At 33.9% G+C, this 72089-nt stretch overlaps 5 protein-coding genes across 5 annotated transcripts in view; 2 read left to right on the plus strand and 3 right to left on the minus strand.

Annotated features, from left to right (window-relative positions):
• Positions 1-361, plus strand: part of LOC123887226 (protein ECERIFERUM 2-like) — a 5926-nt gene extending 5565 nt beyond the window's left edge. The window contains exon 2 of the mRNA XM_045936506.1: positions 1-361. This exon is cut by the window's left edge and continues 800 nt beyond it. Coding sequence (XP_045792462.1) covers positions 1-97 — 97 coding nt within the window. The 3' untranslated portion in view covers positions 98-361.
• A 1259-nt stretch (positions 362-1620) lies between these two features.
• LOC123884441 (putative glucose-6-phosphate 1-epimerase) lies at positions 1621-9473 on the minus strand. The gene is made up of 9 exons (XM_045933538.1): positions 8987-9473; positions 8587-8661; positions 7933-7989; positions 6423-6583; positions 6174-6314; positions 5334-5436; positions 4066-4165; positions 3333-3579; positions 1621-2083 (listed from the first exon to the last, which is right to left on the minus strand). The coding sequence occupies exons 1-8, from the start codon at positions 9101-9103 to the stop codon at positions 3365-3367; spliced, it is 969 nt and encodes a 322-aa protein (XP_045789494.1). The 5' UTR covers positions 9104-9473; the 3' UTR covers positions 1621-2083; positions 3333-3364.
• Positions 9474-12698: 3225 nt separating this feature from the next.
• LOC123886036 lies at positions 12699-15938 on the plus strand. The gene is made up of 3 exons (XM_045935372.1): positions 12699-13826; positions 14140-14803; positions 15382-15938. The coding sequence occupies exons 1-3, from the start codon at positions 12699-12701 to the stop codon at positions 15936-15938; spliced, it is 2349 nt and encodes a 782-aa protein (XP_045791328.1).
• A 21721-nt stretch (positions 15939-37659) lies between these two features.
• LOC123885216 (villin-4-like) lies at positions 37660-51036 on the minus strand. Its single transcript, XM_045934489.1, has 24 exons — positions 50531-51036; positions 48283-48394; positions 48089-48188; positions 47225-47293; positions 46886-47122; positions 46573-46750; positions 46358-46490; positions 45449-45611; positions 45200-45347; positions 44985-45085; positions 43921-44076; positions 43251-43319; positions 43081-43149; positions 42862-42999; positions 42610-42738; positions 42011-42158; positions 41884-41894; positions 40365-40505; positions 40064-40189; positions 39930-39995; positions 38881-39214; positions 38517-38719; positions 38207-38366; positions 37660-38098 (listed from the first exon to the last, which is right to left on the minus strand). Exons 2-23 carry the CDS (start codon positions 48336-48338, stop codon positions 38253-38255), a joined length of 2889 nt encoding a protein of 962 aa, XP_045790445.1. The 5' UTR covers positions 48339-48394; positions 50531-51036; the 3' UTR covers positions 37660-38098; positions 38207-38252.
• A 13999-nt stretch (positions 51037-65035) lies between these two features.
• On the minus strand, positions 65036-68296 carry LOC123886037. The gene has a single exon (XM_045935373.1). It carries the CDS (start codon positions 68294-68296, stop codon positions 65036-65038), a length of 3261 nt encoding a protein of 1086 aa, XP_045791329.1.
• Between the last annotated feature and the right edge of the window lie 3793 nt (positions 68297-72089).

A 72089-nucleotide genomic window follows, 5' to 3' on the forward strand; every position in this document is an offset into this window, starting at 1 on the left:
GATAACAGTTTCATTGCTAGGGAAAGAACTTGACCAGCTGAAATATAAGCTTGAAAGAGAATGGGGTATAAATAATTGTTCAAGTCGTGGATTTTGATGTTCATGTGAGCATAGTTCAATTGGTAGAGACATCATATTATATATGCAAGGACAGGGTTCGAATCTGGATTTTGTAGTCATTTACCGTGAATTTCTAATCACTAGGCTATTTGACAAAAAGTCTTAGATTTTGATTTTATGAACTATTATAATTGGTATAATTGTGTTGTGTGAGTGGATTTTCATTCTTTTGTTTTGTGTTTGTTTGATGTTTTCGTATGTTGTTATGAACTATTAATTGGTATAATTGTGATGTTTTCTATATGATTAATAGTCCTATAAATTTCATATTGTGTAACTGAACAGTCCTATATATTATTTGTTCATGGGCTTTAGCAAATTGACCGATATGAAACTTCTTCAGCTCAATACCTCTTGAACATGATCTCTAATCTGCTAGGGTTGGTAAAACTAGTTTAATGATATCAAAATTGGAGACATCATTTGGCCACCAATACCTAATTTAGAGCCAAAGCAGTCGCTTATATGCTTGAAAAAGCAACAGAAAGCTCTTGATGCAAGAGTATGAGGTATGACAGCCTCAACCAATACCCTCGGCCTACTACGATCTCATGTCCTTCAAGGTAAAGTCAAGTTTCACCGGGTGAAGCTCCACCACCTCCTCACTCATTTACAGGATGCCCTTAAGCCATCACAAAAATAAAATTCACTTGGAAATCTACAGTTTAAGTCAATTTGAGCAAGGAACCTCCTTTCTCCTTCTCATGATCACACTCAAAATTCCAACTCTATGATTTATGCATCAGTCAATTCATTTGAAGGGATTATTATTCAGAGGGAGGGAAGAGGAAAAGAGACTGACTTGTACAAACTTAGGTGATGCATCATGAACAAAGTGTACTAAGCTCACATAATAACAGGGATTAAAAGGAAGAAAATTAATACAGACAACTCCCAAAAAAATTAAAACAAACAAATACATCACTCAAACCAAAAACATGTGTGCACCATTTAAATCAATAGTGGTAACATGATAACGTATGGTGACTAATTTAAAATGGTCCGTGCTAATTGACACCTTTAGAAAAACATGATTTATATATAATAAAAAAAATATAACTTTTTTGGGAATAAAATGTTACTCCCTCCGTACCACAATATATGTCACTTAGGGTAAAAAATTTGTACCACAATATATGTCGCTTTATATTATCAATGAAGCATTTAATGCTATTTTTTCTATTATACCCTTAACTATTTATTACTCTTTCTTCTTTCAATTTTTTAATTTATTTTTTTCATACCATACATGAAGAACAATTTTGTAAATCAACTCATAATCTCTCTTTTCCATACAACATTAATTATCTTTCTTAATATGCGTAAAAGTGTCAAAACGACATATATTGCGGTACGGAGGGAGTAATAATCTATAGTGTCTATTTTGTTGTGTTGTGTCTAATTACCCAAATCAGTTTAATAAAAGCGATTCTAAAGCATCGGCATGCAAAATACATTATTATTAAAAATAAAAATGGTAGAAAAGTTGACAAAATAGGATGGTAATGACAAAATAACCCATAAATATTTGATTTAACTTGTCCACGACTCTGTCATACATTCCTTTTATATTATAAATAATAATAATAATAAAGTATTCTTCAAGGATGTATTAAATACCCAATAACATTTAATAATAAACAAATTATAGGGATTTAAGAATCAAAAAACTACGCAGATTCAAAAGGAATCCCTCTGGGTCTGGGCCATTCAACTCAACTTGAAAATCTGTTGAATTGTAGGCAGGAATAGTTTCCATGGCAACAACTGTGGACTCTTCTGATAATATGATTTGTTCAGTTTGTTATGACCACACTAGTCATTCCATTATAGGGAACAAAAACAAAAGTTCAATAAAATCCTAACCAACATGAGTTCATCCTTCCAACACAGATGGAACATGTAGGAGCAAAATTACTGGGAAATTTTCCTTTCATCGTCCATAAATTTTGCAACAGGCTACCTGCAGATAAATCATTTGAAAGATTAGTGAGATATTTAAATGGATCTGAAGAACCAAGCAAAAATGTGATTAAGACCAGAAAAAGAGAGATTCCTCAATCGCTGAACAAACAGATCAAAAGAGTGTCAAGATATGGGAATCAAACTTTAAAAGCAGGTAATTGTCTGGTGAAAGCAACTACTCAACTCCAAACTTATAGGTGTAGTGAGTATATCCCCTTGATCATTGCCTTCACCTTTTTGCATGATAACCAAAACATATCAATGACTATGACAGTATCATTTGCAATTAATCCTAGCATCATTTGTAATTAGTTATTATAGCTGACTTAACTTGATTCTAGCATGATATCATAATAATTTCAATTATAATTGAAATTACAATGATCACGCTAAAATCAAGTTAAGTCAACTATAATAATTAATTACAAATGATGCTAGCATTAATTGCAAATGATACTGTCATAGTCATTGACAGGTCATCATGCAAAGGTGAAGGCAATGATCAAGGGGATGTACTCACTACACCTATACACTGTAAAATATTTTCATTTTCTAAAATGTGTGTTCATTTTATACAATTGCCATAATTTTCTAAAATGTGTGTTCGTTTTAACATAGTACGAAGAAAATGTGAGACTATTGAAATGATCCATTGTGATGGAGAGAAAGATGAAATGCTAGTTAGAGATGATTCATTTTTTAAAAGGCTAACGTTTGATATCAACAATTTTGGTTCACGATATTATCCAGATGGCAATTGTATAAAACGTGTAACCACATTACACAGAATACCCTCCATGTTTTCCGTGAATGGCGCTAGTTAATATTTTGAAACTCTATTCATGAAGCTTTCGGGACAAAATTAGTCGGGATAAATAGCATTGCTGTTTTGAAAATAATGAAAACAATATTTTGGCATTTTCATTGTCTAAAAAATGCACACAATTGTTCACATCAAAAGTCTAGTGTCTTTTTTCTTTGCAAGTAAAAGTAACACAACTTTTAAGAAATGAAAATAGAAAACGTTTTCCCAAAGTATACGGGCCCTTAACTTTTGTAATCCTGCTATGATATTATGCTTAAAATATAAAGATTTCAAAAATGGAGAACATCTATCAACATTTTTTTTGTATCAAAATCTGAAGGTAAAGGCTATGATATTATGCTTAATGTAAGTAAAGGCTTATGCCTTTTTTTTTTTATTTTGAGCTAAAAGACAGCTGAATATATTAATTTGCAGTTCTTACCTGTACAGGACACAGAACAACAAAATGATCTTTCAGCTGCCCTGAAGAACTCGCTGGGGATCAAGCTGGCCACTACAGTAACTAGATGGAACAGCTGAGAGCTCTAGTCTTCCTTTCCATTCTTCTCCAGGTTTCAAAGTGATAGCCTTTTCAATATTAGCAGCCTCTACGCAAAGCATGTGCTTATACTCATCATCACCGAAATCAGCCATAGACTTTGCTTTCTTATCCCAAGGATTCCAGACCACTGGATAGAAAAATAACAAATATTAAAAAAAGTTTAGACCGACAGCCATATCAATTTGATAAATTAGAAGTTACAAACTAATTGTAATAAAAAGGTTTATCTAATAATTTATGTGTGTGTCAGATCTATAAGTTTCATACTTCTGATTGTCCCAAACAGTACTGCTTTTAAAAACCGATACGAGTATATTACAACCCAATCTCAAACATCCCCAATGAAGGCATTCAAAGGTATTCAAGTGAGACATGGAAAATGCCATTGCTAGCTAAAAACATAACTGCTGCAACGATAATCGCTTTCCTTGTATTGTTACTTGGTATATATCTTACCAAATATTAGACATAGAAATTGGAAGATGAACTTTTTCAGTTTTTTGCTATGATCTACCAGAAAATCTGACTTTCAACTCTACGGCTCTACCGCATTCGCTTTTTGTATATTTAACATCTATGAAAAACAAATTGATGAAGATAAGATAATACTGACCAGCATCAGGAAGGCCATCTTTACGCAAAACAAATGTCCTCTTCTTTTCATGATCAATAATTGCAATCTTTGTAGGAGTACTAAGATAAATCTTGTCAACCTATCATATCAAGAAAAAGAGAAGGATCAGTTTATACGCAAAAAAAAAAAAAAAAAAACTGAGACATAGCTACATCATCATTGCCTACACACATGTGAACAGAATGAGTCAAGTATTATGTGAAGGCATGTTTCATTCAGATATAGGTTGGGTACAATACAACCAATGCCCAGATATGAAGTGAGTGGCATGGTATCAGCCAGTGCAGACTGGTCAAGGCCTACTCCAATTACAGAAAAAGTATAGAATGAAGGGTAAAATTGTAAATTAAACATCACGAATAAAGGCAATAAAAAGCAGGGGAAAAGATAAAGCCAACAGTGGGGACAATGGGATGAAGAAGCAAATGTTATATTGTTTCTGCTGATGAAAAATGGCAACCAGTGCAGACCTTTGGCATGAATTCATCAATAGCAACATAAATTTTATCAACAATTAAAAAATGAAAAGCATTTTCAGGAACTATATGTTGTTTCAAGATTTTACATAACAAGCAGTTCTCACTCCTTTTTTTTTCAAAAAACTTTATTCAAATGTGTTATAAACTGATGTAAACAAAGGCAATAATATAGATGAACAAGAGAGAAACAATAGTCTATGTTATTTACCACTAGGATTAGGGTTACATTATACCGACACATAGTATCTATATATAGGTAAATATAATGGGCCAATTACATGGGCCAATGACCTATATGGACATCCACTAATAATATTCAAAACACTCCCCCTTGGATGTCCATCGAGGATATGCCTCATAAAAACCTTTAATAGAATTTTTTCCCACTGGGTTTTTTCTAGTAAAGGTTTTAATGAGGCATATCCTCAATGGATATCCAAGGGGGAGTGTTATGAATATTAATTATTAGTGGATGTCCATATATGTCATTGGTCCATGTAATTGGCCCATTATGTTTACCTATATATAGATACTATGTATCAGCATTATGTAACCCCTAATCCTAGTGGTGAATAACATAGACTATTGTTTCTCTCTTCTCTCACATCTTCATCTATATTATTGCTCTTGTTTAGATCGGTTTATAACAAAATGAAAATTAATGTTTAATTTATTTCAGCCAAATCAATTTTCTAAAACAAAACTGGGTCCTATGATACCAGCATCTTTGCTTCCTGAAACTGAATAGAAGGGAAAACTCAGACTTACTTCTGATTCAAAAGTTAAAGCATCCCCCTGTTCAGTAAAGCGTTCTCTGTTCTGCAAGTTGTCAAGATAATCCAGGGTCTCTAATCCCTCTACCCGAACTTCACTGAACACATGCAAATAAACTAGTTAGGTGCTCTATCTAAACAACTAATTTATAGAAATTAAGCTAGAAAAACAAGAAATATATGTGGATAGATAAAACCAAGAAATATATGTAGGTAGATACCACAGTTTTTAATTCCACCAACTGAGAGTTGGGAAATAAAACCAAACTTGAATATTTCAAAGAGTAGCAAACACAAGACGAAAAATTTAACTGAAGAAAGTAACAGTACATGCAAGCTAGAAATTTCATTCAACACAGCAGCATATTGTTTCAACATCAGCATACTACAAAAATTTGCATTTCCGCTACCAAAATCGATAAATCCACAGTTATTTTTATAAGCTCCAAGCCAACTTTCACATTTGACACAACCACACGTACAAATGCCAACATGAAGGAAAAGTACACATTTTTATAAATCAGATAACAAGTTAACACCAAATTACGAATCATGGTATATTTCGGCTCAGTTTGTACCCTACATGCCTCTTGAACTGGATCTCAACCAAAAGATACAACAACTAAACCTTAATAGTATGTTAATTTAATTATCAAATGAATGAAATGCCACTGATAAAAGTAGACTAACCATGGTTACAGAGTACAAACCAAAGAAGCTAAATGTAACAACAATGTTACAATTAAATCCAGTTAATACTTGTACCAAAAAAAAAAATCCAGCTAATACTAAACATGCATATTGAAATGTGAGACAAACATATTCAAGCATTTACCTTATGTCTGATACCGATAAATAAGTATGATAAGCAAATGTGAACGAAAATGGCTTCCCGTCACTGTTTGTGTTCCGAATCCGAGACGTCAACATCAAATCTCCCCCTGGTCCCAAAGCTACCCTCAGACGGTACTCAAAACTACATACAAAAAGAAATGCATGTAATATCAGAAATCAGAAACATAATATAGGTATACAAATTTTAAATATGAACGAAAATATTAATGTTAAATAAGGTAGTAAATACCTGTGATTCCAGATCTTCATGTCTTCGTCAGAGGGTTTAAGAATCAAATCAACAAAGGCTTTGCTCAAATTATTTGTTGGAAAAGGAGGAGGATCGTCTTCAATGGTCCAAATCCGATTTCTAGCAAATCCATGTGATTCCAGGGGTCCAAGGTTTGAAAACTGCAAACAGATAGAAAATTCGCTTCACCGTGTCATATGGAGTGTGATGGAGGATAAAGTTGATAACAACAAAAAGAAGTTTTGGAAGGCCATTTAGAAATTGTAATGATTTTCAGAAATAGATCAGATAATTTTCATTAATTATTTTAATTTCAGTTGGTTTCGTTGTTTCTTAGGATATCAATATAAAAGCAGATATAGTTTGATCAAGACAGCAGTGAAATCTAGAAGGAAATTCTTAAAAACCAAATTTTCATTATCGATTTTTTTATCATCAAGAGAGATCCTAAAGATTCAAAGCCAAGGTGTTACTTTAGTATAGTTGTATGTAAAGTTTGACGGTCTATTTTAAGCACGTTGTTGTTTGGGTCTTGAAGGTGGGTAGTTATTTGTGTCTATGTAATGTATGGGATTTTCTTCAATTTATTTGGTGATTTGGACTGTTAGTAACAGTCCAAATCACCAAATAAATTGAAGAAAATCCCATACATTAACCAATATTATTAAAGATCGTGAATATGATCATGGGATCGCACAAACCTGCGATCAAAGAACCTCGAGTTGTGTGGTACAGATGGGATCAAAAGCTGTGGAATCACAAAAAATCGCAGGGATCGCAGTAGATCACAAGTTGGGATCAAAAGCTGTGGGATCACAAAAAATCGCAGGGACTGCCAGCAACTGTGTGGCCTCCTCTCTCTTCATTTGTTTGTCACTTCCATGAGGATGAAGATGACTAGATTAGATAATTTCCTAGAAATCAAGAATTGTTGTTTCTAGATTGGAATCATTAACTTAGTTTTTTGAGTTATTTATGAACTTAATGTTGTGATTTGGAGGTTATTTTCTTTATCCATGATAACTTGTACGCAAATATGTATAAAATTCTATATATATAATATATTCTATATTCTATATATAAGTATATTTTTCCCTATTAGTAGGATCTTACCATCCATGCTTCGATCCTCGAGCCCCTCCCGATTATGTAGACTCTCAATTAAGAGAATGGATCCTCTCAATTGTAAAAAACAATTGAGAGAATAATGTGAAATCTAGATTCTAGACCATTTAAATTGTAAAAAGAGGATAGAATTGGAATTTTTTAAAAAAGGAGAGGGTCCATTCTCCTCAATTAACATTGTTGTTAACCAATCGTAGTGCAGGCTAGTTATCTAACTTGGACCCTAATATGTTGACCACTCTTACGGAACATATAAAATTTAAAGTCATGGGAGCTTAAGTTTTATGAGTTTGTGAACGATTCACACTTTCACCTCTCATCTCTATGTAAAACAGAAACAGTTAAGAAGAATTGTCAAAATAAAAAGAAATAGTAAAGTACATACTTGTGGAAAGCATATTGGAATCCCTCCGCGAATGGCCTTAGGAGGCTTAAATATAGACTGCACAAGGAACAAGATTTTTTTTCCTCGTTAAGTTGCGCGTGAAACAACATAATAATAAAACCATAGTCACACACACAAAGAAAAACTATATCAAAAACCATATCAAATTATTTACCCCTAATCACCATTGAAGCAAACAATAATATCAGAAATTCATACATTTACATTATTTTAAAAGAAAGATAGAAACTCGTGCATTTTGAAGCCAATTTCGATTCATTCAGGCTCACCAGTCGGTGAGATAAAGTTCATATTAAATTTCTTTAAAAGCAAATCAATATCTCAAACTACCTAAAGATCCTATCATTATTAGAGGTCAATTCACTTCTAATGATCACTCACTATAATTTACCATTCACTTAGCAAAACCCAACTTTGCAAACTAGTTGAGATCTAAAGCATAGTACTACATTACAATCTACAACTTCAATTACAACTACAACATAAAGGTTTTTAACAACCACAGCAACTTCGCAACGGCAATTGCATCAACAACCACAATTTAGAACTATGATCTAAAGCCATCAACAATAAACTCGGTAACTAAATTAATGAACAAACACTAAAAAAATAAAACAGAAACAAATCACAAACCTTACTACTGAGAAAAAGCAATTCCTCAGCATGATCATTCTTCCAAGAAGTCACGTGACCACCATACAGGTAAACCTACAGATCGCAACAGAAAACAAAGAAACAAACCAAATGCATCAGAAATCAAAATCAACCATCAACATAATCAATTAAAATCAGTGCATGAATTAGATCAAACCTAATCCAATAATTAATCACGATTAATTAAGCAAAAATGAAAAAAAAAAAAGAGATCTAAATCGAAGTATACTAAACCAGATCGGAATCTAAAAAACAAAAACAGTGATAAAATTCAAATCTATGTTGAAAAAATCGAAATCTAAACCGATGAAAATAAATCGAGATACGAATTGCATAGATCAATGAAAAAAATAACGGTTACAGTTACGGTTGCGATTACCTCAGCGGAAGAACCACGAGACTCGCGAAGAAGAATCTTATCGAGACCATTGATACCTTTGGATAAGGTGAAGGAAGGAGAAGAAGAAGAAACGGTTTTATCTTTTTCGTTATTCATAATAGTGTAGTTGAATGAAATGAAATAGCTATAAAACTATTATAATTTATTTATAGGACTCGTTGGTGCTGTAGATTATGGATTAAGGATGAAATTAGTGATTATGATGATGGTAATTAAACGTAATTAATACGCTATTAGTTTCTGTATGTATTGTTTGTTGTGTTTTCTGTATGTATTGTTGATTGGAATATTCTGAAGGAAGTTTACAGTGGCGTATCAATTTGGTGTGATTTCTCGGACAATCTTCTTAGGATCCTTTCTTTCTGCAACTGCTACGGTACCTTTAACTTTTTGTTTTTGTTTTATTTTTTTGTAAGAAAGTGTTGAGAATAGGGTTTTTTTTTTTTTACGCAATGTTGAGAATAAGGTCTTAATGAGGAAGCTTCCATAAAAGAATAAATTAAAAGAATGTGTGCTTTTGCTTTTCTTTTTTTTTTTATTTAATTTATTTTATTTTATTTAGACTTAATATGTAAAAAATCTCAGCACATACGTTTTTTTATTTTGTCATTGCACTTTTATTTTATTTTAAAAATAGTCTCTACTCTCTAGGTCCATTTTTTTAATTGACATGTCATAATTTTTTACATGTGGCACTGATGACTGGACTTAAATAATATTGACTCATAAAAAAATACCATGAAAAGACGAAAATTGCCCTTAATAATAATAACTATTGGAATTGATTAAATGCACTTTTGCCCTTTGTTTGTTCTCATAGTAATTAAGGGCAATTTCATCTTTCCACGTTGTTTTTATATGAGCCGGAATTCTTTAAACTCAGTCATCAATGCCACATGTGAAAAACTATGACACATCAACTAAAAAATGGGCTCAGGAACTATTTTAAAATAAAATGAAATTGCAGTGGCAAAATAAAAGGTTAAAATATATGGATTAAAACTCATAAGTGTAGGAACATTTTGCATTTTTTTTAAGTGTCTCGGTGCCTTGTTAGAAATCAGTTATATACCGTAGCCAAAAAAAATAAATTATACTCCGCTAACAATGATTTGATTAAGACTTATTCAAGAGCTTAGGAATCTGGATGGAACAAAAAGCTCCGATTGAATTGCTAATTTTAGTCTCCCTTCTATTGTTTTTTCAATGTTCACTTTATGAGACTCCTTTTAGTGAAATTCAAAATCTCTTTATTTGATGATGACATACTTGAGACTTGCATCTTTATATTTTGTAGATGAAACAAACCTTAGGCGTGTTTGCTTAATTTGAACTTATAACTTATAATTTTAAAAAAAAAAAGTATTTATGCACTTTTATTTTATTTTTTATCTACAACCATTAAATTTACCGAACATTTTAACTTCAATTAGATACTTTTCAACAATAACTCATACACTGAGCTATCAAATAGTTTTTTAGCCATCAGCTAACTTTCGAGCTATCAAAATCTCACATCAACGCAGTATATACACTTTCCAACTTTTTGTTAATTGCAAAGTGGAATCTCTAGTTTATTCATTATTGGCAATGCCTTATATAGGCTTAGTTACAATACAAGTGCTTAGACTAGTTGTGCTTGTTGAGACAAAATCCTATTTTGATGTTTTAATAACAACCCTTAATTAAATTTTAATTTGATTCTGATCATTTTGTGATCTAACAAGTGCTCTTGAGTGATTTAATTTAAGAACAGATGCAAAGGATTAAATTAACCTTATTTCACTCATAAGAAAAGAATCAAACATGTTTTAGACAAATCTGCCTCAGAGATTGATCTCAGATTGGTCTCCAGACTAACATGTTCAAAAGTATAAGCACTTATTCAAGTCAACTTTGCGCAAGACAAGAATGAACTTTTAAGTTGGACTTATTTAAAGATCATAACAGTTCAAATAAGTCATTTAAGGAAAGGAATTGATTTTGGTTCTTGAGCTTACTCGAATAAGCTTCTTTAAGGTATAATAACTTCACATCTTGCAACAAAGCTTTATGTTCTCCAAGAACATCATTAAAGAAGATAATCTAGACCAATGAGAACTCAACAACAAGTACTAACAGCTTGCATAAAGAATCATATCTGAACCATAGTACAAGAGTATGACAAGGGTGGCTACATTCTTCCATAAAATTCACTATTCATGTGTACTATGAAGGACAAGTGAATAGTTGCTACTCTATGTCTTTGTTGAGCATTTACAGCTGTTTGACAACTTGCAACAGCTCACAAATTCGTTGGACCTTATCCACACCATTTCAGAGAATGGTCTCCAACGTCCTGGAGAATGATCTCCCAGGTTTTTGCACTTAGGTGGCAATCTTATCCAAAGGCATTCAAATTCTATTTCCACACATGGGAAATACATTTGCAACGGATATACACTCAGAGACAACCCATTTACAGTTGGCCAAAGAATATTTCTGACCAACAAGTACAAGTGACTGTCAGAGACCATGAGAAGAACGATCTCCTGAAGCATCTGAAGGACAGAATCACATGGGCTGGTTTGTTTGTCTCTCAACGGCTATTTCTCCACTCACAACGAATATGTGTGATGTCCAAGCAACAAGGGAGCATCTCCATCTATAAATAGCACGTTGGTTTAATGGGAAGAGCAAGAACTTGAAGCACACAAAGCAATCTAAATACATTCCATCTCAAGCAATCAAGCTCTTCTTTTCACTCATACTCTAAAGCTCTCTAGAAATCTAGGATCATATTTTGTAGAGTACTTTGAGTGTATCAATTTGTAAGCTTCACATCCGGTTAGGTGTATAAGCTTAGATCCAAAAGAATCATTGTTAAATCTTTAAGATTCTCTCAAGTCAATTGGGTATAATTGATTGAGGTTACCTTGTAAAGGTAGATCAGCTGAATATAGCTGGATACTTTATGATCTGGATTTAGGTCATAAAGGGTTCTTTGATCTGGGCTTAGATCAAAGGGAAGTTTCTGTAATCTTGGTCTAGATTATAGTGGATAATCTCACACAAGTGGGGACTGGAGTAGCCCATACTATTAAGGGGTGAACCAGGATAAATTCTTTGTGTGATTCTCTTCTCCCTTACTCTTTTATTTTGTGCAAACACTATACACACTAATCACTTGATTATTTGCACTTACATTTTAAGGAGAACGTTCTCCAGTTGATCTAACCATCAAGCTTTTGTAGGCTGTTATTGTCTAACTTTATTTTGCAGTAGAAAATTTTAAAGGGTCACAATTCAAACCCCCCTTCCTTGTGACAAACCTTGTTACTTCAATTGGTATCAGAGCACTGCCTCTAAAGTCTAAGCATCTAACAAGTGCTTGAGGAAAAGATTCAGGAAGGAAGTAATGTCTAAACCTGCAAAATTCATCTCAGAAGGAGGATCATCAACTAGACCACCTCTTTTTGAAGGAAATGACTACTATTACTGGAAAGACAAGATGGAACTATTTCTTAGATCGCAAGACATCAACATGTGGACTGTTGTAGAAGTTGGAGACTATACTCCACTGGTCAAAGATTCATTCACACCAAAACCACAACTTGAGTGGACAACTCAGGAATCTGACAGGGTACTACTAAACACTAAAGCTCAATTATTTATTAAAAGTGCTTTGTGCAGGGAAGAATATGACAGGATCATGGAATGCAAGACGGCCAAAGAAATGTGGACTACTCTTCAAACACACCATGAAGGAACCAGCCACATAAAAGAAACAAGAATTGACATAGGAGTACGAAAGTTTGAACTGTTTGAAATGAGTAACAGTGAAACTATAGATCAAATGTATGGAAGGTTTACAGTTATCATAAATGAGCTAAACTCTCTTGGTAAAAAATATACCACACATGAGAGAATAAGAAAGCTACTAAGATGTCTACCAGAAGAATGGAGACACATAGTAACTGCAATAACTGTAGCAAAAGATCTTAAGAAAATGGATCTTGAAGATTTCATTGGATCTTTAAAAGCTCATGAAGCAATACTTCAAGAAAAGAAACCAGCAAATAACAAAATGATTGCTCTAGAATCACAAGTAAAAGAGAACCTTAAAAGAGAAATAACATGTGATGAAGAGAATCCTCTTCAACAAGATGATGAGGAAGAAATGGCTTTTCTCTCAAGAAGAATCCAAAGGCTGATGATGAGAAGAAATCAAATCAAAAATTCATTTCCACCAAGAAGAAATGAAACTGATTTAAGCCAAGTAAAGTGTTACGGATGCAGTCAAACTGGACATTACAAAAATGAATGTCCAAAGCTGAAGCAAAGAAAACCTCCCTACAACAAATCCATGATGGCTACATGGGACGATCTAGAAGAATTACCAGAAGAAGAAGAAACAAATGTCTGCCTAATGACCAGAACCAACTTTGATGAGGTAAATCTTGAACCTTGTTCATCATGCATGAAAACTGAACAACTATTTGATAATCTCTTGTATGATTCACAAATTACTGCTCAAAAGTATGATCAACTTAAAAATGAACTCACTGAAATTATTAAAGAAAGAGATGAGTATAAATTTGAACTTACTAAAGTCATCAAAGAAAAAGATGAGTATGAAACTAAAAATAAAACCTTAGAAGACACTTTAAAAAGAGTTCAAAATGATCTAGATAAAGTATCTAAGTTAAGTAAAGAAGAAATTATTGTTCAACAAGAAAACTTAGGACTAAAACAGAATATTTCACTTTTAGAAAAAGACATAGCCAAATATGTAAAAGCAACTGAAACCTTTGAAAACATCCTAGGTGTTCAACAAAGAGTAATTGATAAAAATGGAATAGGCTTCAAAACTCATCAAACAATTTATGATAAAGTTTTCTTACCTAAAAAAGATCAAAAAGTAAAAAAACTGTTTTGTTCCTTCTGTCATAAACATGGACATATAAGATACTTTTGTTTTAAGAAAAGATCAAAAAATTCTGTGAGAGATCATTCTCCAGATAATCTCCAAAACTGGTCTCAAAGGAATGCATACACAAAACCATCTCATAAGAGAATGCATTTTAAAAACACTAACCAACAAGGACCCAAATCCATATGGGTACCAAAAGTCTTACTAAACTCAAATGCAGGAATGTATGCTAGCAGTCAAGAAAAAGCCATGGTACTTGGACAGTGGCTGCTCAAGGCACATGACTGGAGACAGACACAGCTTCCTTTCCTTTGAAGAAAAGGAAGGAGGAACCGTTACCTTTGGAAATAATGAAAAAGCTAGCATCAAAGGTAAAGGTATAATAGGTAAAATTAATTCTGCTAAATTAGAAAATGTTCATTATGTAGAAGGTCTAGAACATAACTTAATAAGTATTAGCCAATTGTGTGATAGTGGTCTTGAAGTCATTTTTAAAACTCATACATGTGAAATTAAACAAATATCTTCTGGAAAAACACTTTTTAATGGATTAAGAAAAAAGAATGTGTATGTCATATATCTAGATGAACTGCCTGTTGAATCATGTTTTGTATCTCTTGAAAAGGATAAATGGATTTGGCATAAAAGGGCAGGACATGTAAATATGAGGACAATTGCAAAACTTTCTCAACTTGATCTAGTAAGAGGATTACCAAAGATAAGTTTTGACAAAGATAAACTATGTGAAAGTTGTACAAAGGGAAAACAAGCTAAAAGCAGTTTTAAACCAAAAGACTTTATTTCAACTAAAAAACCTCTTGAGCTACTTCACATAGATTTGTTTGGACTTGTCAAAACTACCAGTCTAGGTGGTAAAAACTATGGTATTGTTATTGTTGATGACTATTCTAGATACACATGGGTTTTGTTTTTAAAAAATAAAGATGAATCTTTTGAATCTTTTAAAATCTTTTGTAAAAAGGTTCAAAATGAAAGAGGTTCAAATATCATCTCCATAAGAAGTGATCATGGTGGAGAATTTGAAAACTCCCACTTTGAATCATTCTTTGATGAAAATGGTATTTCTCACAACTTTTCTTGTCCAAGAACTCCTCAACAAAACGGAGTTGTTGAAAGAAAAAATAGAACCTTACAAGAAATGGCAAGAACTATGATAGACGAATCTAATGTTGAAAAATACTTTTGGGCTGAAGCTGTCAACACTGCTTGCTATATCTTGAATAGAATGTCTATTAGAAAAGTTTTGAACAAAACCCCTTATGAACTTTGGAAAGATAAAAAACCAAATGTTTCTTATTTTCACATTTTTGGGTGTTATTGTTACATCTTAAATATTAAAGACAATCTAGGAAAATTTGACTCTAAGTCTGATAAAGGAATCTTTTTAGGATACTCTTTAAAGCATATAGAGTTTATAATCTAACATCAAAATCTTTGGAAGAAAGCATGCATGTAAAATTTGATGAATATGATGATATATCATGTGTAAGAGAAATAGATGATGAAGATGAGCAAAGCTCATCAAAAGAACAGGTTGCAGAACAGGAATCACCACCTCAAGAACCTCCTAAAACGTGGAAGATTATAAACAATCATCCTCAAGAACAAATAATAGGCGATACTGCAGAAGGTGTAAGAACCAGAAGATCATTTCAACTTAATGAGAACAATCTAGCTATGATCTCTCAAATTGAGCCAAAATCCATAGATGAAGCTATCATTGATGAATCATGGAAAATTGCTATGAAAGAAGAACTTTCACAATTTGAAAAGAATGAAGTATGGAAGCTAGTACCAGCTCATGCAGATCATTCTATCATTGGAACTAGATGGGTCTTCAGAAATAAAATGGATGAAAATGGTAAGGTAATTCGCAACAAAGCAAGACTTGTTGCTCAAGGTTATAATCAACAAGAAGGTATAGATTTTGATGAGACTTTTGCACCAGTAGCAAGGTTAGAAGCAATTAGAATATTACTTGCATATGCATCTCATTAGTGTCTTAAACTTTTTCAAATGGATGTGAAAAGTGCATTTTTAAATGGATTTTTAAATGAAGAGGTTTATGTCCATCAACCTCCTGGTTTTAAAGATGAACACAAACCTAATCATGTTTTTAAACTTACCAAAGCTTTATATGGACTTAAACAAGCCCCAAGAGCATGGTATGATAGATTAAGCTCATTTTTAATTGAAAATGGTTTTTCTAGAGGAAAAATTGATACAACACTTTTTAGAAAAACAAATGAAAATGATTTATTAATTGTGCAAGTATATGTTGATGATATTATATTTGGTGCTACTAACGAAAAAATGTGCGAGGATTTTTCAAACCTTATGCAAAGTGAATTTGAAATGAGCATGATGGGAGAACTCAGTTTCTTTCTTGGCCTGCAAATCAAGCAACAAGATGATGGAATCTTTATTAGTCAAGAAAAATATATCAAAGATCTTCTCAAGAAGTACAACATGAATGAAGCAAAGATCATGACTACTCCAATGCATCCATCAACAAATTTAGACAAAGATGAAAGTGGTAAAACTGTGTCTGAAAAAGAATATAGAGGAATGATTGGATCACTTCTATATTTAACTGCAAGTAGACCAGACATTGTATTCTCAGTTGGTCTTTGTGCAAGATTTCAAACATCTCCAAGGGAATCTCACCTTACAGCAGTCAAAAGGATTTTTAGATATTTGGTGGGAACACCAGATGTTGGTCTATGGTACAAAAAGGGATCACATTTTGACCTAAAAGCCTATTGTGATGCTGACTATGCTGGTGACAAACTTGAAAGAAAAAGCACAAGTGGTGCTTGTCAATTTCTTGGTGAGGCTCTTGTAAGTTGGTGCTGCAGAAAGCAAAACACCATAGCACTCTCAACAACTGAAGCAGAATATGTATCAGCTGCAAATTGTTGTTCTCAAGTGATATGGATCAAAAACCAACTTGAAGACTTCTCTCTAAGGTACACAAATATTAAAATTCTTTGTGATAATACTAGTGCTATTAATTTATCAAAGAACCCCATTCAGCATTCTAGATCCAAACATATTGAAATTAAGCATCATTTCATACGTGACCATGTTTGCAAAAAAGATGTTGAATTAATATTTGTTGATACGGAATCTCAATTAGCTGATATTTTTACAAAACCTTTAGTTGAAGATCGTTTTAATTTTATCAAAGAAAATTTAAAAATTATAAAAAATCCTAGCTAAGCTTTGTTGAAATCTCTTTCTTTTGGAGAACGCCAGGAGAACATTCTTTCCCTGAACGAAAAGTAGAACATGAGTTATTTTTAAAATACATCAGAATCTCTTAATTTTTTAATTCTAAATTAACATTTTTTTCAGACCTTTGTACTTCTCTTATGTCTCACACGCAAATCTCTCTCTCCTTAGTGTCATTATTATTACCTCTCTCCTTTTATCTTCCCTAAGTACACTTATACACTATTCATTATGGTACTAAGCTACACCTAACCTATCTATCAATCTTTTTCTATTCTCCATACACTCTCTCTTTATTGATTTATTTAATCAATACAAACTTAACACACTTCATCATAACCACCGAAAAAACCTTATCTCTCTCTCTCTCCACTATTCATCAAACCCTCCTTGATTCTACTCTCTCACTGTTCATCTCTCAATCCACACCAAAAATGGCTCGATTAAAGAAATCTGGAAACAAGAACAAGAAGGATAGTTCTTCATCCTCCTCCCAATCACCAAAACGCTCACCTCCACCTGCTTCTTCCAATCAAAAGTCAGGTACTAAATCATCCTCTTCCACCTCTTTTAAATCCCTTCCAGATCATGAAAATGAGACAGAAATTCAATCCAACCCTTCAAAAATTCCTCAAACAAATCAACCTACTGACACACAACAATCACCATCAACAAATGTTCAAGTTTCTGAAGTAATGATTGGAGAAATTTCAGTTACTTGTAAAACCGTCACAACAACCATTCATCCAACTCAATCTGCCCTATGTCATGATAAAACACATGATATACACCATTGAAAACGAGTCTAGGAAAGTCACTCTCCCTTATGGTATGTTCCTAACCAGAGTGTTCAATAAGTTCAAAGTCAGTTTTGAAGGAGAAGATGGAAAGAATTCTTCAACCACATTCTCTCTAAAGAATGTTGGAAGGATGAAATTCATAGGAGATATTGAGGATCACACTGTTGGTGATCAAGGCCAGAAAAGAAAAAGAGAAGATTTTGAAAAGGATAGCAATCTGGACCTTCTGGCTGAAGTTGTGACAACACAGGAAGACCATCCAGAGATCGTTCTCCCAGTCTCAGCTCCTAGTAAAAAACCCCAAGAAAATATTTTCTGAAAAATTTTCTTACAACTCCTTCTGATTACTCACACATGCATCAGCCTATCTACACTGATGCTGGTCCATCTATGCCATCCTTTCCTCATAATTTTGCTTCCCTAAATTCGTTTTGCACTAGTTATCCAACAAACGATTCTGCTGCGTACCAAAGCTCTGCCAATATCCATCCCTTTGACACCAGACCCACCAAAAAGTCAAAAATGGAGAAAGATGTTTCAAGTACCAGAAAGGACATGGTTAAGATGTTTGAAGCTATCAAGATCAACAACACCTTGTTAAGCTACGTTGTCCAGGAGCACCAGCTCTTTAGGACCTGGCTTATTGAGGAATTCTGCCCTGCTATGCGTGTTACTCCACCACCAACCAATCCTCCTCCACAAGTTCTTGACTTTCCAGAACTTGAAAAAGATTCCAACTCTGATGACTCCCCACCTGCTGATCCATAGTCGCTTCTTGTGCTGCCTCCTACCACTTTTTGCTGTTGACAAAAGGGGGAGAATGAATTCTGTAGTATTTAGGGGGAGATTGTGATATTTTAAAACGCTTTTGTGATATGCTTGGTCTGTTTTAAAACTTGTCTGCTTAATGTTATTTTTATCAGTTTTAGAATTTGTAGATATGGTTGGAAGTTGCTTTGGAATCAACTTCTGATTATATGTTGTTTGAATTCTAAAAACTTTGATTATGTTATGTTTTTGAATCACTTTTGATCATTAATCATGTACTGATAAACTGTCATATGCTTATGTATGAGTTTGATTAATGAATGTTATGTTTGATTCAAATGTATGTGTTTACACATTTTTACTCAATTTGCATTTGCATATTTTATAAAATGATAAAGAATGCTAAAATTGAGGGGGAGCTTTATATGATTAAATCACAAGTATTATTACTGAATTTGGTTTAATCAGAATCACAATCAAAAATTAATTAAGGTTTTGTCATCATCAAAAAGGGGGAGATTGTTGAGACAAAATCCTATTTTGATGTTTTAAAGATAACAACCCTTAATTAAATTTTAATTTGATTCTGATCATTTTGTGATCTAACAAGTGCTCTTGAGTGATTTAATTTAAGAACAGATGCAAAGGATTAAATTAACCTTATTTCACTCATAAGAAAAGAATCAAACATGTTTTAGACAAATCTGCCTCAGAGATTGATCTCAGATTGGTCTCCAGACTAACATGTTCAAAAGTATAAGCACTTATTCAAGTCAACTTTGCGCAAGACAAGAATGAACTTTTAAGTTGGACTTATTTAAAGATCATAACAGTTCAAATAAGTCATTTAAGGAAAGGAATTGATTTTGGTTCTTGAGCTTACTCGAATAAGCTTCTTTAAGGTATAATAACTTCACATCTTGCAACAAAGCTTTATGTTCTCCAAGAACATCATTAAAGAAGATAATCTAGACCAATGAGAACTCAACAACAAGTACTAACAGCTTGCATAAAGAATCATATCTGAACCATAGTACAAGAGTATGACAAGGGTGGCTACATTCTTCCATAAAATTCACTATTCATGTGTACTATGAAGGACAAGTGAATAGTTGCTACTCTATGTCTTTGTTGAGCATTTACAGCTGTTTGACAACTTGCAACAGCTCACAAATTCGTTGGACCTTATCCACACCATTTCAGAGAATGGTCTCCAACGTCCTGGAGAATGATCTCCCAGGTTTTTGCACTTAGGTGGCAATCTTATCCAAAGGCATTCAAATTCTATTTCCACACATGGGAAATACATTTGCAACGGATATACACTCAGAGACAACCCATTTACAGTTGGCCAAAGAATATTTCTGACCAACAAGTACAAGTGACTGTCAGAGACCATGAGAAGAACGATCTCCTGAAGCATCTGAAGGACAGAATCACATGGGCTGGTTTGTTTGTCTCTCAACGGCTATTTCTCCACTCACAACGAATATGTGTGATGTCCAAGCAACAAGGGAGCATCTCCATCTATAAATAGCACGTTGGTTTAATGGGAAGAGCAAGAACTTGAAGCACACAAAGCAATCTAAATACATTCCATCTCAAGCAATCAAGCTCTTCTTTTCACTCATACTCTAAAGCTCTCTAGAAATCTAGGATCATATTTTGTAGAGTACTTTGAGTGTATCAATTTGTAAGCTTCACATCCGGTTAGGTGTATAAGCTTAGATCCAAAAGAATCATTGTTAAATCTTTAAGATTCTCTCAAGTCAATTGGGTATAATTGATTGAGGTTACCTTGTAAAGGTAGATCAGCTGAATATAGCTGGATACTTTGTGATCTGGATTTAGGTCATAAAGGGTTCTTTGATCTGGGCTTAGATCAAAGGGAAGTTTCTGTAATCTTGGTCTAGATTATAGTGGATAATCTCACACAAGTGGGGACTGGAGTAGCCCATACTATTAAGGGGTGAACCAGGATAAATTCTTTGTGTGATTCTCTTCTCCCTTACTCTTTTATTTTGTGCAAACACTATACACACTAATCACTTGATTATTTGCACTTACATTTTAAGGAGAACGTTCTCCAGTTGATCTAACCATCAAGCTTTTGTAGGCTGTTATTGTCTAACTTTATTTTGCAGTAGAAAATTTTAAAGGGTCACAATTCAAACCCCCCTTCCTTGTGACAAACCTTGTTACTTCAGTGCTTGAATCAAGCCAAGCCAAGCCCACTAGCAGGCCAGGCCAGTCTGCGTGCGCGCCTGCTGCTTGCCTGCTGCTTGCTGCACAAGCCAGCTACAATACATTGACACTAACTCTAAGCACACTTACAAGCCTATTCACAACATACCCTCCCTTAAATTGGATCTTCAACAGATACAATTTACTCTACAAACTCATTCAGATCACAAATTCCAAGACCCTCCCTCAATTTGCTAAAACTGTCAAACTTCAAAGGCTTGGTGAGAATGTCTGCCAATTGCTCTTCTGACCTGCAATGAACCAGCTCAATAACATTGTCCTTAGTGAGATCTCTAAGGAAATGGTACCTGACATCTATATGTTTACTTCTACCATGCATAATAGGGTTCTTAGAGAACTTAATTGATGAACTATTATCACAGTAGATCACAGTGCATTCAGGTTGCTTCACTTTCAAGTAACTCAGAACATTCCTCAACCATATTCCTTGACAGGCACATGATGCTGCTGATACAAACTCTGCTTCAGTGGTGGAAAGAGTCACTATTGGTTGCTTCTTTGATGACCAAGAGATGGCACCTGAACCAAGCATGAACACAAAACCAGTAGTACTTTTCCTGTCATCTAGATCACCAGCATAGTCAGAGTCACTCCAACCAATGAGCTTCAAATCCTCACTTGTACCAGCTCTATACAAAATCCCTAATCCCAGTGTTCCTTTCAGATATCTCATGATCCTTTTTACAGCAATTACATGCATCTCAGTAGGCCTGTCCATGAATCTAGCTACCAAACATACAGAATAAGCAATGTCAGGCCTTGAAGCCAGCAAATACATCAAGCACCCTACCATTTGCTTATAAGTAGTACCATAAGCTACTCTTTCACTTTCATCTTTGACAAGCTTACACCCAGGCACTATTGATTAGTAACTTTGTTGCAGCTTTCCATTCCAAACCTAACCAAAATCTCAGCAATATATCTATGTTGATGCATAAAAATACCCTCACTGCTTTGAATTACTTCAACTCCAAGAAAATACCTCATCTTGCCCAAATCTGTCATAGCAAATCTTCCTTTCATGGAGTTTTTGAAGTCTTCTATCAGATTGACATCATTTCCAGTGAAAATTAAGTCATCCACATAGAGACTAACAATGAGTATCTCATCCTTCTTTCCATACTTAACAAACAAAGTGTGCTCAAAGGGGCATTTCACAAACTTCTCAGAACTGAAATAAGCTTCAATCTTATTATACCAAGCTCTAGCGGCTTGCTTTAATCCATAAAGAGCCTTCTTCAACTTGTACACCATGTTCTTGTTGCCATCATTGTACCCCTCAGGTTGAACCACATATATATCCTCAGTCAAATCTCCATGCAAAAAGGCACTCTTCACATCTAACTGAAACACATTCCATCTGTTGTTAGCTGCAAGAGCCAGTATAGCTCTGATTGTATCCCATCTAGCTACAGGTGCAAACACCTCATTGTAGTCAATACCTTGTTTCTGAGTGTAGCCTTTAGAGAGTTTAATGGACTGACATCTGTGGACCTATATCACCTCAATCCAATGGTGGATGCAGGTACTTTATGACATTCACAGATGACTTCAGTAGAAAAACATGGTGTTACATGTTAAAAGAGAAGTCTGCTGCTTTTGAAGTTTTTAAAAGTTTTAAAGCATTGGTAGAAAAAGAAGTTGGTTGCCCTATTTTATGCCTTAGATCTGATAGAGGAGGAGAATACACCTCTAATGAATTCAATGATTTCTGCAGCAATGAAGGGATAAAAAGACAATTGACTGCTGCCTACACACCACAACAAAATGGTGTGTCTGAAAGAAAAAATAGGACTATTTTGAACATTGTAAGGAGTATGATCAGTGCTAGAAAGGTACCTAAGTCATTTTGGCCTGAAGCAGTCAACTGGGCAACATATGTTATGAACAGGAGTCCTACTTTCAGTGTTAAAGACATGACACCTGAAGAAGCTTGGAGTGGTAGAAAACCTTCAGTGAATCACTTTAGAGTTTTTGGTTGCCTGGCTCATGTTCACATACCTGACAGTCAGAGAAAGAAGCTTGACAGCAAGAGCAAGAAATGTGTTTTGCTGGGAGTAAGTGATGTATCAAAGGCTTATAAACTCTATGATCCAGTTGACAAGAAAATAATCACTAGCAGAGATGTTGTGTTTGAAGAGTCAAAAGTATGGGAATGGAACAAGCTGTCACAGACACAAAGCACTGATAATGATGACTGGTACAATGATGAAGCAGAAGATGATTCAGTTCATGGAGACATTCCAGTTGAACCAGTCAATGAAGTTGATGCAACTGCAGTAGAGAATAGTGAAGATGATGATATGATTATAAGTAATAATACAAGTGATAGTGAAGGCAATAGTGATGGAGTGACACAACTTGCTCCTAGAGTTAGAAAACCACCAAGAAGACTTGACATATATGTAACTGGAAGGGAAGCAGAAGAAGATAGAGAGCTTCATAATCTAGCCATCTATAGTACTAGTAAAGATCTCAGCACCTATGATGAAGCAGTGAAACTTAATGTTTGGAGGGCTGCTATGGATGCTGAAATGGATTCAATCAAAAGAAACAACACCTGGGAGCTCACTTTGTTACCAGATGGATGCAATGCTATTGGAGTGAAATGGATTTTTAAAACAAAATTTAATGAAAAGGGTGAGATTGAGAAGTACAAAGCAAGGTTGGTGGCTAAAGGCTTGTTTTGGAATGATGTCTCTGTGTTGCTTACCAGTCAAGCAATCACTACAATTCTCATCAGAGTCTTCTAGCTCAGGTAGACCTCTCACCATTTGCTTCACTTTCAAGTAACTCAGAACATTCCTCAACCATATTCCCAACACCTATATGTTTGGAGGGCTGCTATGGATGCTGAAATGGATTCAATCAAAAGAAACAACACCTGGGAGCTCACTTTGTTACCAGATGGATGCAATGCTATCAGAGTGAATTAGCTCAAGCTTCACACTAGCTCTCCAATTGGCTTGTTTTGGAATGATGTCTCTGTGTTGCTTACCAGTCAAGCAATCACTACAATTCTCATCAGAGTCTTCTAGCTCAGGTAGACCTCTCACCATTGTTGGACAATGGCAAACTGAAACCACAATTGTTGCATTGTGATGTCCCACATTGGTAAAAAATATTCTTTTTCTTTATTCCCCAATTTCCTAACTGATTTTAATCAGTTTTGATTGTTATTCCTTATAACAAATATTTCCTTTTAATGCTCTTGATTAGCTATAAACCAAATAGCATAACCTCCCCTTTATTAGCAATTTTCTAACTGTCAAATTGTTAAATGTGTAGCTAATGATAATGATCGGTTGACAGGAAAAGGAAAAGAGGTTTTTTCATTGTTTTGCTATTAAAAGAGGACTGACATAGTCATGCAAAAAGAACAAAACATCTCCTCTTGATTTTTCAATTCTTTTCTTGTTTTCTACTTCTAAAATTTTGGGCAATTGTTCTGTGATTTCCATAGCCTAAGGCCATGAGTGCACGTGTCCATAGGCTCGTTGTGTTAACCTTGGGGAGCAGTCGGCAAATTAGATTGCATCAAGGTCTAGCCGAATTTTGCTTTCAAGGCAGTGATTTTTCACGGCACAACAAACCTCCAATCTGTGTTATATCTTTTCTGTTTGGTACTTCTGACTTCTAAATTTTCCAACAATTTGAAAGCAAAATTATTTCCTTTTTTATTGGCATAGAATTATTATTATAAAGTATACTTGTTACTAATTCTATTTTTAGATTTGTTTATACTCTTGCTAATGAAAAATGATTGGAATGACATGTTGCGATTATTTTGACCCAAACTGGAAAACTTTGAATAAGCGGTTATGCGAGGAGTTTGGTGGACTTAATTTACAAGGAAATGCTGCTATTCATGGACTAATAGTGCATCAAATGGATGTAAAGACAGCTTTTCTTAATGGTGACTTGAGAGAAGAAATTTATGTGGAACAACCTGAGAGCTATGTGATTCAAGGTCAAGATAACAATGTGTGTAAGTTGAGAAAATCTATGGCCTTAAACAGGCTCCCAAACAATGGTATGAAAAATTTGACCAAACTTTGGTAAGTGATGGTTATATTGTGAATTCATCTGACACTTGTATTTACTCTAAATTGTTTGGACAAGAATGTGTGATAATATGTTTATATGTTGATGACATGTTAATTTTCGGTACCAATGTGATTGTAGTGGAAAAGACTAAATTATTTTTATCCTCTCATTTTGATACGAAAGATCTAGGAGAAGCCGATGTGATTCTTGGAGTTAAAATGAGAAAAGTGATAATGGTTTTTCCTTGTGTCGGTCACATTATATTGAAAAGATACTTAAAAAGTTTAATTGTTATGATGAATCCTGTGAAAACTCCCTATGATCCTAGCATACATCTTAAGAAAGACAATTGTTCTGGTGTTTCACAAGATGAATATGCTAAAATCATAGGGAATGTTACGTTTCTCATGAATTGTACTAGACCTGACATAACATATGATGTGAGTACACTAAGCAGATGTACTCACAATCATTGGACTGCACTTCGTCGCTTACTCAGGTACTGTATCTTAAAGGTACTATGGATTGGTGTTTGAATTTTTATAACTTTTCTGTTGTGTTAGAAGGATTTTGTGATGCAAATTGGGTTACTGATAAAGATGAGGTAAGTTCCACTAGTGGATATGTTTTTACTTTAGGTGGAGGTGCCATATCATGGAAGTCTTCCAAGCAAACTTGTATAGCACGTTCCACTATGGAATCAGAATTTATTGCTCTTGATTTAGCAGGTCAAGAAGCTGAATGGTTGAGAAACTTATTGGCAGATGTGCCATTGTGGGGGAAACGGTCTATACCAGTTTCTCTTCATTGTGACTCTGAAACAGCGATTGGAGTTGCTATGAACAGTGTTTATAATGAAAAAATGAGACATGTACGCATTAGACACAATTCAGTTAGAGAATTGTTGAAAAAAGGTGTGATCTCTTTACAATTTGTTAGATCTGAGAAAAACTTGGCGGATTCTTTCACTAAAGGTCTAACAAAGAAAGTAGTACTTGAATCGTCGAGGGGGGTGGGGCTTAAGCCTTTGTGTTGAGGAAAGTATGGTGGATCCCATCAATGGTCAAACGAAACCATATGATTACTCTATTGTATTACATTTCCCATCTCCATGACATGTGGTAATACAATGTTGATAGGTTGAACTTTTAGTTCTTAATGAGTTCATAGCCCTAATTATTGGGTGGTCCGTGTGAATTGGACTTGATGGACTCACCGCTTGTTATTTTGAAAGATGAGCATTCTTTTATCTTAATGAATCCATAGCCTCTTTGGTGGTGCTTTTGAGACGCACTTGATGGATTCACACCTACGTGAGTGTGAAGGTAGGCCGCCTTCTATGAAAGAATTAGGCTGTCTTTCTAGAGCACTCATTAGTATCCAAGGTGTGCACATGGCCATTAAAAGCGCTTGTTTGTAATATCGCGGAAATCACAGATATTAGAGAAATACATGTGTTGTAAGGGTCTCATTTGAAAACTTGGTAGTTCAAGAGTAATTCACTACCTAGACACAATTGTTGCCTTACTTCACTATGTTTCAATTCAATCATTATGATATTGATACTTAAGTGTTGCTCTCTCTTTTGCCCATAAATTGCTCTTTTTTTAACTCCAGTTTTACCATTGGTGGGGGATTGTTGAACAATGGCAAACTGAAACCACAATTGTTGCATTGTGATGTCCCACATTGGTAAAAAATATTCATTTTCTTTATTCCCCAAATTCCTAACTGATTTTAATCAGTTTTGATTGTTATTCCTTTTAACAAATATTTCCTTTTAATGCTCTTGATTAGCTATAAACCAAATAGCATAACCTCCCCTTTATTAGCAATTTTCTAACTGTCAAATTGTTAAATGTGTAGCTAATGATAATGATCGGTTGACAGGAAAAGGAAAAGAGGTTTTTTCATTGTTTTGCTATTAAAAGAGGACTGACATAGTCATGCAAAAAGAACAAAACATCTCCTCTTGATTTTAAAATTCTTTTCTTGTTTTCTACTTCTAAAATTTTGGGCAATTGTTCTGTGATTTCCATAGCCTAAGGCCACGAGTGCACGTGTCCATAGGCTCGTTGTGTTAACCTTGGGGAGCAGTCGGCAAATTAGATTGCATCAAGGTCTAGCCGAATTTTGCTTTCAAGGCAGTGATTTTTCACGGCACAACAAACCTCCAATCTGTGTTATATCTTTTCTGTTTGGTACTTCTGACTTCTAAATTTTCCAACAACCATTTGCTTCTTAGGCAAGGTATTGAGCCCTTTAAAACTCAAATGACCATATCTATCATGCCATAGTTGGGTGCTCTCTTGCTTAGCAGTTTTCAGACACATAGGCATTATAACAGGTGCAGTGATCACATACATTCTATTCTTAGACATATGTGAAGTGAACAATAAGCCTCTATCATCATGATACACCTTGCATTCATCATTCTTAAACACTACTGAGACTTGTTTTTGCTGTATTTGACCAATACTCAGAAGATTAGTCTTCAGTCCAGGCACATAATACACATTGCTGATCTCATGAACAATGTTATTAATGCTGAGTTTGATGTTGCCTTTCCCTTTCACAGGCATCTTTGAATCATCTCCCAACTTCACAGAGTCACTATAACTATCATCAAAATTAAACAGCCATTCTTTGTGTCCTATCATATGATTACTACAACCAGAATCTAGAAACCAATTTTCAGATTTTCCAATTGTATCAGAGAATTGTTGTTCAGTTTTAGCCATTAGCAGTAATTCTTCATTACCATCATAAAATTCAGCATAGTTGGCATTACCTTCCCAATCTGGACATTCAGATTGATAGTGACCTAGCTTATGACAGTTGTAGCATTCAATCATTTCTTTCCTTTGTCTACCTCTCCCTCGTCCTCTATTGGAACTTCTTCCTCTGCCTCTACCAGATCCAGATCGTCTTCCCTGTGAAACTTTCAAAGCTTGTTCTTCAGTGTTCACATATGATTTTGCTGAAGGTTTCTTCATTCTTCCTTCATGAACAATGAGACTGCTCTGCAATTCATCAATTGACATTGCAGTTACATCATTGGATTCCACAATTGAACACCACATAATCAAACTTTGACACCATGGATCTCAGGATCTTTTCAACAACTGCAACTTCTTGCAATCTTTCACCTTGTGCAGACATTCTATTTGCAATAGCTAGTGTTCTTGAAAAATAATCTTCCACAGATTCTCCTTCTTTCATTTCAAAAACCTCAAACTCTCGTTTTAGAGCTTGCAGTTGAGCTCTCTTTACCTTTGTAGAACCTTGATACTTCCTTCTCATCGCATCCCAAATACTTTTGGAGGAATTACGATCAAGAATTGTATCAAGAATGGAACGATCCATGGACTGAAACAAGTAATTCTTCACCTTCAAATCCTTCAATTTGCTAGCATTAGCAGCTTGAATTTCTTCAGCAGTGGTGTTTGCAGCTGCCATCGTGACTCCTTCTTCAATTGAGGACCACAGTTCTTTGGAACGAATGAGATTTTCCATGAGCATCGACCAATGATCATAATGACCATCAAACTTTGGAACACGAGACTGTGAGTACTTGGATTCATCCATTGTTGGATTAGGGAAGAAGCTTGAAGAAGAAGCTTGAAGATGAAGAAGCTAGCGCGAAAAAACGGTTGTAACGGTTTTGTTCTTGAGAAAAACTGCAGTTTTCTCTCTCCTCAGGTTTAGATCTTTTAGGCTCTAGATACCACTTGTTAATTGCAAAGTGGAATCTCTAGTTTATTCATTATTGGCAATGCCTTATATTGGCTTAGTTACAATACAAGTGCTTAGACTAGTTGTGCTTGAATCAAGCCAAGCCAAGCCCACTAGCAGGCCAGGCCAGTCTGCGTGCGCGCCTGCTGCTTGCTGTAACGACCCAATTTTCGTATTATTATTTTTATGTGTTAAAATATTTTATTTTAACGTGGCATTTTAATTAAGTTAATAACTTGAGTTATTTATCGAGTACTTTAGTTATTAAGCGAATGGTGAGAGTTAACGCGTTATTGGGCCAAGCCAATTGGGCTTGAGGCCCAATGGGCCTTGTGAGTGTGAGGGGGCGCCCATAAGGGCATAGTGAGGAAGAGAATTCATTTCTCATGTTCCTTTTGTGTTCTTGAGAGGAGAAGAGAGAGCTGGAGGAGCTAGGGCAAGAAGGAGAGCTAGGGATTCGAGATCTTCGTCGTGTTTTCTTCGAATCCAGGTAAGAGAGTAGATTTCATATTCGTGGGTGACTCGAGGAAGGGGAGAATGTCGATTTCTCCTTACCCGAACTTCCTCCACCCCATTTTCGTTTTAGCTTAGAACGGATTTTCTTGATGGAAATCGTTCCTAAGGTTCTTAATATGTTTAACATGCTTTTAACATGATTAATGAACGAAAATAATGGTTAAAAACGAGTTTTCTAATGGATTAAACTCAAGAACTTTGTGTTCTTGAGAGTTTTGATGAAAAAGTGTCAATCTTTACTTTTTCGATGTTTATGGCGTAGATCTGAGAAATGAACTGTCCTTTTGTGTTTAGATATGCTTGTTGCACTTGAATATGAACTTATTTGGGGTTTATAACATGAAAAATGACTTATGTGAGAGTTTTGAGAGTTTAGAGTTTGAAATGAGAAATGTAGAAAATTGTTATCTATGAGGTCTGAACCTTTACGTGCAATTTTGACCTCTTTTCGTTGCGAACTGGTTTTAGTGGCCAACATAAAAGTTGTAGCCCTGTTTGTTAGCTTTCCAACGAGTATATGTGCGTCTCCATTGGACTTTCGTAGCCCAAGTTATGATCGTTGCAATGAGAGGCTGTCCAGTAAATTCCGCCTGAAACGGCAGAGCAGTGAGCAGCCATCCTTTCTGATGTTTTTCCGCCCCAGGCGTAAATATTTCCGCCCCAGGCGTAAATGCTGCAGTTTGCACCAGTTTTTCATCTGCGATCTTCCTTTGCATGTAGTTTCGAACCAGTATCTTATTCTTACATGATTGTTGATGATTGTTGATGATTGTTGATGCTTGTTGATGATTGTTGATGCATATATTGATTGTTAATCATGTATGAAGTATAAATGAAGTATATTAAGGTGTTAATCAACTTAATAAAGAAGGATATTAGAATTATGTTATTCTAATAAAGACGGATATTAAGGTATTGATTATCTTAATAAAGACGGACGTTGGATAGTGTTCCACGTTATTGTTGACGGGCTATATGCCAAAATTGTTGATGAATATATTCATGAGTTTGAGTGCATGCATCATGAATATTTAGGGATATTGGCTTGTCCAATAAAGAAGGATATCGAACTATATTGTTTGATAAAGAAGGATATCGGAGGTGAAATACCCTGATAAAGAAGATGGTACCACATGCATTAGAGGTGTCTAGAGGACATAGCATGAATGTGAAGCATTAGATTGCATTAGGGATTATGTGTGCATTTATGATAAATAATGTTTGACACATACTTGGTAATGTTGATTGTTAATCCGTATGTGAGGAGCAGAGTCCGTCATGACTATAAAATGAACAACGCAGAGTCCGTCATGACTATAAAATGAACAACGCAGAGTCCGTCATGACTATAAAATGAACAACGCAGAGTCCGTCATGACTATAAAATGAACAACGCAGAGTCCGTCATGACTATAAAATGAACAACGCAGGGTCCGTCATGACCATAATCTGAACCGTGTATTTGTGGTGTTAGATTACATTAGGAACTTTATGTGTATTCCTATTTGTAATTGAGTTATGTGTATTTGTTGATGTTTTGGTATTGTCCGAGACGACGTGAAACTATATGTTTGGTGTATTTTGTGGATGATTGATTAGGTGATAAATGAAGTATATGCATGATATATGAATATGCATGAATGATGGTGATGTATATGTATAATGTATGATTATGCATGTTTTTATGAAGAAGTGTTTAAGTACAATTTACTTACACTTGTATTATTTTGAGTATGTTATCTAACTCTCTTTTATGTGTTATGTGCTGGACCGTTGGGGGTCCAGATTTTACAGGATTTTGTGGTATTCGATGTCGAGTCGTCGGTGAAGCTCCGCTCTGATTGTGACACGGGAAAGGGTTTTATATTGTATATAAAGTCTATTGTCTAGGTTGTTTTGTATAATCAATAAATGCATTAGTTGATTTAACATTTGTATAAACAAGTATTTTTACTAATTAACTACATTAGTATTATTTTGATTGAAGAATGTAATACTCGAACCACAACTTTTATAATATCGAACATTACTTTCCGTTGCGTATTTTGAAAAAGATTTTACTAAGGTAGAAATATATAAATAATGGGTTTGGGTGTTACAATTGGTATCAGAGCAGGTCGTCTTCGGACTGTGTGGGTTATGTGTCGATCAGAGCAGGTCTGTGCAGTCAGACCAAGTGAGTATTGTGTGTCAGTCGTGTTTGTCTAACAATTTTGTGTTGTTTGTTTTGTGAAATCATTCATGTTGTTCATTTAGGAACTATGAGTGGTGTGAATTGGATTAGATTATCCATTCTTCTTGTGAGTAGATGTGTGAGTATTATACTTCTATGTTTATAATAGTTGTATATGCGTAGAGTTTAACCTTTTTGTAGTTTAAACTTGATGGATTGATGCTTATTGCTAATTGTTGATGATCCGGCATGATATAAAACTGCATGTGACGATCCGGCATGATATAAAACTGCATGTGGTAATGATTTGAAATAATTTTAAAAACTAATATTATTTCTTGAAGATTTTGGTGAAAATATGGAGTTATTTTCTTTTGGGTGAGTGAAAATTAATTTTCAAAATGGTGAGAAGAGTAGGATATTAATGTGTCCTGATATGTGTTTGTTATATGTTTGTTTATAACATGTGCTAGATGATTACTAGGCATTTGAATTGCTATGCGTTTTATGAGTAAAAACATGAAGATCTCATAATCCTATGTTGTAATTGTGATGCATGATTCTAATTGTGCTTTCAAGTCTATAATGATGTTATATGCTTGATGTTTTGGATTTTGTGGATTAGTGAGTCGAGAAAACGAGAGTTTAGTGAGCGTAAGTTCAAAACCGTAGCAGAGCACCCAGATTTTTGGATGTGCTCGCTAGGCGAAGAATGAACCTCGCTGAGTCTCGCTAAGTCTTGCTAAATCCTGTGAATGTTTTTGACTTGTCTCGCCGGGAGCTCGCTAACTTTTGCTAAGCGAGGGAGCCAGACAAGAAATTTATTTTTTGTTGACGTCTTGTTCTGAGTTGATTGAATGTGAGTATGAATTATTGCTATGCAATGTTCATTTTTCTTGTGTTGTTTTGATTTCCTAACTTTGAGAAGTGAGGGAAGTATAGGTTACTTGAATGCTTGCATGAATTTGTGTTAGTGTTTAGGTATCGTGGGTTGGGTTTTTCCCCTGTATGTGACATGCGTGTAAACGATGTCGATACTAGTTTCTTCTTAGGAAGAATATGTTTAGAGACGATAGAACAGTTAGGTGTGAGCACTGGAAGTTCTAGTGGAAGAGTAGGAGTGAGTTTGAGATAAGTGGGGGAGAAGGTTATATCCCTCCGAGATGTTTCGAACGTGAGAAGATGAGATGAGTAGAGATGTTCTTGAAGCGGAATATTCAGGAATTGGCGACGTTGTTCAAAGTGGAATGAATGGGCGCAACAAGTTTTGAGAAACTACTAGAAGAGGAGTTGTCGGACCAAGTGTTTCGCCGTGAGGCGTTAGTGAGATTGGTTAAGTAAGATGAAGAGAATTCGAGACGGTTGGAGATCGTGTGTTGCACTAAAAGTTTGAAGGCATCATTTTTGTGGACCAAGGTTGAAGTACCTGTTTGATCGGAAGAAGTTGAATATGTAGAAGTGGAAGTGATTAGGATTCTTGAGAGGTGATGATTTTGAAGTAAGTTGTCATCCAAGGGGATCAGATGTTGTACCGGATGTTGGAGTAAGAAGTTCTACGTGAGTCGTGCATATGGTAGTAGGTTGAATTGGTTGAACAGTTTGGACTTCTAAGTCTAGTGTGTGAAGTAATTTTCATAAGAGATGTGAAGATTAGTGAACCGTTGGTGTTAATTAATTGATGAAGGGAAGTAGGTTTTAAAGTAAATAAGAATGGAGTTGAGAAATATCATAATAGGATTGGTATGTTTGTTGAATCGTTGGAAGTGAGGATTGTATGAGTAGTCGAGTTTATTCGAAGATGGAAGTAGGATAACAATTCGAAAGATTTTGTGAGAGGCTTGCCGAAGAAAGGGTAATTGGATTTGGATAATGGCAGGGCAATTTGTGTCGAAGTTGAATGAGATCCTAGAAGTGGAGATGAAGCTAAAAGAGAGGTATTATTTTTGAATGATGAAGAATAAGAAAGTTAGCCGTTGGAGAACGTGTTGAGAGTGAGTAATAGGAGGTCATGTTGGAAGTGACTTGTGTTAGGTGAGAGTTTGCGAAAAGGATTACCGCACATATGAGTAGATGTTGTGTTTGAGCACATATAGTAAGGAGTTGAAGGTGATGCCTAAGGTAAGAGTCAGAGAGCATTTGGTAGTGCCCACAAGATAAGAGTGAGTAAGTATTTGTTAAGGAATTTGGATTTGTGGAATGGAAGAGTCGGTAGAGACTAGTTTTGTTAGATGCATCGTGGATGTTGATGTAGTATGATCGTGATCGGTGGCAATGAAGTAAAGGATTTTAAATTGTTTCATCATGGATGATGAAACGTTAGTGACTTGGTGCATAACTTAAAAGGTATTTGGACGAGAATTTTGGAAATTTTCTAGAGATGTCATATTGGGATTAGATCGTATGACGAGTATTTGGAGCTTTGTGGATTTAATTCGATGAGTGAATAAACGGAGAAGAGTGTGCTTGTTGCAATACAAGATGATGAGGAACATCGATAGATGGATTATGGGCAAATTGAAGATGTCGTTTGGAATCAACGAGATAGAGGTTATGATTGTTTGGAGAACCAATTTTAGGCGGTAGCCTAATTTTGAAGTAGCAAATTGCTAAGGGATTAAGGAGAAGTGGTATTGGAAAATGTTTGCGTTAGGGAATGCAAATATTGGTTGAGAGATTACTTGGGAACGGAATAGTCGTGTTGGGATTCGACTCAATGTGAGAAAAGGAATTTGACGGTTAGAGACGGTAGTTTTTAGCATGTGTCAATGGAGTTTGAGAATGTTGGTCATCAAGTGATTGTTGGAATTGAATTATCGAGTGATAAGTTGGAATAAGATTCGAATATGAATAAGTGATGTAACACGGTTAAGTGATCCATGAGGGAATCAGAGACTTATAGGATTTGTGGAGTTGTGGAAGTATTCCACGGAAGTATCTTTCGGAGAGTTCGATTGGTTATACCTGTTTTGGGGTAGAGTTGTGAGTACCGTAGAATGTGAGTCTGTGGATGTTTCGTGCGGAGTGGACGTTTTAGCGGTTTGATAAGAATGGTTTATGCCGATATCATGATTGTTGACTATCTATCGACAAATTGAGGAACTGGCCGTCCTTGATCTCTTGTTGATAAATAGACAAAAATTGTGTTGGATGAGATAAATTAATTTTGTCAAACTTGGTAATGTGCAGTGTTTTGAACGTTTCATTGGAGGGTCGGATACAGGAGTTATCCGGAGTTGTTTTGGTAGCGTAATTTTCGAGGGCGAAAATCTTTTAAGTGGGGGAGAGTTGTAACGACCCAATTTTCGTATTATTATTTTTATGTGTTAAAATATTTTATTTTAACGTGGCATTTTAATTAAGTTAATAACTTGAGTTATTTATCGAGTACTTTAGTTATTAAGCGAATGGTGAGAGTTAACGCGTTATTGGGCCAAGCCAATTGGGCTTGAGGCCCAATGGGCCTTGTGAGTGTGAGGGGGCGCCCATAAGGGCATAGTGAGGAAGAGAATTCATTTCTCATGTTCCTTTTGTGTTCTTGAGAGGAGAAGAGAGAGCTGGAGGAGCTAGGGCAAGAAGGAGAGCTAGGGATTCGAGATCTTCGTCGTGTTTTCTTCGAATCCAAGTAAGAGAGTAGATTTCATATTCGTGGGTGACTCGAGGAAGGGGAGAATGTCGATTTCTCCTTACCCGAACTTCCTCCACCCCATTTTCGTTTTAGCTTAGAACGGATTTTCTTGATGGAAATCGTTCCTAAGGTTCTTAATATGTTTAACATGCTTTTAACATGATTAATGAACGAAAATAATGGTTAAAAACGAGTTTTCTAATGGATTAAACTCAAGAACTTTGTGTTCTTGAGAGTTTTGATGAAAAAGTGTCAATCTTTACTTTTTCGATGTTTATGGCGTAGATCTGAGAAATGAACTGTCCTTTTGTGTTTAGATATGCTTGTTGCACTTGAATATGAACTTATTTGGGGTTTATAACATGAAAAATGACTTATGTGAGAGTTTTGAGAGTTTAGAGTTTGAAATGAGAAATGTAGAAAATTGTTATCTATGAGGTCTGAACCTTTACGTGCAATTTTGACCTCTTTTCGTTGCGAACTGGTTTTAGTGGCCAACATAAAAGTTGTAGCCCTGTTTGTTAGCTTTCCAACGAGTATATGTGCGTCTCCATTGGACTTTCGTAGCCCAAGTTATGATCGTTGCAATGAGAGGCTGTCCAGTAAATTCCGCCTGAAACGGCAGAGCAGTGAGCAGCCATCCTTTCTGATGTTTTTCCGCCCCAGGCGTAAATATTTCCGCCCCAGGCGTAAATGCTGCAGTTTGCACCAGTTTTTCATCTGCGATCTTCCTTTGCATGTAGTTTCGAACCAGTATCTTATTCTTACATGATTGTTGATGATTGTTGATGATTGTTGATGCTTGTTGATGATTGTTGATGCATATATTGATTGTTAATCATGTATGAAGTATAAATGAAGTATATTAAGGTGTTAATCAACTTAATAAAGAAGGATATTAGAATTATGTTATTCTAATAAAGACGGATATTAAGGTATTGATTATCTTAATAAAGACGGACGTTGGATAGTGTTCCACGTTATTGTTGACGGGCTATATGCCAAAATTGTTGATGAATATATTCATGAGTTTGAGTGCATGCATCATGAATATTTAGGGATATTGGCTTGTCCAATAAAGAAGGATATCGAACTATATTGTTTGATAAAGAAGGATATCGGAGGTGAAATACCCTGATAAAGAAGATGGTACCACATGCATTAGAGGTGTCTAGAGGACATAGCATGAATGTGAAGCATTAGATTGCATTAGGGATTATGTGTGCATTTATGATAAATAATGTTTGACACATACTTGGTAATGTTGATTGTTAATCCGTATGTGAGGAGCAGAGTCCGTCATGACTATAAAATGAACAACGCAGAGTCCGTCATGACTATAAAATGAACAACGCAGAGTCCGTCATGACTATAAAATGAACAACGCAGAGTCCGTCATGACTATAAAATGAACAACGCAGGGTCCGTCATGACCATAATCTGAACCGTGTATTTGTGGTGTTAGATTACATTAGGAACTTTATGTGTATTCCTATTTGTAATTGAGTTATGTGTATTTGTTGATGTTTTGGTATTGTCCGAGACGACGTGAAACTATATGTTTGGTGTATTTTGTGGATGATTGATTAGGTGATAAATGAAGTATATGCATGATATATGAATATGCATGAATGATGGTGATGTATATGTATAATGTATGATTATGCATGTTTTTATGAAGAAGTGTTTAAGTACAATTTACTTACACTTGTATTATTTTGAGTATGTTATCTAACTCTCTTTTATGTGTTATGTGCTGGACCGTTGGGGGTCCAGATTTTACAGGATTTTGTGGTATTCGATGTCGAGTCGTCGGTGAAGCTCCGCTCTGATTGTGACACGGGAAAGGGTTTTATATTGTATATAAAGTCTATTGTCTAGGTTGTTTTGTATAATCAATAAATGCATTAGTTGATTTAACATTTGTATAAACAAGTATTTTTACTAATTAACTACATTAGTATTATTTTGATTGAAGAATGTAATACTCGAACCACAACTTTTATAATATCGAACATTACTTTCCGTTGCGTATTTTGAAAAAGATTTTACTAAGGTAGAAATATATAAATAATGGGTTTGGGTGTTACACTTGCTGCACAAGCCCGCTACAATACATTGACACTAACTCTAAGCACACTTAGAAGCCTATTCCCAACACTTTTATGTTGTATTTTTCTCTCCTAAATTCTAACATCACATACATCCGAATTGTATAAAAATATGAGCGAGTGACACATACATAGATGAAGAACAAAAACAAATATATTATTAACTCATCCATGAACACCTCAACCAGTACTTGTATGGACTTCCAAGAGTAAAATAGTGGTTAATTCATGTTTCATTGTTTCGTCGTTCTTAATAAGGAATTTTCCATTACCACCCCACAAAACACAACCCAAAAAGACAGAATTGTGCTTGGTTTTTAAAAAATATGGGATGCTCTCCTGTATATATATCCATATCCAGTTGCCTTAAATATTTTACAAGGACACAATAGAGTTATGGCTGACCCTTTATGCTCCTTTCAAGTTTCAATGACATGCTTGAAAATTGCAGAGAACAACAAAGAATCACACTTCATTTCCAAAACATATCGATCTGACTCGTTTTTTTACACTCTACTATACACACTTTGTCCTCAATATCAACACAGCCTAATTAGACCGCATTTGCAACCCCGATTGCTTGACCAAAACAATTTTAAATTAAATTAAAAAATAAAATCAAATGAAGATCTAACTTGAAACCCAAAAGAATTTTTCTTTTTCTTTTTCAAAAACCAAGCTCACAACCCTATAAAATTAATGCCACGCAGCTAACTCAACAAAGAGAAAAACCTAAACATTCAAACCACTTCAAAGAGAAAGAGAGAGGTGGAAAATCTCTAGTTTCTCCTCTTCATGAAAAGTAACTTCCTGGGAGCAGTCGCAGTTATGCTAAAAAAAAACACTGATGCTGTCCCTTTAACTTCCGTATGTTCAGTACCATACTGCAAAACAGAGAAGCTCCTTGGATTTAAGATGCGCAACTAGAAAAAGTAGATATAAAATTGTCAAGGAAGAATAATATAATCTTTTATGATAGAAGTTTCTTCTACCTGCAACCTAATCTGCAGGGAGTTGGCAGATGGGTAAGTTTAAGAATCAGAATAACTGAATAGCCATTTTGAGTTTGTTTTGTTTCCATTTGGGCAACTTGTAAAAAGCATCCTTGGACATCCCAAATTTCCCTTTGAACTCCGCAGATGATAGATAAGTCTGCATGCATCAAGTTACAAACAAATCAAAACTAAATGAACAAAAGCCTAATTATAGCTGCATTTCAAAAGAATGGGGAAAAAACAAAAATATGATAAGGAAATAGATATGATGATATTATAGCTAGCTAGCCTATATAGCCTATTTTACCTCTCTTTTAGTTACATCAATGTCCGGCACAGGATCTGTAGAAGTTATTTTAAGGCGTTCATATGGGTAAATCAGGAGACCTTCCTCATCTTCAGCTTCACTTTCTTTCACATCTTCATCTATGGTAAGAGAGTCCACTCTGCCGCTCACAGAATTCTCCTTGTCATTTTTATCAGGGTTTGATTTAGGGGTGATTGGACTCACTTCACATTGTAACAACCCAGAACAGAAAGCACATTGCAACAAAGTGAATTATATTACTCAAAGGGAAAAAAAAGATATTACCCAAAGCAAAAGTGTAACTCAAACGAGGGAGGCGAAAAAAAGGGGAAGCTGGTGTGCAATTATTTCATCAAATGTTTACCTTTAACTGATCGAGGTATCAAACTTTCCCGTGCAGAAGGTGGTTGTTCAAAAGTAGAAGTAAGTGCAGCTATGGCTTTAGATTTTGACGCTAGTATTGCAGAATCTGGTGTCGTAGATTTTGGATACAGCTTTCTAATTACTGGAGGTGGAGTTGAAAGATTCCTAGCATTGGAGCTCTCAAAAGTAGCAGCCAGTGCATTAAAGGCTGGAGACCTTCCCCTCACACGAACACGGTCAGGACTAACAGACATGCTACGAGAGGAACGCTGCTGGGACTTATCAGGCACACTACTAGACCTTCCTCCATATGTAGGTGTTCGCCGTTTTGGTTTCTGAGAATGTATATAATGTATTTCAACAACAAAGCGGATTAAATGCAAATGCAAAGAAAATATATCTGGACAGGCAAAGCAGAGACAATTAAAAGATTAAGTGAATTATAATATGTTTTCTATCAAGGATCAGCAAAAAGAGCACATCTTGGATTCACTAGAAATACAAATTTGTTTTTGCTAAGATAACTTCACAGGTCTTCAAAACTTGGGTCAGATATTGACGTCCAAGGTTTGGACAAACAAAAAAGATTAACTAATAATTAATTGCAGAAAAGTATTTATTTCCGTGTTGTGATTTAAATTTGGTTTTAGATTGTCACACTTTAGTGTTTAATCTATCTATTAATAGGCACTAACTTTTTCTAAGTGATAAGGCCCCGACCCCAATTGAAGTGGACAGGCCTATACAAAATATGCAAAAATCTTACAAAGCTAAATTAGTAGTCAGTTATCCCGAGTCCTTAATTTAAATTTTACAGGCTATTTATACCTACAATAAATTCCATTAAAGGGTTGAGAAAAATCCTTTTAAGTAGAGGTAGCTTTTCAGCCACCAAACTGCTAACATGGGGGAGGGGATATTGGAAACTTGATTTTGAACGAACATTGGGTCCGATGTTATTTATAAATAAAAAAAATATAAAAAAATAAAAAAGAAAGGGAACATTTCATTAGTGACTGTAAAGGAAGATAAGAAAATGAAATGCCTTACATCCAATGGTGCAGCACCCCCATTTTGCACGATTTTAAGCTTCCTTTGAAATGAGTTCCCCAACATCTGGTTAAAAAGGAATTGTCAATATCAGGATGTTAAAAAGCCACATGATTAAATGTTGATAAACTTACTGCAGACTTCGCCGACTCCCAATTAAAAAAGCGAGTGAAAAACGGTGGCTCACTCCCTTCCATGATAACATATACTGGAGCCACGCGAGATAACTTTTCCAGCAGAAAATCATGCTCAATAAATTTCTGCTCAATTCACAATAATGATTAGATAATATGAAAATCATTATTGACAAAGTCTCATGGTCTCCTAAAATTACAGGAATGTTATAGGACTCAACTAAGCATTAAATTAACTAAAGATATCAGAGTCTCTGAAAGAGTAGCCATTAAATTGTGCTATTAGCAAAACCAGTTTTACCTCACCAATTGTTAGCGCCTGCATTCTACTCTTGGGGTCAACCTCCTGGCCAACCCAGACAAAGATTTCTGAGTAACAATCCAAGATGAAAATGTCTTCTGTCATTAAATCATCCTGGGAGAAGTTGTATATCTCCGTCACCTGAAAGAATTGCTCAAGATCAATCCAAGCATTCACATTGTCATAAGCAGCGCAGCACACAGGACAGAGTATTCACCCTTAAAATTTGTAAATGCTTCCTTAGTAAACTGAGCTATTAAAAAAATTAATCCATACACATCTCTCAGACTTATCTGTCTGCATTTTTCACCTAAGTGTGTAAAAGAAACCGTAATGGCCAATACCACCTCTTAGTGAATAATCATCCCCTAGCAATAACATGTTAGATAGTATTTAACCAAGTTAGCTGTATTTTATTCTAATTTGCTGCTCTTATACAATTAGCCATAAGTTTGATTTTGAATAACATCTGCTGTCAATTTCATTAACTTCTTTAAAAAGAAACTATTGAGTAATCTTATCATGTAATCACATACTGAATATCATTATAAATAACTTGATGAACACCTAATATTAGGTTGATGAGGCTTGGGATGAGAGGTAACTGTGAAGGAGTTTCCAGGTGGCTTAGGCCTTGGAGCCAAGATAGCTGGCTGCTCTGATGTTCCCTCTTTCTGTTTTACTGGTACCTGCCTCCGTTTTCTTCTCCTGTTTTTACCATTAACTGGAGAAGGTTCCCAAATTTCAATACTTATTCTACTCTTATACCCATTTGAAAGGCACGCGACAAAGTGAAATGAGTATAGAGGAAACCATTAGAAGGGAGAGGGGAAGTTATAACAAAATGGAAAGGTGACGCTTTGTTATTGGAGGGTACGAAAGAAGGTGAGGTGGTTATAAAGGAAGTATGGGTGACGTGTGAGGGTGATCCCCATCTCAGAGGGGCTGCTCTCATTGTTGATAGTATCATTACTTCCTTTTGCAAAAAAAATCATCTCCATCCACTGTTCATTTACAGTTTTCATTCACCTTTATAAAGAGGGTTCATCCTCTGAGTTTGTTATCAATATAATTTCATCAATTTCTTTATTATTGTGTTTGGATCAATTATAATACCTATCATTTTCCTGCCTCTTAACAGTAGTACCAACGATGTGTATAATGTGTTGTATTCGGAAACTGTATTCCATCCTTGTTTCGTAGCTTAACATTGACCATTTACTATGTTTTTTCAACAATATCAGATTGATCAACCTCGCTTCTGTTTCAATCTTCTTTTTTTTCTTTTTTTTCTTCTGTTTCAATCTTATTAATCACATATAATTAGTGCTTAAAATATGGATCACAAACATCATTAAGTTTTTGTTTATGACAAGCAACTTAAAATACTATAAATGAAATATTGTTTAAAGCCAGCAGACAAGACCTACTTCAACACATCTTCGTACCATTGCATTTCCATAAATTACAAAATTAAGAATATTGTTACCACAGATAATAGATCAGTGGGTGTACTCACCTTTAAGTTTCCTGCTCATTGTTCAATTCGGCGGCAGAAGAAAACCAATACAAGAAAGTCAGCTGTTGCCTTTGAAGGGGGAAAGGGGGTCTGTAAATATCCAGCAAACAAGAAAATGATCCCTTACCTTTTGAGAAGTTGCAACAAAATAGGTGTGGATCACTTTCAGGCTCCCTACTAATCTTTTGACTGGGATATTCTGACTTTCCTCCCAACAAATCCCAAAATTGTTCAGATTCAGTACCTTCCCTTTGTGGTTTTGATTGTAAATTTGGCTGCAGAAATTTGGCAAGCATATGAAAACTAAAACGGAGAAATCTGACTAAACAAATATATAGTGATCTCTTTGGACATTTAAAGCTTAATAAAAACGTGAAATCAATGTCTTCCTACACATCAATTTTGCATCTATGGATGACTAAAATTATATTAGTTTTTTTTTCATAGCAGTGTAATTTCCTGGCTGAGTAATAGGGACAGGGCGTACATCACTGAATAGCATCAAACCCAAACCCCCTATGACAACAGAGGCAATACTAGTGCAATCATGATAAAAATGATAATAACCATATATATAAACCATTTTCAACATGGAAGCATATAAAACTTTACCCACATCTAGCTGCTTGTCCAATACAATTATTTGACCCAAAAACAAACGCTAATTTCTAGGTGTTTGCTTAGACCTATCAATTTTTTTTGCTATAACTTAAACACACATCAGACCTTTATCAAATCCAGCATCCTCTCTACAAGTTCCTGGTCTTCTGCACTTGTATTGCTTCCAGACCAAGTAAAGACCGCAGGCCCATTATGAAGTATATAGCAATAAGAGGAATTCAACGAAGAAGCAACCTGGTTGACACATGAAAAGAAAATTTTATTACATAAACGAAGCAAGTAATTCAAAGGGTGTATCGCCCAATACCACATAACTGGATAGACAAATGACCATTACAAAGGGGGCACGGGGCATACCGGTTCAACTTGTATAGCTTGCATATTGTCTGGTCCAGAGCCTTGGATTCGGAATAATCCTAAACTGTCCTCAGTGTATGTATCATCTGGAATTTCCTTTTCCGCAATGTAAGTCTTGTACCCATCACTAAGTCCGCCCTGATTAAAATGAATAGGAAAAAGTTACATGACCAGTAAAAGATGGTATGTTAGCTTCCACAATATTAGCATCCCACAAACCTTAAAAACAATGAAGGTTTGTAGGATAGAATGAAATTGAATTGGTTCATTGCCTTCGTATATACGAGCCTACAGTCAATTAAAAATACATAATATTAGTGAAGAGAAAAGAAATAAGCTTAGCCAATATTTCCACAAAAAGCCAAAAATACAATTTCCAGAAAAATTACCTGGGAAGCCAGAAACTTCATTGACTCGACCATTTTGCTAACCAGTGAATTAGCTGAAGCCCTTTCTTCCTATTTTCAATTAAAATCTTGTGAGCAATTACAGGCAATAGATTCACAGTGCTCCAAACACAAATTTATAGCAAGACTGAAATATATTCTGTTTATGCATTTATTTAAAACATTCTGGTCCTAAAAAAGTTGCCGGTTCCCAGTATAGTACAATACATAAGGATAAGTCAGCTAGCATTAAATTAATCCCTAGGTCCCAATACATTTTGGGATTTTTTTTTAATAGGTCCCTGCCAACACCAACTCCTAAAAATTTAGGCTGTTTACAACTCTAATAGTTCCTATAGTTTAAAAACTATAAAGCCCTGTAGTTTCAAAAACCAATTTAATAGGATTCCTGAATCCAGTATTCCAATAGGTCCTTATGATGACACAATCTGAAAAAAAAAAGACAAAATAAACTAAACAATAGGGACTCAATTACAGTTTTCAAACTACAGGAACCTATTAATTCCCAACCAACACTTACAAGGACTAACAGATTAATACAACCGCAAATATTTTTCAGCTACAGGTGAACATTTTGTTTCCAGATTATGTCTCTATTTTGAAAGTCAAATCACGTCGAACTAGAAGTACAATTGAACTCAAAATCTTTCACCTCAACACTGTTCTTTCCTATCCACGTTCCAATAAGACAATCATCCTTATCTTCTCCAGGATATGAATATTGAAAGATGAAGCAATCTCCACTATAAAATTTTGATTGATCAGAAGCTGGGAGAAGAATCTTTTCCTGACCGTTCACGCGCCAAACCTGTACAGTTCGAGTAAGACTGATGTTAACTACAGAAATAAAAGAGAAATGTTGAGATTGAACAACACCAAACCACAACAGCTTCACCCAAATACTGGATATCTTCTGAATTTTCATGGAATACTAATTATCAAAATGACTGCAAAGCAACGCAAAATAACAGGTAATATATCAACCAAAACCATGCATAAAACTCAAGAGTTGGAAACTTCACCCAATGTCTAAAGTTGCATCTGTACCTTTGATGTAAATAACATGTTTTCAATTGAATCACGAAATCCAAACAATGTAAAGTGAAATTTTCAGCACAGCAGAGCAAAATGTCCAAAATATTTATTATGCACGATATAAGGCTATAATATATTACAATTTATCGGCATGATAATGGTAAAAGATCAAATGACTAGGGACTAGGGAGGAGGCAATAACGTATTATCACTGCATATTAAATGAAAAAGAAAAGGAAAATAAAGATAAAACCTCCTAAAGCAGAAAATACCCAGAGGGTTAGTATGACTAAACAGAGATAGTATAACTCTACCAAGCCCCAACCCCATCATGCAATAGCTCTCCAGGCTTGAAGGGTGGACAATAAGCAAGCCCGCCTATCTTGTGCTCAAATTCATGTTTTTATTAAAGATTGGAAGTGAGAGGATCAAACTCTAGTAGTCAACTCTATGATAGAAAACACCCCATATGTACTATAAGACTATGTATTCTGCTTTTCATTCTGGTGACCATATATAGGATGGAAGATAGTAGGAGATTAAAGGGTTCTAAAAGATTTTCTCAATAAAAGAAATAAATTACACAGGATATATAAAACCAATAAGAAAAATGACAAAAGTGAAACCGAGTTGCATCAAGAAATGTTGGTCTTGATGGATGATTTGCAACTTGCAGAGTACCTGCAAATGTCCAGTACAGTCAATGTAAGGTTGAGGTTCTTCTTTCACTGCATCAGCTTTCAACAGACCCTTGACATTTACTCCTTGACGTTTCAGAAGTGCTACAATGTACAAAGTTATAAACAAGGGAATAAACTGAGATGACATAATAACTATATAGACAGAAATGTAATGTTAAAAAAAAAAATATTCAGCCATAATTATTTAACACTTGCCTGCTACCTTCCCGCGTCCATCTTCAGATACAGTTACATCCGGGGTCTCAGGCCAAGACTCAAACTTGGACTTAAACAGCACAGTTTCAAATCCTTCAATTACTCGAATTATTTGGGGTTTAGGTTGATCAGTGCCACTGACTAACTCCTGTTATTTGGTCCACATCAAATTAACAGTAATTAGAACATGAAGCATAATTAAAACTTGTAGCAAAATGCTAAGGTATGCAAAAGGAAACGAGGTGTTACATCAGCAACTCCACTTGCACTTTTTCTTTCATCAAGAGAGGTGTTTCTTCCCATCCAGACAAACATTTCCAACCCACAATCCAGAATGTAACATTTATTTGTGTCTAGAAACTCCCTTTTTAAAGAATCATCCTCAACAGGTTCCGCCTGTCCCTTTTCAACACTGCGAAATCGATTTAAAAATTTAAAAAATATACAAATGACCTCCCGAACACAAACTATGTAAAACCTCTTTACTCAAGCAAACCATTAGGAAAAAATGGAAATCGGGAAATGTATGACTTGCACATAACACCAAACAGGATTTAGCATCAAATAATACAATAGAAAGTGAAATTAACCAGGTTTTCCTTTTAACTGTGTTCATTTTCATTTAAATTTAGTTTTCCCAGAAGTATTTCATTAATTGAGTGGAGAAGATGCGAAAAGCATCAATAAGTAGGGTTGAGCAAATAGAGGATAAAAATAGTTAAGAGGTAAAAGCAGGCCAAAGAAAACTATACACTGAACTATACGTCTTTAGAATTAATTAAAGACAGTATTATGATATCATTTAGTCCATGTGGCAAAACCACGCCTAATGGTAAAACATGTTCCAACAGTTCCACGACTCAACCAGCATGTCACACTTCTGCTAACCTAATACCAGTTTAACTGACACAATGTTTTTTATTTGTGCCTTACATTTAAAAGTGTGAAGCTGGATGGAGATGCCATTTTCAGCTTTTCAAACTCCAAGATCTAATCCACACACAACCCAAAATTAAAGGGTGAAAGAAGATTGCAGAAAATATAAACATTTATATATTTCATCCAAACATCATTTCATTTTCACCACGAAAGAACCGAATACATTGGTGGTGCAACCAGAAACAAAATACAAGAGGGGAGACTGAAATAACATCATACCGAAGCAGTTTTGGAGAACGAGAATCAGCAGGCTTATCATTATCACTGGCTGTTTTTCGTGGAAGTGGAGCGAATCCACCAAAGAAACCCCAGAATTCCCCAGTTTCAGGATCAGCCATTAACTTTCCATCCTCTGCTTGGAAGTTCAAGAAGACATTCAATTAATACAAACCAGTAATCACCTTTCAAAATTCAAAATATACCTGTAGACTTACCGATAGCAGCTATCTCGCATTTCCCCTCATGGTAGGTATCCTTAATATACTGTACAACTTCCAAAGCTTTAGCCCTTTCTTGAATAGATGAATTGGAACCATTAAATTGGAAGATTTTTGACTCAGTGTCAAGAACAAAAATATCATCATGGTTGAGTGAAGATCGAGCAAAAGGAACCTGTAAAAAAACAAATGGCTACTCAGCATGCAGAAAACAATGTTTCTGTATGTGTGCACCTGCCTGATCTAGTGTGATCAATGACATGTGATACTCAAACCTTAATGGCAGATGGAAAAAAAATGTCAAACTTGCCTCTTTGACGTGTACAACATGTTTCCCTCTGCATACAAACAACCGTGTCTTGTGCTTTTCAGCCTCGGCATGTTTAAAACCAGAAGCAACACCACCTTCTTGAGGTATAATACAAGGTTTGAAATACGACAGGAACTTTTCAGTTTCATGGCCCTGTACTTCCCGATATTGAACAGCACGTCCTCCAAGAGCTGCATCCAGCTCAACTGTCTTGATGGCTGCAACACCAGCTTCATCCTGTTTTAAAATTACCATCATTACCTAGCTAATACTTAAAATAAATTTGTAAAAACCTACAAATATATCACCTGGTTAATGCTTAAATAATAACAACTTTACCTGACTGGTGTCTTTACCAATCCAGTAATGGATGTCATGACGCAGAGCACCACTTTTTGATGCAGTTGTCTACAGAAAAAAATAAAATCTAAAATGAAATATGAATATTCATACTAGAAAAAACCAAGCATCATGTATGATGCAGTATGCACAAGCAGCATGATTAAAGGAACAAACTATCCGGTTAGTAGTTAATATGACCAAAAATCAGAAGGAAGTGCTACTGATGAATATATGAAACTTGTATCAAAGACCTCATATTCTCATAAACTATATTTCTTGGCAAGGGGAACCAAAGCTCATGGGAAAGAAGCCAACAATGTTCTATAGATAAATGCATGCTCACATATGATTAAAAAAACAGTGCACATTGTAAATACATATATCATTCTTTTAACCTGAGGACACATTATGTACCAAAACTGATAAATGCATTGAAGTTCCAAAATAAATGTCGTCCTTAGAAAAAGGAACATAACTGAGAAGAAGACAACAATGTCCTTAAGCTAAACTTGTTCTCATATATACAATCAAGAGAGGATCATTTATTTTGTAAATACAGCTATCATCAATTTAAACCAAGGACACACTGTAACAAACTGAAAAATATACAGAGCTTACATAATGAATGTTTGCCAAAGAAAAATGAAGACTGAAATCAATTTTACAAGTCATTACTACCAATGTGGTGATTTTTATCATTCGTGGAACATCAATTGTTTCAAAAATATCAATTGTTTAAAAGTTATAAAGTCCATGCAAAATAATTATAAACAGAAAATTAAGATTCCTGAAAAAGCAGATACCAATTTAGGCGCATTGTATGAAACTACAACTGAATAATCACTTGGAAATATGGTTTACCTTTAAGATCACATAGGAATCCCCAGTGAAAAATTTTCCATATGAGGACTTTGGAACAGGTACTGGATTAAAATTCTCAATACGCCATATTTCAAGTCCACTATTTATAGTTAAGGAGAATCATGCATAAGATGTTAATATTGACAATCTGATAAATAATAAACAGTACAATATGTTAATTAGATGCAGGATACGCCTTTTGTCCAGCTCCCTGGAAAACTGGATCCAAATCTCTCATGGAAACTGCCATAATATTATTCTACTATTTGGTCCTTCACAACCTAGCTTATATATAGCAATAATATCCTGAAAGGGAACCATAATAATATAATGAATTAATAAAAAAGCAAGATCAAAGTTTACTGAAGCTGCCAAAATAGAAGGCGAAAAGTGAAATGCAAATGCTTCCACCAACAGTATCAATCAACAAACTCTGGTTCGGAATTAACGTTTTTAGAAAATAGATAAGATTATCAAATGTCGTAAAATATACATATGGTCAGCATCATTAATCATTCATTTGATATTTTTTTCTGACAAAGGTAATTAATGTTAATACAAAATGAAGCAGGGCATAGCATGACTTTCATTAGGCTACAAAAATAATGAATTCATCCTCCCTGAGATATGGTAAAGTTCACTACTAACTGAAAATCCTCCCATTTATGTTCAGCACTTCACAAACACTTGTATAGCCTTTTCAATTTTAAGCTCTAGAAATATCTCCCCATCTAACATTAGGAATTTGAAGTGCATTAAGAACTTAATTTCCTATATTGGTGTTCCTCAAGTTAAGACAGTTGAAACCAAGAATAGGAATACATCCTAAGCATGTCATTATCAGCAACTACAGACTCACTCATTGCTGTCTGTCCAGACACATTGAAGACACTATACACAAATAGCTTGCATTTAGAGGAAGCATCATGCAAGCCTGTCATTAAAGTTGGTTGGATTAAAACATAACATGAACAAAGAACCCAGAAAGAAAATTGCATCTTTTGTCAACATGTCTGTACAGCATACCTACTAAGAGCTAAATATTTTTGGTAGCCACCGCTGTATGATTACTACTACATGAAGAAAGCAAATAAAAAAAACAGACACCCTCACATTTGCATGCATAAAACAAAGGTTTTTCACTGCCATTGGAAAAGAAGCCTATTAATTAATAGCAATTATACTATTCTAGAAAATAGGCGTGTTTGGTTAATCAGCTTATAAGCACTTATAAGTTACTATGGGCTCTGTAGTTAATAATGGCGGCACGGCGGCCCTACGCTATTCAATACAATGTTGCGGTGCAGAATAGTGTTGCAATCGTAGCGGTGTATACAGACTGAACTTAACCATGGCTAAAAGAGGAGGACTGTCCAATCCTATATAAGCCCTCCCACCAGGTTCGTGACGCCTGAGGTGGGACTCCAAGTTGGATTCATGATTCATGAAAGCTTCGTTGAACATGGAAACCGGTAACACAGTTTTTGTTGCGTGGCTATCGCAGATTAAGTTCCCCATAATTTATGGGGAACTTATTGAAGCTAAAAATAGGTCAGTAACATATCATAAGTTAGTAGTAATTTTTATAACTACATTTAAACACTAATATAAATATTTGTAATAAGTAAAATAAACTTTGTCCATAAGGCTTAGCTCATCTAGCAAATGTAAGTATTGCTAAGTTGGACACTTTCACCCGGGTTCGAACCCAGGATGTGAATTTTTTATGATAATTGTCACTATGTCTATGAACCAAAAAACAATTAAAACTAAAATAAGGTTTTTCAATGAGTCCCTAATTTGCCTAATAATATAAAATAATGAAACACATATATTTGTGTTATTAAATATTGACCCTTCAATCTTACATGTATGTATGATGAAGAATTTTATTTAGATTTTTAGATTTAAAAGCAAAACCAATATTTACAACACTATCCAGCAAACACCTGAAAAACATGCGCAAAATTGTGCAAACAAGTAAAAGAATTCCAAAATCACGAGAATTCTCCTTGTAATAACACGCCCCAACGCATCCACATGCAATAAAACGCTCAAATGTCATCGAACTGTACAATTGAAGCTAAATCATACCACACCTACAAAACTGACACGTATGCACGCAATATTATGTACACATCACAGAATCTCGAAAACAACCATGCCAATCATTTTCCATTTTCCAAAATCCCAAACTTCAACATCTTCTAATTTTTCAACAATTAAAATTAAACTAATTAATCAATTCATTAAACTAATCCTTCAAATTTCAACATCCAAAAAACAAAGGAAAAAAACGCAATGTTCAATTCAAGTCAACAAAATTCAATCACAAATCAAATCAATCAAGAACTAGATCGAAATTCAAGCTAAATCAACACAGTTTCAGTAACAAACAAACAAACAAAAAAATCGATTAAAAAATTCTTCAATTCTTCGTACCTGGAAAAGAAGCAGAAACAGCAGTAATCGATTTTGACTTAATCAGAATAAGCAGCAAAAACAGAAAAATCGAGAAACGAAGAAGAACACAAGTACAAAGCCACAATCTCGAGCTGAAAAAAGAATCGGAATCGAAAATTGAAAGTAAAAGTAAATAAATTAAGTTGATGAATCGAAGTGAATATGTATCAAGTAGAGCAGATCCAATCGGGAAAGAGAATTGGTGAAAATTGGAGAGTGTTTGGAAGGTACGGAAAATGGAAGGAAAAAGGGAGGAGAAAAGTGAGAGAAAGGAAAGTGGTGACGATGGAAGAAGAAAAAGAAAGAAGAATTTTAGAGAGAGAGAGAGAGAGAGAGAGAGAAAAAAAGGAATAATAATATTAAGGGGGAAGGGAATAGAAGAAGAAAAAAAAAGTTGAAGTGAGAGAGAAAGAGAAAGGGAGGGAAGAATGATGAAATGCCAGGCGTGCTTATCACTAACGGCAACAAAATTTCTTCCTTCTTACAACCCCACACTACATACACCTCACATATGAACTGTAAATTTGCTGCTTTTTTTTTAATATTATTATTTTTTTTCAAAGTCTCCCTAATTAAATTTTTAGTTTTGTTTTATTTTGGCATATTTGTTCATTATCTTTATTTTAGGTTTTAAGTCGGTCGTTTATCTTTTAAGTTTTAAAAGTTTTAATTTGGTCATTTTAGTCAAATTTTTGTTTAAATCGTCTACATGGCTAATGAGTTTGCGTACGCGGACCATTTAGGAGAGTTTGCGTACGCGGACCATTTAGGAGGGTACTTTGTACAAGTTTTAGAAGAAATTAACTCAAAATTTAACAAAAAGTTAGAAAAATTAACTCAAAATTTAACGAAAATGACCAACTTATGTTGAGATCAATAACACAAGGGACTAACTTAAAACTTTTAAAAGATAACAGACCAACTTGAAATCTAAAATAAAGATAAGAGACCAAAAATGTAATTAAGTCTTTTATTTTTTAGTCCTCGATTATTAGAGAAAGACACAATTTAGAGTTCGACTGTGAGTAAGTAAAATATGATCAATAATTATTTTTTGTATGAATCGAACTCAAAATCTCTTGAACAATTTATTTTAAGATAAATTCATTAACTACTTTAACTTGATTATTTTGTTAAATTATTTATTTAATCAAGTTATCAACTCAAGTGGTTAATGATTTTTCGTCAATAATAAATTATTTGAAAGAACCTAATTTAGATAATTTCTATGTTAAAATTCAGATTATATATTGATATTCATTCCCTCGTAAGCAGATGGTTAAGGACATGTTTGTCTTAGATTTTAAAAAAATAATCATTTTTTATGTTCCAATGATGTTTGTGTGTAAGCTTCTTACACAAAAATTACTTTGAAAGTTATTTTAATTAATTAAAAAAAAATCATTTTTAATAGAAAGAAGATAAACACGTAATTTTTAGTCAAAAAAAAAATAAACACGTAATTTAGGTGTCTATATTTTTTCAACCATATTATTGAAAAACTATTTTGACATGCTTGATTTTTTACTTAAATATTTTTCATTTGTGTTCATTTGAACATCAAAGTACTAACATTATATGCGGCATCATATTTTTTTTTTAAAGGCTGTGGTATCATATATACTTTTTTTTTTTTCACAACATGCAATCATATATAATATAATACTTATATCTATCTATCTTCTACAATTTACCCGCATTTCAAAAATACATAAAGAAAAAACATTTAACACCTTATTTTACAATAACTTTTTCAGATTTTGCTTTGTTGTTTTATGTTATTTATTTGCTCGTGACTTATGACATATGCTAGTTGAAGTACTTTTTGGAGGATGTGGTGTGGGGTAGTAATAATAGTGAAAAATCCTTCAGATTACTGTTAAGTTTCTTTGTTTGTTTCTATATACGGAGTAACTCACTTACTACGCTTAGTATGTTTCTTGGGGTGTCCCTTTGTGGAAATTTTTAGTGATAATGAGATTAATATATGCTTATAAAGTAAGATAGTGGTCCAATAAGAAGGTACTATACTATATGGTAGATTTGTAGGTGAAGATTTAATTCAATGTAACGTAATTAATTGGGTTTAAGTTGGATTCAACTGTCATGGTATAATGGTACCTCATCAATGTTCAATGTTCAAACACAGTGAGGAAACAAAACACCAAAAGGGTGAAAGTGTAGTGTAAACGGAAAGTAAACACAACTTAAATAGTAAAAATTTATTAATCGTTATTAGTCGATTCTAAGGTTGGATACCGAATTTTCAAGAAGAAAAAAATGGACACTTAATTTAGCGTTGGTATGTCTATCCGTAAGGATAAAGGTTAATTTATTAAAACAAAGACAATGTGGTTCGAAGAGCACTGATCGTGGAAGCGAAAGTGTTGGGTTTGAAAGAGGCTCTAATTTGGTTAGGTGGTATGAAAATATCGAGAATGTCGATTGAGCCAGATTGCATGCTAGTGATTGACGGTATTTTTTTTTTACTCACGACAATCTTTTTTATACCTTTAGTAATCACACGGAATTTGGCATTATATTGAAAACTAGAACTTTGACCCATGTGGTGCATGGGTCTAATTAGGTGTAATATGTAACAATAAAAAATAAAATACAAAAATTCTAAGAGCATTTTCAATAAGAGTAGTATAGGGAATTTCATGGACTAATTATTCTATATTTTTTTATGTGCTTATTTTATATTTTATATATTTTTTAAATAATTTTGGAACCCCATCGTTTTGTTTACTTATTAAAAAAAATTGCTGATAACTAAAGGTTAAAAAATTGATGATAATTAAAGGTTAAAAAAAAATTAAAGACATAATCAAGAACATAAACTTAAGTAGACATCCATAAATAAATAAAAATTGTGATTAATTCTGCCGTTCAAATTTATTGAAAACAGGGTTAACATATTAGGATTCCTAAATTCTTTCATAATTGAAGCACATGTTTTTGCGGTTGAAAGGTTTTATTGTAAGTAAGGTTTTATTGAAAGGTTTTTTAATATAAAGTTGCAATAAAAAGAAAGAGAAAATGAGAGGGGAAACAATTTGGTTTAGGGTTAGCTTATGTTCGCAAGCTTATAATATAAGAGATTATCAGTTTTTAATTGTTTAAATTGTGCAATGAAAATTGATGGTGCTTAATTGTCGTATGAAATCTTTCCTATGAAAGTTGATGGAGCTTAACACTTTGTGGACATAATTTAAATCACAATTGGTCTGCTAGTGCATATTGTATTAATTGATCTTCGGTTAATATTAAATCTGCAATGTTAAAATCAAAATAATGAATGTGATTAGTGACATGACTATGGTTGTGTTTGGTTGTATTGCAAAAAAATTGATTTAGCATAATTGAGTTTGATAATACCTTTCCAAATTACACGTGATAATAACTTTCCAAATCTCACATGATAATTATTCTCTAAATTTATGATACGGTAGGAAAAAAAAATCATTGATCAGGAAAGACATAAAAATATTTCGTGATGAATAATATAGTCAAAGATAATTTTGATATGATATACTTTTAAAATTGATGGTGTTTATCAATTATTGCACATAATTTTAATCACAATTGGTATACTTGCCATAGTGGTTGCAAATATTGTCTTGCACTGAAGTATTGCGGGTTCGAATCCTAGTAAAGACAAAATTGTATTATTTTTTAATAAAAATTGTAAGATAAAATAGAGGGAAAACAAATTAGGGTTTAGAATTTGCTTGTGTATACAAGCTTATAATATAAAAGATTTGCCGTGTGCCGGTATGTTATCTTTTTTCCAAATTACTCCAATATTTGATTCTAAAAAATATCAGTTTTTTCTTTTGTTGGTAAACAAAATGAATTTTATCACAAAAGACTCGCATACACAATTGCTGAATTTTTAAGTTGATGAATTGGGGCATAGGATTGTCTATACAGGGTAGCCTTGGCTAGCTTTTTTTATAATTTATTTAAATTTTGTATATTTTTATATTAATATTTAACTACTATAATAATGTAGATTTAGCTACCCAAATAAGTTTATTTATGAAAATTCAGTAGAAATATGAAATAGAAAGAAAAAAAAATATTACTTAATTACTTGATAGATAATTTATTTTTCTTATTTTGACACTTTTGCTATTTATAGTAACTATAAAAAAATTGTCAACAGGAAAATTGTTAAGACAAAGTTAATAATTATATTTTTTAACATTTAACCCTTCATAAAATTTCGATGGACTTCACCACTATAAAATATATTCAGTTTAAAAATATCAATATTTATGAGTTAAATTAGACTTTGTAGATAAATAGTTAAGTATACTTATATTTATTATGGATGAGTACTACTTATTGCAAGATAACTTGTATTTATTTTCATCAAATTTTATTTATAAATTTTGGCTTTATAGGCTATGACTTTTTTTGGACAGTGAAATGCATGTTTGTTTATGTGGGTTTCTAATTTTTAAAGAAATGACATAAAGGGAAAAGACTTGTCCAAGAAACACTTGAAGAATTGGCAATGTGAGAGTAATGTGACATGTTCATTAGAAGGATTTGATGCCAAAAAGAGGGAAACTCAGAAAGGTCGGTCACCGGCTAACACTATTATTTGGTGTAAATTGTCTTAAAGCCCTTATGTGTGGGCCTCTTTGGTTGCTACTAGTAACTTTAATGGATGAAAAAAGTGGAGGCAACTTTCCATTATTTAACATAATTTTTAAAAATTTGTAAAAAAAATAAAATAATAAAAAAATTCCATCAATCCTAAAACTTTAATCTTTTTTGAGTTTTGCACGCATATTAAGAAATAATAAAGATCGACAAGTTAAGTCATTTTTACTCTTACTTTATTAATAAAGATAAATTTTATTTAATTAATGTTTTAGTTTTTATAAGAGTACAAATGATAAAATATTATTAATTTTGCATTGATTTTTTAAAAGAACGAATATTTGAGACAAAACTAAAAAACTAAAAGGACCGAAGATTTGGGACGCAGAGAATAAATTTTAAAGAAAAATCATTGTGCTATACTTTGGTGGTTAGACAAATTGTATAGCATACATATAGTTTAGTTAATGACTAAAAATTTCATATTTAAGGTGAATGAGTGGAATGTCCGGGGTTCGAACGTCTGCACCTACATATAAAATACAATGCCCCTATTAACTGAGTTAAGTCAACGGGGACAAATTTTTAGATATTCTAACGACTGTGTATATAACATGAAACATGAAACATATAAAATGCAATGCCCCTATAGGGAGCTTCGCCCCTACATACAAGTAGAGAAGATAACATGAAACATAATAGGCTAAATTAGACAATCGGTCTCTTAACCTATTTATTAATTTTATATTTGTCTTTTAACTGATTAACGTTATAAGTTGGTCCTTTAACTTTCATGCATTTTGTTTTTCATATTAGTCCTTTATGTTAGTTTTTCTCAAAAAAAAAAATGTTAACTTTGCTTTATGTTATCTGCTATATGTACGCATATATGATTTATTTATGAGTAATATTGTAAGGCATACTAGTGAACATGATTATGAGTTCATAATTTTTTCTCAAACTTGAGATAAATACACTATCAACATGTTAAAAAGGGAGTGTTCTTGTAGAAAATAGCTATTGACAGATTTTTCTTTTCAACAAACCACTAATTTCAGTGTGTAGTGTAACACCCGACTTTTAACTACTACCTCCATTCTTTTTTAAGTGTTCAAAAACGTCGAATTTAGTGTTCCTATTTAACTGTCCATTTGGTGTTTTAAGGGTACGATTTGTCAATGGTACCCTTTTGTTAATTACTCTTATTTTTTTCAATAAAACTAATTAATGCTATATATTTGGAAAACTAAAGTTTTTTTGGTACATAACATATTAAATTTTGTTTTTTTTTTTGTACATAATATATTAAATTTATTGGGAAAAAAAAGTGTGTGCAAAAAAACTAGGAATTTATTGGTGGATTAAAATTAGGGTATAATAGGAAGATAAAGTGCAAAATAATACTTTCTTTGGTGTTACTATTCTAAACGGACACTTAAAAAGGAACGAAGGGAGTATTATTTTATTTAGGATTTACTCAATTTCTAATTTTCTTTACAAAGGACTTGTTTGTTTTGGTGTATTTGTGTGCTATTTTTTTTTTTTTGTGTTTGTATGCTATTATTTTGGCGTGTATAATACAGTAATTAATTAAGGAGAATATAGCGTAGGGGTGACCAAATTTTGAATAAATATTAATTAGATAAAATTTAGGAGATTTTTAGTAAATTAAATGAGAAGAGAAAAAGAAAATTAGGAGAAATTGAGGAGGGGTGCCAAGGTTAAATAGCGCGTAAAAATGGGGGTAGGAGCTAGCAAAAGAGTAAAGAAAAAGGTAAAGGAGAAAGTGGGTTTAGTTGTTAGTAGCAAAAAGGGGGGTGTAGAAGAAATCTTGCTATCAAAAATTGGGGAAAATGTACTGATTCATATTATGACAATAGATTCAGTTTCAAACTTATGTGCAAAAATTGAGGTGAAAATGCAATGTTATGTGTTCAGTTCCGTGTGTACAATCGGAAGATTATAAGGTGATACTTTGTTTGATGTGCAAGAAAGTTTCTTTTCAAACATTCACTTAGCGTATGGCCATACATTATTAGTGTGAGAATGTTCATATGCAGCATAATTATTGTGTTCACATAAGTTAATTTGTCTCATAAATTAAGTTAATAGTATGATTTCCCCATTATTATGCACTAGATACTACTCCCTCAGTCCCTTTATATTAACCCCTCTGACTAATTTCACGTTTATTAAGAAAAATTGGTAGTGTAATTAATGTGTGTATTTTATATGTAAAGATTACTAGATTGGCCTTTTTATATTTTAAAAGTAAATTTTTTGTTTGCCTTTATGTAAATTGTTAGCAACATGATTGAGTGTACAAATGGCTAAAAGTGGGAATTTTGGTTGCTCAAGGCTAAAGCAAATTGTCATATTGTCATATTGTCTTTTATTGCAATCCTACAAAATCAAAAAGTATTGATATTCTCAAAAACATGGAGTTATAAGACGTCGCTCAAATGCAATTAAAATCTTTTTGAAGGAAGAAAACAAAATAGAAAGGCTAAAGTTTTGTTTGTCAATGTTGGAAAGTAGTACAATACCACATGATCCAACTTTCAAAACCATGCACAATATTGTTCATATAGATGAGAAGTGGTTTTACATGACAAAAAAGTCTATGAACTACTACATGCTACCGGAAGAAGATATGCCGGAATGCAATTGCAAGAGTAAAAAATTCATTGGAAAAATAATGTTTTTAGTTGCAGTTGCTCGTCCAAGATATGGTTCCGATGATAATGAAACTTTCTCTTGAAAAATAGGAGTCTTTCCTTTTGTGACCAAAGAGCAAGCAATGCGAACAAGTGTGAATAGAGTTGCAGGTACTCTAGAAACAAAACTCATCACTTCGGTCAATAGAAACGTTAGTAGAAGGTTCCTATTAGAAAAAGTCATTCATGCCATAAAAGAAAAATGGCCGCGAGATGCGATAAACGAGCCAATTATCATTCAACAAGACAATGCAATATTTCATATTAATGAGAATGATAGTGATTTTTGTCAAATTGCAAAGGAAGACGGGTTCAATATCTAATTAATGTGTCAACCTCCAAACTCGTCTGACTTAAATATCTCAGACTTTGGTTTCTTTAGAGCTATTCAATCAGTACAATATAAAGAAACACCTAAGACAATTGACGAGCTTATTAAGGCAGTGGTGAAAGCATTTGGAGACTAATAAAATTTTCTTGACGCTTCAGACATGCATGATAGAATTAATGAAGACCAAATGTTCGAACAAGTACGACATTCTACATATAAAAAAGGATAATATTATGCAAAAGGAAGGACAATTGCCTACTCAGATAAAATGTGATCTTCATTAGTTGAAGATGTAATTAGTTATCTAAGAATTAATGGCAATTTAGACTAAGTGATATGTTCTTGCCTATAGTGTGGCCTTAGGCTTGATTTTGTTAGTCATTATGCACTAAATGTTTTGGTTATTGTGTTGTTCTTGCCTATAGTGATCATACACCAATTGAACCTTTTTTATGAATTGTTCTAGTTATAGCTCTAGTTGTATTTTTGTATGTAGTGTACATCATAGTGAGAGATTGTTTTAATCATGAATACAAGACAAGTAGTACTAGACAACGAAATAACAAACCACATTACATATTCATTGTGAAAAGCCAAAGTTCATCATAATAGTAAGTCAAACAAAATTATGGAAGATAAATTAAAGTTCATGATAAGAGTAAATCAAACTCAACAAGGTTCATGATCACTAAGATTTTACTAATAAAAATCGGCTTAATTAATCTATTGGTCCCTTAAAGACATTTTAGGTTTTACAATGATTCCTTAAAGAAAAAATGTCTGGATTTTTAAAGCCATAAAAATCTAAAAGATAAATTTAATTTTATGATAAAAGTAAATCAAACCGAATAAGGTTCATGATTACTAAGATTTTACTAATAAAATTCTTAACATGACTTGCATTATACTCAATTCATAGTCTTCATTTTCTTCCTATAAAGAGTCTTCTATAAAGAGTCTTCTACTCTTTTCAATTCACAATCTTCATCTTCTTCCTCTGCAATATACTCAAACTATAGAGAATCTTCTATTCTTTTCAATTCATAGTTTTCATTTTCTTCCTCTAGAGAGTCTTCTACTCTTTTAAATTCATAGGCTTTGTTACTGTATTCATTCATACCTCTCATCACATATGGAAACACTTGCAAAAACAATACATCAAAAGCATTCAACATAGAGGAAACACATTTTCTTCAATTTTTAATTACTTGTACGTAGAGTTGCTTTACACTTATTATGTGCATATATAGAAATACATGGAAAGATATCATTGCATGAAGTAATATGGAGTAATAAGGAAGAGTGACTTACAAACATTGAGTAACGTACTACAATAGATAACAACATGCAGATACATACATTTCCATTCAATGAATACCATACTCCAATGGATAACAACACATACTTTTAGGAGTATATTTGGAAAAAATAATAAATGCATAAAACTTATTTTCACTAGATATTGAGTTATATAATTTATAAATTTTTTGTAGGAAAGTTCTATCTTGGAGATGCGGGATTTGTGCTAAAACCGGATTACTAACAACATATAAAAGTGTCTGTTATCATTTGAAGGAGTATTCCTCTCGTGGGCCACAAAATGCTAGAGAACTATTCAATCATCGACATTCTTCACTTCAAAATGTCATTGAGAGAATCTTTGGCGTCTTAAAAAAGAGATTTCCAAGTATAGCTAGTGGTACTAAACCACATTACTCATTTAAAGTAATGACAGACATAATACTTGGTTGTTGTATAATACATAACTTCTTAATGGGTGTGGACATTGATAAAACTTTAATTGTTGAAGTTGATCGCGAGCTTCAAAACGAAATAGGTAGATCCCAAACACATTAGTGTGATGATGATGACTAAAGACTAGGATCACTTTTAAGGGACACTATAACAGCTGAAATGTGGAACCTCTATGGAGCTTAATGTAGTTGTGTCATGTTTCTGAGTTAATGTAGTTATTTGTTAAATGTTATCGTAGAGTATATAGTTATATGTTTGTGTTAATTTTAGTTTAGATGTTTTATATGCTATCATGTACTTATTTCATTTGACAAATGTTATGGGTTATTATTTCTTGCTTATTGCTATTAGTTCATAATGAAAATGTGATGTGCATTGTAGTATCTTTTTCTCTTGAAACCAAATTTATTTATAGGTTGAAAAATGACAAATGATAAAGGTCAAAACCTAGACAGACTAGTAAGGAAGTTCTAAGGTGGAATGATGATATGGACAATAGAAGCATACTCTAATGTAGTAGGTGTTTTATGATCTCAAGTTGTTTCAACCATGACAAAGCAACATATAAAAAGTAAAATGAAAACTATGAAAGATCATTTTGCTGAATCATATGATCTATTTGGTAGTTTAAGCAGATTTTCATGGAATTCAACAACTAGGAAGTTTGAGGCTTAGGAGGAAGTCTGGAAATGTTTTATAAGAGTGAGTATTATTTTGTTTCATGTATTAATTTTGTTGAGCTTCGTTGTATTTGCTACAAAGTATTTTATGTTGAGTTGCTAACTCATATTGTGATTAATGATAGGAGAAACTACATGTTGTTAAGTGGAAAACAATACAAATTAAGCATTATGATGTTTTGAGGGAGCTTTTTGGGTTAGATCAAGCTGCGGGCAAAAAATCTACTACTAACAATATAAGAAACCACATGCTGTTAAGTGGAAAACAATGCAAATTAAGCTGCGATGAATGATTTTGTGGAGGCTTAACTAGATAAAATGACAAGTGACATTGGACTCGTGGCTGATGCATTGAATAAGGGAAATTGCATCTATGATCAATTGAATGATGTGGCTAAGAAACAAATAGTAATTTATGAACGACATGTTGTAGCTATTAAGAAGCGCAATGAAATCTTGCAAAATACTAGACCTCGAGTGTATACAGCTGCAGAAGTATGAAGTATGTTGTCTTAGTTGGATCTGCTGCCACAATTTCGTTTGAAGTGCTATGAAGTATTTTGGATGTATTTTTTACATCTACTTTGAGTCTTTCTCTCGTCACTTTTTCTCCCATCATCAACAATAAACAAATGAGCAGGGTCCAAAATTCCATATAGGCAAAATTACACCGGTAGTCCTTTATCTTATTTATTTGTAACACTTTGGTCCTTTATCTTTTATTTGTAACATATAAGTCCTTTATCTTGTATATTTGTAACATTTCGGTCATTTTTCCTCATTTTTTATTAAAAAAATGTTGATGTGGCTTGCCACATCAGATAATTTTATTTTTAAAAAATATTTCTATTAAAAAAATAAAAAATTTCAGAAAAAGATGAAGATCTTCATCATTTTCATCAATTTCTTCATATCTTCAAATCTTCATATTCTTCCTTATATAAAAAAAATAAGAAACTCAATACACCTCCATATAATATAGATCTATATATTATGTTCTTCTAAACTCAAAAATCCCAAAATATATCATTAACCCTAAAAATTGTTAAGATTGGAAATTGACTTCAAACATTAGTATTTTTTAGGGCATTTAGATCTGGAAGTGCTATGATATACATGTAGAAGCAAGATGATTGAGCAAGGGTTGCTCTGTTTTCTTTTGAAAATTTATGGAATTAATTTCCAGAATTTTTTTTCTTAAAAATCCCAAATTTGTTGACAAATCATTTATAGGTTTAATGATAATTTGGAGATTTTTTAGTTTAGAAGAACATAACACATAGATCTATATTAAATGGAGAGGAAAGGAAATACTTTGAAAATTAGAGATGAAGATTCAAAAGAACATGATGGAGATGATGAAGATCTTCATATATTTTTTTTAATTTCTTAATTTTTTTTAATAAAAATAGATTTTGAAAACATAGAATTATCTTTTTGTCAAAAAAATAAATAGAATTATCTGATATGGCAAGCCACATCAGTATTTTTTTAATAAAAAATGAAAAAAAGGACCGAAATGTTACAAATATACAAAATAAAGGACCTATATGTTACAAATAAAAGATAAAGGACCAAAGTGTTACAAATAAATAAGATAAAGGATCCTTGATGTAATTTTGCCTTCCATATACTTTTGAGGAGTTGTTTTCAATACATAAACGATGAATATACCTGAATATAATTTTGAAGTTATGAGATATATATAACATATTAATAAATATTGACAGTAGTAAATAAGAAAATATACTTACGAGCACCAAACACTTAGAGTAGTCATGTCAAGCCAAATAGAACTCACCAACAGCTCTCTTATACACTTTGCAAACATGAAAAAATTAACACAAGCCGAACAATGACTTAATTTTACTTCTAAATGGTCTTCACCCTTTTTCAGAACCATGATTAACAATTTCTTAACATCGTCCATGTCATTTTGGGCCTCCGGTACCGGTGCATGAGAACGACTTCCTTTTACGCTTCCGATGACAACAACTATATCATTTTGCGCCTCCTTGACCGGTGCAGGAGAACAACTTCCTTTTGCGCTTCCGGTGACAATAAGTTTATCATTTTGCGCTTCATGTTCAATGACTTTATTATTTGTATCAGAGGTTTGGGACAAACCCATGGACTTTAGTGTCTCCATAAGAGAATCTTGCATCATCTTACGCTCTTGCGCCAACTTTTCCTCAAACTTAGCTTCCATATCAGCTTTAAATTCTGCTAGTTGCTCTTTGACATCTATATGTTGTCTTTGACGTGAAACTTTCGATCTTCCAAAGAAAGTGCTAATATTATGTTTTTTTCCAACACCACGAACATTACCACCATGCTCAGGTGTTCCAATGGCTTCTGTTAGGATATCGTTACGTCCCTTTGGAACAAAGACACCTTTTTTTGTTTCTTCAACAAGAGAAACCTACAACATGCAAAAAAATGCAATTAATTTCAATAATATAAATTTAGATCAAACACAAGTATTTTCCAAATGTTACTTACAATTTTCTCAACAACTTTTTTTACAGGCTTTGATGTGAATCCTCCCCCTTTCTTTATTCGTGCTCTCGTCCATGTCTCGTAGCGTTCCAGTGGAGATGGACTACTATCATCATCAGTTAATGTAGAACCATATTTCGATATCAACAATCTCTTTCCATTCATCATATCCTCCTTGAGCCTCTTATACCCTTCACGGGATAATACATGTGGGTAAACATTCTTTGCATGATTATCCTTATCCTTTTGACTTTTTTCCTATTATAAATTCAAATAATTACTAATTACAGAAAAAAAAAAATATAATTTCTGCACTATAATTCTGCACTATAAATATAATTCTGCAATATAAATATAATTCTGCACTATAAATTTTGCACTATATAATTCCGCACTATAAATATAATTCTGCATGATTATCCCTACCATTTTTTCCTTTTGACTTTTTAATTCTTTTTAACCGTACTTCAACACTAACCTTAAATTCAGCGGTCTGTCGAGACTTCACAAACTCTTTCCATATAGCTTTTTTGATGTAGTTATACTTGACGTATGTCTTGGGAAAAACCGGCATAGAGAAAATAAATGAACGCAATCAACAACACAAGAATATAACGTGGAAACTCCAAATCGGAGAAAAAACCACGGCCGTTGTCAAAACCGACAACCAGAGAATAAACACTATGTGAAAATTGTTACAACACATAGACTTCACTCTCAATCACCCCATGCCCCAATACACCCACACTCTCCAAAGTAAATATTTGAACTACATCTCAAATACTCTTAAACAAGAGCATAAGAGAAAAGCAAAAAATAAAAGACACAAATATAAACTTAAAGTGTTTACAAGTGTTACTGCTTGGTGTAATTATAAACAAAGAACTTAGGTCCATTATATAGCTTTGATTCCCTCATTGCTTCACCATTCTAAGCGATGTGGGACTTTCAATAGCTATTTTTTAACCTCCTTCTTTTTCTTCATTAGCAATGTGGGACTTACATTGCAATCAATCCCAACAGTATGGAGGAACGACATCTGGTTTGGCGTCTGTGATATAAATTCTAGTCAACCGTGATTTAAAATCTTTTCATCGCTCCCCCGCATAGTTAAACCATACTTTCTTCAAACGATTATTCTTTTTTTTTTATCATCAAACTCAGGTATAACAAAAACAGCCTATAATATTTACATAAAAAAATTTGGTGTTAGCATAAGATGTATTTGTTAGTATATGATAATAAAATATAACAAAATGTTGAATTTAAAATACCTTAATATCTATTCAAATAGCTTCTTTTACGTCTTTAGGTATATCTTTCCACTCATCTTTCACAATACTACACCTTTCTCGAGCAACAAGTGTTGCATAACTCTTAAAATGGGAGGCATTCTTACCAAAACACTCCCCAATTTCTAGATCAAACTGGATCGACATCTTTATACCTGTTTTACGAACATTTTCAATTGCTTTCATCATAGTGGGACTTCTAACATTTTTTTTATTAAGTTGACTAGATGAAGCAGAGTTGTCGGTTGAATCAGCCATATTGTATCAGTTTACACAAAACATTTTTTAATAGCAATAACAACCAAAAATAAATGTCGCAGCACAAAACACAAAAAACTGAATTAAGCACAAAACACTTGCAATATAAATGTCGCAGCACAAAAAACTTCAATAACAACCAAAACAAGTGGTACTTTAATACTATGTGTTACAAAACAAATAGCTATGTGTTACAAAACTGAATTAAGCACAAAACACTTGCAATATAAATGTCGCAGCACAAAAAACTTCAATAACAACCAAAACAAGTGGTGCTTTAATACTATGTGTTACAAAACAAGTGGCACAAAAAATGCAAATAGTGAAAGTAATGTCTAATCCCATATTCCTTCTTCATGATCTAAACGAATAGCTACATGCACATCATCCTCTTCATTTTCTTCAATGAAGGTAGGCACATTTGTTGAGAAAGGAGGAATTTCGAAAATATCAAGATCTTGATTTTCATCACTACCATGCACATTTTTTCCTTGTAGAACCACCGACCACCTTTCAGTAGAATGATCTTTGACATAAAATACTTTTTTTGCTTGGGATGCCATGATGAAAGGTTTGTCTGTATAAGCTAACTTGCAAAGATCAACTAGTGTAAAGCATAATTCATCAATTTTTACACCATTGTTGATATCAATCCATTTGCATTTAAATAAAAGCACTTTAAACACAATGTAATCAACCTCCCAGATCTCTTCAATCACCCCAAAGTAGGGTGTAGATGCCATAACCAGATTTTTATCTTTGGAACTAGAGAAGTGCATGGACTCGGCCACAATCATAACCCCACTATTTTGCATGGTACTACGATCATCCTTTGATTTTGTATAAAAGGAAGTTTTGTTAATATCATATGCACTCCAAGTCAATATGTTACATTTAGGCTCATAGGACAACCACTTTATTGTATTAGAAACACTATCATCTTGGCAGACCTTTTCTTTAAACCACTCTGAGAAATTCTTATTATGCTCTTTTAACACCCATTTTTCATTCATCTTGTCGTGCATTTTCTTTATGATGCTTTTGTGAGCAGACAAGTAAGGTTGAACTTCATCAGTGTTATTCAATATATACAAATGCGCTTGAAGAATTATATCAACATGCATGCTCTTGACATTTAAACCTTGAGTGCCCACACCGTCACATCTTTCATCATGACGAGACTTGGGAACCCCTATAGCATCCACTTCTGACAAATAGTTTGAACAAAACTCAATATCTTCTTCTGCAATGTACCTGTCAACAATCGAAGCTTCCGGACGGTGTGGGTTTTTCGTATACCCTTTTAGGATCTTCATGTATCGCTCTATTGGAAACATCCACCGTAAATAAATTGGACCACACAATCTAATCTCCCTTACTAAATGAACAATCAAGTGAACCATAATGTCAAAAAATGAAGGAGGAAAATAATCTCCAATTGACACAAGATAACTGCAGCCTACTGCAACCTCGTTTTCTAACTCGTCTAACTTCAATGGATCAATTGCTTTACAACATATTGCATTGAAGAATAAGCACAACCTAGTTATAGCTTTCCTAACATTATCGGGCAATATCCCACGAATAGCCACGGGTAGTAGTTGTTGCATCAAGACATGACAATCATGATATTTTAAGCCGATTAATTTGAGATCTTGTATTGATACAAGCCTCTTGAAATTTGACGAGTAACCATGTGGCACTTTGATACTTTGTAAACACTTGCAAAAACTTGTTTTCTCGTCTTTAGACAAAGTATGACACGCGGGAGGCAAATATGTCTTGTCATTGATTTTTTGTGGTAATAACTCTTGTCGTATACCCATCAGATCCATATCAAGACGAGCATGTGCACCATCTTTTGTCTTGCCTTTAATGTCGAGAAGTGTTCCAATTACACTATCACATACATTTTTCTCCACGTGCATCACATCAATACAATGTCTTACATAAAGACTAGACCAATATGGAAGATCAAAGAACACTGACCTCTTTTTCCATATACTTTTCACAATAGACTGCTTTTTCCTTTTGACACTTTCATTTTCGGCTTTTGTCACTTTGGCTTTTGGCACTTTCACTTTTGGCTTTTGGCACTTTCCGAAGACAACATTAATGTCTCGTTGTCGTTCATAAACTTCCTCTCCAGTTAAGGGCATTGGAGTAACACCATTCTCTTGGTCTCCGTCAAAAGCTTTCCGCAATCTACGATATGGATGATAACGATTTAGAAATTTTCGATGGCCAAGATAAAAAGTCTTCTTTCCATTTTTCAGTTGCTTAAAACATTTTTTTTCACATATGGGACACACATTATGCCCTTTAACGGTATACCCAGACAAATTGCCATATGCCGGAAAGTCGTTGATGGTGCAAAACAACATGGCACGCATATTGAACTGTTCACCAGAATACGCATCAAGAACATCCACTCCTTCCTCCCACAACACTCTTAAATCATCAATTAGTGGACTTAGATAAACATCTATGTGATTTCCTGGTTGTCTTGGGCCTGAAATCATCATCGATAACATAATATATTTACGCTTCATGCACAACCAATGAGATAGGTTGTAAATCATCAGGAGAACAGGCCATGAACTATGGTTAGTACTTTGATTACCAAACTGATTCATTCCATCAGTAGCAAGTCCAAGTCTAAGGTTTCTCAACTCTTTGCCAAAATTTGGAAACAAAGAGTCGATTTTCTTCCATTGCAAATAATCAGCTACATGGCGAATTTGGCCATCACATTTTCTCTCTTCTGCATGCCATCTAAGATTCTTTGCGTCATTTGCATTAGCAATCAATCTCTTGAACCTCGAAATTATTGGTAGGTACCATACCACTTTCGCGGGAGGACCCGTTTTAGTCACCTCATCATCACTAGAATCACCATCTTTCTTTTTGTAGCGAGACGCCTTGCATGTCAGACAATGATTATAGTTTACAAACTCTTTTATGTATAATATGCAATCATTAGGGCATGCATGTATCTTTTCATACTCCAAACCCATCGGACACAATACTTTCTTCGCCTCGTAATAACGATTTGGCATTACGTTACCTTTTGGAAGCATTTGTATCAACAATTCAAGCAATTCGGTGAAACTTTTGTCGGTCCACCCATTTTTTGCTTTCAGATTAAACAATTTTAACACCACAGACAAACGGGTAAAATTTGTGCATCCCTTGTACAATGGTTTATCCTTGTCACTGCATAAAGTTTCATACACATGCGCCCTCTTAAACGAATCTTCTCCAATATCACGCATCATGTCTTCCAGTCGATCATCGATATCCACACTACCATTTTCTCTTTGGGACACACTTGGCATTGCTACTACTTCACCGTGCCATATCCATTGTGTATAATTTTGACAAATCCCGTCACAAATTAGATTATTCCTGAGTTCTTTCTTAGTACGTTTTGGTTCTTTATTTGCACATAAAATACACGGACATAGAAAAAGTGGAGGAAATCCAGGAGAAGGAAATTCTTTTTCAGCATTACTTTCAGCAAACTGTAGAAATTCCATCACTCCATGTCTGTACTCAATACTTAATCGATTAGCTCTCATCCAACTACGATCCATAACTATGTTTCGAAATTAATGCATACTAAGTTAAAGCAATGACTAGGAAGTTACTATTGCGAAACATTCTCTCGCCCTATGTTAATAAAAACCATCGATTGCATCTAAGCATAAACCAAAATATTTGCTTGGCAGATTTTTTACAAACCATAATTTGCATATAGCATAAAACGGAATTTTTATATAGCATAATTCATAGCCTATAACAAAATTTGCATATAGCAGAATTTTTACATAGTAATTTGCAGTGCATCCATACAGTTTAAATTTAAAAAAAAGATGAGAAAAATCAGTTTATAGCATCGATCTATGTTTTGAAATAGAATCGGTACCTGTAGATGAGACCGTGATTGAAGCTTCTAACTTCGAACAAAACACGAACAACCAACGAACTATCAACCCAAACTTCTAAACTACACATAATATGAATTCCAAATGTGATTAATTTGTTTAAAAAAATGATTCTTTTCTTAAAATCAGATTTAACAAATTATCTAACTAAGCTAGTAACATGAAGTTTATTAATCAGAGTATACTCATGTTACTGAGAGCGTGGGTTAAACAAAAATGACGTTATATTAAAGTATACTCATGTTTATTAATCAGAGTATACTCATGTTACTCAGAGTATACTTTTTGTTTTTTTTAGGTATAATAATATAAATTTAGCAGGAAATAAGTTTATAGTTATAAGACATAGTCTAAACCGACAAAAATTGAGACTAGTTAGCACATAACACTGTTTTAGAAGACTGCAAGATTATGCCAGTGTCATTCAAGATTCTGCTTCCTTTGAATTTTGGGGTATGCTGCTCACTTCTTAGTTTTCTTTGGAGCCTGGGCAGGTTGGGGTGTTGTCGCAGGTGGAGCAGTGAGTGTTCACTTCTTAGTATACTCATGTCTAACATTATATTAAAGTATACTTTTGTGCTCTGATTCTTTTTGTAATACAGGAAAATCAAGAGAAAACAGAATAACTCAAGCTTCTTGCTGAATGGAAGAGAAAGAAAGGTGGATTTAGAGCTTCCATGTTTATTTTTTATAAGCCCATGTTTATTTAATAAATAAGACTCTTTGTTGTGTTTTTGTTTTTTTAATGTAGTTTTATCAAGTGCCAAACATGGTTAGCTTAGTTCTATATCTATCAAGTACTTAATTGAATAGAAGTAAATAATTTTATAGTAATCGAGATAAAATAGTACGAGAGAAATAAAGAAGACAATATGAATGAATGCGTAAAGTGGCTATTATATACAACGGTCAGTTCCATCTTATAATTTCAAACGATAAACTATGTAATTTCAAACGATAAACATGGTTTACCACATAAATCCAATTCAAAATCATTGCAATAACATTATTTGCATCTTCATCAAAGTATACTCATGTTACTGTTAGTTTCATATAAATAGAAGTTTATTTAATGAATTGAATCCTTTTTCCCAGAGTAAACAAAAGTTAACCCAAAGTTTTAACATGAACCCTAAAAAGAAAAACAAAATTATATGAACCCTAGGTTTTAACATAAACCCCAATTGCATAAACCCTAAAACCAGAAATTAGAACGAAGATTAATACGTGAGAACACGATTTGCGGTTGGCCGGTTTCCAGAAAACGATGAATAAAGAACACGCTTCCAGAAAACGAAGAATGAAGAACACGATTTGGGGTTTCAAAGAGAAGAAGAAGACGATTTAGGGATTTGGGTTTCAAAGAGAAGAATGAAGAATTTTATGTGTTTGCTGTGAAGAAGAATGAAAACGATTTAGGGATTTCAAAGAGAATTAGGGATTTGTGGTTTCAAAGAGAATTAGGGATTTGCGGTTTCAAAGAAGACATATATGTGGTTTCAAAGAAGACGATTTTTGTAACGACCCAAATTTATTATTCACTATGTAAGTGTCTAATTATTTGGTGACGTGGTTTTTAAGTAAGATAGTAACTTTAAGTTATTTATCGAGAGTTTAGTTAACGCGCGAGTTAGTGAGAGTTAACGCGAGTTGGGCCAAGCGATTGGGCTTGAGGCCCAATGGGCCTTGGCATGTGAGGGGCGCCCATATAGGGCAAGGTAGAGAGAGAAAGCTCATATTTTTCTCTTTGTCTTGGAGCTTAGAGAGAAGGAAGAGCATGGGTGAGCTAGGGCAAGAAGGAAAGTGAAGATCCAAGAGCAATTCTTCGAGATTTTCGTCGGTGAAGGTAAGAGAGTAGATTTCATATTCGTGGGTGACTCGAGGAAGGGGAGAATGTCGATTTCTCCTCACCCGAACTTCCTCCACCCCATTTTCGTTTTAGTTTTGAATGAATTTTCTTAATGGAAATCGATTCTAAGGTTCATAACATGCTTAATATGCTTTTAACATGATGTATGAACGAATCTAATGGATAAAAACGGGATTTATAAAGGATTAAACTCAAGAACATTGTGTTCTTGAGTGTTTTGAGTAAAAGTGGTAAACCTTTACTTTTTCGTAGTAAAAATGGTAGATCGGTGAAATGAACCGTCCTTTTGTGTTTAGATATGTTTGTTGCACTTGAATACAAACTCATTTGGGGTTTATAACATGAAAAATGGGATTTTTGGGTGGAAATCGCATGTTTTGAGCATTTCTGGCAGGAGCTGTTCGCTACGGCTCGCTACAGCTCGCCACGAGCATGAGTTCCACTGGTGTGGTTCACTACGGCTCGCTAAGCCCTCGCTCAGCCACCGTGACAACACAACACTTTGCTGTTTTGAAATTTGAAGGGCTTTGAGGGTTCCAATATGTTATATTATGTATTTTACCCAGTTTTTCGCGTAGATTCCGATTCCGGAGTTTGTTTTATGATAAAATGTATGCTTAATACAGTTTACTTATATTATTAGTATTGTGTTAAAAATGTGAGTAAATGCATGGTATGTGTTGATGATTGTTGATGATGTTTGTTTAAATATCAAAGAAGTATATTAAGGTGTTAATCAACTTAATAAAGAAGGATATTAGAATTATGTTATTCTAATAAAGACGTATATTAAGGTATAGTGTTATCTTAATAAAGACGAAATGTCGGATAGTGTTCCACATTATAAATGACGAGCAAAATGCTAATTGTGTGAGTGTGAATTCATGAATTACATACATGCATTCATGAATTGTTGATGTATATTGGATATTCCAATAAAGACGGATATCGGATTATATTGATCCGATAAAGACGAATATTAGAGGTGAGATACTCTAATAAAGACGATGGTACCACATGCATTAGATATGTCTAGGGGACATAGCATGAAGATTGTGGCATTAGATTGCATTAGGATATGTGTACATTATTTGATATTTGATATGTGACACATATGTTTGCATTTATGTGATAATTGTCTATGTGTGTTAGACTTGTTGTATGTGTTGATTGTCCGATGATTATAAATGTAATTGGCTTCAAGTTCTTGAGGATTATGTTTGATATTTGATTATAACTTCTTGTAGTTTATAATTAAATGAGATTAATGAAGTATATGCATGATATATGAATATGCATGAATGTTGATGAAGTGTTTAAGTATAATTTACTTACACTTGTATATTTTGAGTATGTTGTCTAACTCTCTTTTATGTGTTATGTGCTGGACCGTTGGGGGTCCAGATTCACAGGTGTTGTGGTTATCGATGTCGAGTCGTCGGTGAAGCTCCGCTCTGATTGTGACACGGGAAAAAGGGTGTACTTAGGGTATAGAGTCTTTATGACATTCTTGCATTTATTTGTAAAACTATACATTTTGATAAAGAGGATTATTTTGTATAAACACTGTTT

Source organism: Trifolium pratense, linkage group LG5, assembly GCF_020283565.1.
Source record: "Trifolium pratense cultivar HEN17-A07 linkage group LG5, ARS_RC_1.1, whole genome shotgun sequence".
Classification (NCBI taxonomy): Eukaryota; Viridiplantae; Streptophyta; class Magnoliopsida; order Fabales; family Fabaceae; genus Trifolium; species Trifolium pratense.

Excerpts from the sequence above, each read along its gene's own strand:
- LOC123886037 (XM_045935373.1), bottom strand. The coding sequence starts at position 68,296 with ATGGATCGTAGTTGGATGAGAGCTAATCGATTAAGTATTGAGTACAGA.
- LOC123884441 (XM_045933538.1), bottom strand. The coding sequence starts at position 9,103 with ATGAATAACGAAAAAGATAAAACCGTTTCTTCTTCTTCTCCTTCCTTC. Across the intron at positions 6,315-6,422 it reads ATGAAGATCTGGAATCACAG|TTTTGAGTACCGTCTGAGGG; the intron begins GTATTTACTACC and ends TTTTGTATGTAG. Across the intron at positions 4,166-5,333 it reads CTTTAACTTTTGAATCAGAA|GTTGACAAGATTTATCTTAG; the intron begins GTAAGTCTGAGT and ends TTGATATGATAG.
- LOC123886036 (XM_045935372.1), top strand. The coding sequence starts at position 12,699 with ATGGAATGCAAGACGGCCAAAGAAATGTGGACTACTCTTCAAACACAC. Across the intron at positions 13,827-14,139 it reads TCCTAGGTGTTCAACAAAGA|GAATGTATGCTAGCAGTCAA; the intron begins GTAATTGATAAA and ends ACTCAAATGCAG. Across the intron at positions 14,804-15,381 it reads TCTAGGTGGTAAAAACTATG|AAAGCATGCATGTAAAATTT; the intron begins GTATTGTTATTG and ends AATCTTTGGAAG.
- LOC123885216 (XM_045934489.1), bottom strand. The coding sequence starts at position 48,338 with ATGGCAGTTTCCATGAGAGATTTGGATCCAGTTTTCCAGGGAGCTGGA. Across the intron at positions 47,294-48,088 it reads ATTCCTATGTGATCTTAAAG|ACAACTGCATCAAAAAGTGG; the intron begins GTAAACCATATT and ends TTTTTTCTGTAG. Across the intron at positions 42,159-42,609 it reads GGATGCTGGATTTGATAAAG|CCAAATTTACAATCAAAACC; the intron begins GTCTGATGTGTG and ends AAATTTCTGCAG.